Below are 70565 nucleotides of genomic sequence, written 5' to 3' on the forward strand. Positions count from 1 at the left end.
TCCAGTATTAATACCACTAGGCCATGCCTCTTCACAATTCGTGATTAGGACAGAGCAAAGGCTAACACAGATACTACGGGTGGAAACTCAAACTGGACAATGTAAACGGAATTGAGAAGCTCACTGGTATGGATTTCAAGGGTGGGTTTCATTTTGTCTGGTATCTTTTTGATTCTTATCACAGATGACACATTGCTGGTTGTAGTCAGATAGCCATTCTTCAGGCAGTCTTAAGTATTTCCTTATTAGAATTCTTTCTTTTAAGTTTTCTTGGTTTTGTGTTGTTTCCTCACAAGAGGGAAAGATGAATGCTTTCTAATTGCGGTTCCAGTTCTCTCCCTCTATAATGACATCAGAGGAGTATTGTTGAGCAGAATTTCTTTAATTTCAGAGATTATAAGTGTATCAGTTTTGAATTTCTCCCTCCCTGCTTCAAAATGCAACAGTACGTTGCACAGCTCAAAAATAGGCACTATTTGATTTTCAAGTTCCAAGGGTTTAACTTCCATTTTAGTATATCGTCCCAAAAGAGTAAAATATATGGTCTCTTCCAATATTGTTTGACAAACCTGTGGGTTAGCTCTCCAAATCTTGTCCCAACCCCCCGGTATTAGAACACAGAAACGTGCAGGGTCAACAGGGCAGGACTTGGTTATTTCTCAAGCCTAGGTTAATGCTGGAGTGGTCCTTCCAGCTCTTCCTATCTGAAACATTAACAAAAATTGCTGCAGAAACTCAACAGGTCTGGTTGCATCTGCGGAGAGAAAACATAATTAACATTTTGCAATCCAAATATTTGTTCCAGCAATTTCTGTTTTTGTTCCAACATAACCTCCCTGCTCTTAACCTCTATGCCTTGACTAGTAAAAGCAAGTTTCCCATATGCCTCCTTAACCACTTTATCCACCCATCTGCTACCTTCAGGTAGACTGGTGGACATACACATCAAGGTCCCACTGATCCTCAGTGCTTCCCAGCATTCATCATGTATTCCCTTGTCTTGTTTATCCTGCCCAAGTGAACACCTCTTTTTATCTGGATCGAATTCCATTTGTCACTGATCAGTCCATCTGACGAGCCTATCTGTATCCTCCTGTAATCTAAAGCTATTGTCCTCACTATTTCCACCCCGGCCCAATAGTTTTTTGTAACTTTATTTCTACATTCTTGTTTGTTTTTGTTTTAATCACTGGATGTCCTTCCTTGTTGCTTATCCTGACTGCTATCTGTTAACTAATTGCTGAGCTATCTCCAAAGGTTCCAAATCCTGAACACATGTCCAAACAACTCAAGACTCCTTGGCTAAGCTTAAATAAGAGTTCCAGTTATTTAAATAAATGTGAAGTTCACTAAGGCTGGAGAAGCAGTCACGTTGGGAAATTTGAGTAGACATAAGTGTGATCGGGGTGAGATGTTGGGGAGCTAACACTATGAAGGTAAGCCCAGTCTGCTTCGGGGTAAACTTGTGTGTGTGCCATTCTCAAGAGATGTGACGTACTAGGATGTCTAAATCAGGCACCATCACTGCATTTGGGAAATTGATTTAATTGGAACGCAGCTGGATGAATTACCAAGTCCCCTGGAAGTGAGAGGGATACATGGGTAGCTGGATTCAGTAGCAAGCTACTGTTTACCGCACATCTTCAGATCCAGGATGATTCAAATAAATTCACTCCACCCCAAATCCACTATCCCAAGATCACAACATATCAATTGAGAGCAGAGTTAGGCTATTCAGCCCTTCGAGACTGCCCTGCCACTGAGGATCTGTTTGTGTTAGGAATTCTACTTTCCTATTTGATTCCCCTGCCCAATAAGAATTGACCAATGTCTACCTTATGACCATGGGTCAGAGCCCAGAAGTGCGGTGAACATTTGTACCTTGTAATTCCAAAAGGTGACTTTTAAAAGAGGGTTGATACAGTCAAAAATGGCTGTTGGAGATAGCCCATGGAATGTCGCACCAGTGGATCCAGACGGAACTTCAAATAACAACGCTTCAAAGGAGGGGAGAGAGGCAAATCAAAACAGCCTGGACTGTGATCTATAGTGCCAACAAAGGAAACAAGGGTCTATCCCCTGGATTATGGCCCTAACTGCCAACGCAGTTTGTTGTTTTCTCTGTGAAGAATACAAAAGCACAGGGATTAAAAAGTACCAATTCAATCTCTTGGAATGGGACCGAATGTTCTCAAGGGTACCGGCTTGCGTTCGAGCATTAGTATGCTGTGAAGGTCACTGTCAAAGAACCACTCACTAGTCCCTTGTGTGGTACAGATAGAGTCCTTTGCACACCCTGGGTGCTGTAAACTAGAGAAAAGGGAACAGGGCAGCCAAAGGCCTCTCTCTCGCCCTGAATACTGAAATTTAATTACAGCCAAAAGGAATCAGGGCTACAAAATTCCAACCATCCTGCAAAACTAAGGATCATGAAATCAGCAGTTCAACGACAAACTATTCATATCCTCCACTTCAATAGCTGTAATGGTCAACTATCAGTGTTTGCAAACAATTGAGAGCCGGTTTTTTTTAAAGTTTGGACTCATCTCCTCTTTCTAACCTGTGTGTAAGCGTGCTGAGTTACTGTGAATTGTTCTATGCAGTCTTTTGTAAGTTCACTCCTTGGTAACTCAGGAAAGCCTGGTTAAATTGGCCCCTTTAAAACAGAAGCTCATGTGGGTCTGAGTGAAAGATATCTGCATGGGAGTGTTTCTCTTTTTTAATGAACGTTGTTGTGACTAACTGAGGGGACAGGTGAATATAGAAGGGAAGCCAGTCTAGGCCTCCTCACCAACGTGAGGTGTCCCATCTGGAACGGTAACAAACTGGGGAAACTCGCCCCAGGGATTGGTTATAACGGCATTAATGAACCTGCTGAGAGTTCCAACTCTTTCAACTTTCTGAGAAAGAATTCACCTCAGTCCCTCTATTGTTACCCCGCCATCCCAGTTAGTGCTCTGACCACCCTCTACAAATGTCACCAAAGGTGGTGAATGGGATTTTCAAAAGTTGACAAGGTGCTACCTGGTTCTTGATCTGTCCTCGGGTGAGCTCAGGTTCAATGTTTATTCCCATGAAGCATCTTGGGATGTTTTATGACATTGATGGTCGTCATGTAGATGCAAGTTGTTGTTGTTGCAGGGCAGAAGGTGTTGCTGTGGACGCCTTTTCAGGCTGGAATTTCCACAGGCTTCAGGAGAGTCTGTCTAGTGTGTGTGTGTGCTCTCTGAAACAATCAGGCAGGACTGCCATCACTTCAGTCCATCTCATTTCCTGGGATTGTACCCAGCTCCCAATGAAGGAAACTGGGAATTCAAGCTGCTTACTGACAGCATATGGACACAGGAGGAGGCCACTTGACCCTTCAAACCTGCTACATCATTCAATAAAAATATGACTGATCTGATTTTAACCCCAACTCCACGTTCCTGCATATTCTTGATATCATTCATCCTTTAGGAACTTACATGGACTGTTTGGTCTAACTGTTTCACTGGAGTTGTGTTGAATTCACACAGTGGGGAGAAGGTTCAGATCACGTTTGCCTGTCCTCTACCTAAATCCTACATTGTCACTTTGTTTCCATCAGGCAGGGCTCAGCAAAGGTTTCTGGAAGGCTCAGTGAAAACATGGGTACCTCTCCGTTCCCGCCCTTGATCACAATCAGAAGAACAGATTATCCCATCCCTGATTCTGGCCCCTCGCTGGGTTAGCTGGTGCAGCTTCCATTTCACAACTGGTTAGACCTCACTGTATTTCAAAACTTACTTTACTGGTTGTAAAGTCCGGTGGGCTGTCCTGAGGATGAGAGAGGTGACATCAAGATGGAAGTCTGTCTTTGTTCAGATGCCCTACCCCTGCTGATGATCAGGAGCAGGGATTTTAAAAACTCTGCTCTCTGAATTAAAGACTAGTCACCAAAGTGAGTGAAACTCCACCCTGCTTCACCTCAGTCAGTGTGAGGCTCTGTGATGCGATTCTGCTTTGCCTGAGGGGGAGCCAGGTATGGGGTGGTATCTGCGAAATGACCTTCCCTACCCAGGAGAGTCTAAAGGGAGCCCTGGTCTACAAAGGGTTACGAGGAGCCAGAGCAATTCCTGGTTAAAGTTCTGTTGAGTCCTCATAAACCCAACTGAGAATGATTGAGAAATAACAGTGTTAGGGAGTTGTTGATAGGAAGGGTTTAAAGTGCAGGCTTTATTGAAGTCTGTTGCATTTTGCTGCTCTGCTCCACACTGAAGTCATTGCCCAGGGAAGAACCTGCCAAATGTTCCTCGCTGGGATTATCTCACTGATCGTGCTCCCACAAAGTCTCCTGGGTGAGTTCTGCTTCTAAATTGCATTTGGCTCCTGGTTGTTCACAGACAGGGACATTGGCAGCTATCAGCCCCTTCCCCTCCCCACCTCCCCTCGAGAAACCTGTGCTAGCAACGGTCACACAGCCCTGCCTGACTCTCAGTCTCTGTCCCTGGAATGGGGGTGAGGGAGGAGGATGTTTAACTTGCAGATAGAGAGGGTTGGCAGTGAGTTGATGGGAGCAATTCTGCAGAGTGTGACTGTCAGCACAGGGCAAACCTCAAAGCAGCAAGTGGGCTTTCAACATGCTGAGTTGGAGAAGGGGAAATGAATTCATTTGTACAAAGTTCACTGCATCTTTAAAGCTAAAGTAGCTACTAAAGATTCCTGTAAATCACCCCAAGGTAAGAAGGCAGTGCGGACAGATAGGGTGGAGCTTCTTGCCTCAGGCAGACAGAGGCTCCTGACACAGTATTTATCCCGTGCTCTGGAGGTCACATCCACTGCCTGAGAGTTGTTCTGTCTTTGAGTTCCAATGTGATGGCACTCTGGGAGATCCGTCTGGGACTCTCCACGCCTCAGTAACAGTATCCACCCCCTCAGTAATTGCACCCATCTCTTTTACCACCCCCCCAACCCTGTTGGTAACTGAAGCATGTCACAAGAATAGTTCCAGGAATGAGAAGTTTCAGGTGTGTGGATGGATTGAAGATGATGGGGCTGTTCTCCCTGGAGAAGAGAAAGCTGAGTAGGCTGGATAGAGTAGTCAGGGAGAAACTGTTCCTGAAACAAGAACAAGAGGGGCATAGATTTAAAATGACCTACAAACAAAGCAAAGATGATGTCAATAAAAACTTTTCCACCCAGTCAATAGTGAAGGTGTGGATTACACTGCCTGGAAATGTGGTGGAGGCAGGTTGAATGTGAGACATTTCATAGAATTCCTACAGTGTGGAAGCAGGCCATTTGGCCCATCAGTCCACACCACTCACTGAAGAGCATCCGACCCAGACATACCCCATCCCTGTAACTCCGTATTTCCTGTGGCTAATCCACACAAACCTGCACATCTTTGGATGATGGGAGGAAGCGAAACACAGACATGGGGAGAATGTGCAAAGCCCACAGAAATGGTCACCCGAGGGTGAATTCAGGCCTGGGTTCCTGGTGCAGTGAGGCAGCAGTGCTAACCACTGAGCCACTGTGAGGGACAATGGATGATTGTTTAGATAGAAATGGTGTACAGAGATATCAAAGAGGTAGGAGATTAGCACTAGGAAATAGAGCTGGTGCAGCCATGATGGGCTGAATAGCCTCCTTAAGTACCGTAATAATTCTGTGAACAGTTATCAGGCAGAGGCAGGAATGTGGATGTGAGGTTACAAACAGATCAGCTACCATCTTACTGATTTGTATATCTATTTACTGATTAGCTGATGGTTGAGACATACAGCACTCCTGCATGTGGAAGAATAATTCCAAGAAGCTGGCTCTAACTTGGTTTGTTTGTTTACAGCTATCTCTTGTAATTTTGAGGTGGATTTCTGTGAATGGAAACAAAACGCAACAGACATTCTCCAATGGATTCGAGATAATGGCAGTGAGCTGCTGAAATACGCTCCGATGTATGATCATACTCTCAATGGCAAAGGTAAACAGGATGGGTCATCAGTTCAAACCTCAGGACAGAGCTAAAGGGACCAAGTGGGCTGGTGGGTGTGTGATGGTCAAGTAGTATTGTCACTGGTCCAACAATCTGGAGGGCCAGGCAATGTTCGGGGGACCTGGGATTGAGTGCCGATGTGGAATTTGAATTCAATGAAGATATTTTATAACTAACCATGAAACCACTGTCAGTTGTTGGTTCACTAATGCCCTTCAGGGAAAGAAATCTGCCACACTTACCTGGTCTGGCCTACATGTGACTCCAGACCAACAGCAATGTGGTTGACTCTCAATTGCCCTCTGAAATGGCTGAGCAAGCCACTCGGATGTACCAATCACTACAAAGACTCAAAGAAATGAAACTGGACAGATCACCTGGCATTGACCTAGGCACTGGAAAAGACAACAGCAGAAACAGCCCTGTCGACCTGCAAAGTCCTCCTCACTAACGTCTGGGGGTTAGTACCAAAATTGGGAGAGCTGCCTCACAGACTAGTCAAGCAACAGCCTGACGTAGTCATACTCTCAGAATCATCCCTTACAGACAATGTACCAGACACCACTATCACCATCTCTGGATATGTCCTGTCCCGCCGGCAGGACAGACCCAGCAGAGGTGGTGGCACAGAGTGGTATACAGTCGGGAAGATGTAATTCTGGGAATTCTCAACATTGACTCCGGACCCCATGAAGTCTTGTGGCTTCAGGTTAAACATGGGCAAGAAAACCTCCTGCTGATTACCACCTACTGTCCTCTCTTAGCTGGTGAATCAGTACTCCTCCATGTTAAACCACACTTAGAGGAAGCACTGAGGATGACAAGGGCACAAAATGTACTCTGCATGGGGGTTCGGCAGCAGTACTACTGATTGAGCTGGTCAGGTCCTAAAGGACATAGCTAGACGGGTCTGCGGCAGATAGTAAGGAGACCAACAAGAGGGAAAAACATACTTGACCTCATCCTTACCAATCTGCCAGCTGCAGATACACCTGTCCATGACAGTATCAGTAAGGGTGACTGTTGCAAAGTCCCACCTTCACATTGAGAACAACCTCCATCGTGTTGTATGGCACTATCACTGTGCTAAATGGGACAGACCTCGCACAGATCTAGCAACTTAATGCTGGGCATCCATGAGGCGCTGTGGACCATCAACAGCAGCAGAATTGTACTTGAGCACAATCTGTAACCTCATGGCCCGGCATATTCCCCCACTGAACCATTACTATCAAGCCAGGGGATCAACCCTGATTCAATGGAGAGTGCAGGAGAGCATGCTAGGAGCAGCACCAGGCATACCTGATGATGAGGTGGATTAATTTTTCTTTGATGGTAGTGAATTCTTTACCACTGTGTTGTTCAAGCTGAAGTAGACAGCTTTTCTTTAATTGGTAAGGGATTTGAGGCTTATTGGGAAATGGTAAGAAAGTGGAGTTGAGGAATATCAGATCAACTGTGATCTCATTGAATGGCAGAGTGGACTCATGGCCTCAGCGGCCTACTTCTGCTCCTGTGTCCTGGGATTATGGACCATTTGACATAAGAGAGTGTTGGTGGGCCTTTGACTTGAATCCCTCTGATTTTTGCGGATAACTGTGCTCCAACAATAGGTTTAGGTCAAGCATTTCAGAACATTGACTCAACAAGGAAGGAATGTGTCCAAGACAGCATTGCTGTCAGACTTGATGGGCAACCTGTTAGTGACAATGCACTTTGAGACAGTATGAAAAGTAAAGCTGTGAACACAGAACACACCATTCACCACTAACAAGGCATTATTCTGCTTCCAGGGTATTATTTGTTTATTCATAATTTGTCAGCATCACTTCCGAATCACACAGCCAGACTCTCAACGATCCTCCAGACAGCCACTTCAGCCAATCAGTGCTTTTCCTTCTGGTATCACATGTACGGACCGAGTATTGGTGAGTGTACAAAGTCAATCAGACAGAATTCATTCTCAAAATACAATCAGGGAACACTTCCTCACACACTGACTCTCACTAGGGTACAATCCCACGCATACACTGACTCTCACTGGGGTACAGTCCCACACACACACTGACTCTCACTGGGGTACAGTCCCACACATACACTGACTCTAACTAGGGTACAATCCCACGCATACACTGACTCTCACTGGGGTACAGTCCCACACACACACTGACTCTCACTAGGGTACAATCCCACGCATACACTGACTCTCACTGTGGTACAGTCCCACACTGACACTGACTCTCACTGGGGTACGGTCCCACACACACACTGACTCTGTTCCCCCAAAATCCTCTCAGACCTCCATTTGTCATGGAAAATTCTAAGTTGGCATTGCATGGCTTTTCGGGGGTGTTTAGCCTCTCATTACGTATTTTGCCCTGTAACTCCTCGGTGCTGTTTGAATCTCCTGGTTATCTCCATTCCAAAGTTGGGATCCCCTGTTTTGATTCTGTTGCTGAGGGTCCTGCAGCTGAAATCAGACTGGGACAGATTTTCATTGACAGCTCAATTGGCTGTGTGTCTGACCTCAGTGTGACCGATAACATTTCAAAGCAGTTATGAATAGTCCTGTCATGGCATTAAATAATTATTCAGCAAGATTTTAATGACCAGGTCTTTTACTGTAACACCCTGCTTAAAATCAATATCAGTAGAATTAGCAGAACAGTAAACCACATGCTCTGTTTAATCATTACCCCATAGCCTCAGTAGGAGTGTCGTTCTGCAGTGCAAATCATAACTGGATGGACTTCCTCTCATAACAATCCCTGGCTTCAAATGTTTGGAATCCTACTTTCCACGAAGAGTCCTCTGGCCTCCCCACTTGGTGTTTAATGCAAAAACAGACCGATCCCTCAGCATGACTGCACTCGATGGGGGTCTTTCTCCCTGGAATTCTGGGTCTGATGACCCCTGAGGGTTTCTGAGTTTTTGCATAAAATATACATCTGGTCTCTCCTTTGTTTCGAAGAATTAAATCTTACCCTTCACTATTGACCTGAGTCTTAGTCTCCAGGCCAACCCGGGTACACACCCCTCTTCAAACCAACCCATTGCGGGAGGTATTCTCTTGACAGCAAATTTAAACAGACCATTAAAAGCAGAACCACCTGTCTCCTAAAGTCCCGTGTTCATTATTTTGGCAAACTAGAAACTTGTTCTGTTTTCATTTAATTATTGACCCACATTACCCCATTGTGACCCTGACTGTGGTGACCCTGACCTGTCCCTGCAGACAGTTAATAATGCAGAGGTTGGCAGTGCCAATGCATTGTGCCGGTACCAGTCATGGCAATGACCCCAATCCTATGGGAGTGGGAGGTCCAGAGTGAAAACTGGCCGTCCTTCAAAAGAGGTGACTTGACCCAACAGTCCACCGGTACTTAGAGCCATTGTCACTGTAACAATCTGCTTTCTGCTGCCCAGTCACCCCTCACTAAGGGCCAACACAACAGGGGAAGCTGCCTCCAGCGTGTGGAACAATCACCTGCAGTATGAGGCTGTCCAACAGGATGTGGAATTACACACTGTACCCTCTCTGCAGGAACATTGAGTCTCAAAGTGCAGCAGGAAGGTCGGCCTGAGGAACTCCTGTGGACAAGGACAGGAACAAATGGGAATCAATGGAGATGGGCATTTCATACCATCCCACCCCAGAACAAGCACTTCCAGGTAATGGCACCCTCAGTGAGTGTCAGCCAGTGTCCGAGGGTGAGTGCTGAGGGAGTGGACACTGTCACAGGGTCAGTACTGAAGGAGCGCTGCCCTGTTGGAGGGTCAGTGCTGTGGGAGGGCCGCACTGTCGGATGGTCATTGCAAGGGAGCACCGCACTGTCGGAGGGTCAGTGCTGAGGGAGCGCCGCACTGTCGGAGGGTCAGTGCTGAGGGAGCGCCGCACTGTCGGAGGGTCAGTGCTGAGGGAACGCTGCACAGTTGGACTGTCAGTGCTGCGGGATCACTGCACTGTGGGAGGGTCAGTGCTGAGGGAGCGCCGCACTGTGGGAGGGTCAGTGCTGAGGGAGCGCTGCACTGTCGGAGGGTCAGTGCTGAGGGACTGCCACACTGTCGGAGGGTCAGTGCTGAGGGAGTCCCACACTGTCGGAGGGTCAGTGCTGAGGGAGCGCTGCACTGTCGGAGGGTCAGTGCTGAGGGAGCGCCGCACTGTCACAGGGTCAGTGCTGAGGGAACGCTGCACAGTTGGACTGTCAGTGCTGCGGGAGCGCCGCACTGTGGGAGGGTCAGTGCTGAGGGAGCGCCGCACTGTCGGAGGGTCAGTGCTGAGGGAGCGCCGCACTGTCGGGGGGTCAGTGCTGCGGGATCACTGCACTGTGGGAGGGTCAGTGCTGAGGGAGCGCCGCACTGTCGGAGGGTCAGTGCTGAGGGAGCGCCGCACTGTCGGAGGGTCAGTGCTGCGGGATCACTGCACTGTGGGAGGGTCAGTGATGAGAGAGCGCCGTACTGTGTGAGGGTCAGTGCTGAGGGAGTGGGTACTGTCGGAGGGTCAGTGCTGAGGGAGCACCGTACTGTGGGAGGGTCAGTGCTGAGGGAGCGCCGCACTGTCGGAGGGTCAGTGCTGAGGGAGCGCTGCACTGTCGGACGGTCAGTGCTGAGGGAGCGCCGCACTGTGGGAGGGTCAGTGCTGAGGGAGCGCCGCACAGTTGGACTGTCAGTGCTGTTGGATCACTGCACTGTCGGAGGGTCAGTGCTGAGGGAGTGCTGCGGGATCACTGCACTGTCGGAGGGTCAGTGCTGAGGGAGTGGGTACTGTGGGAGGGTCAGTGCTGAGGGAGTGGGTACTGTGGGAGGGTCAGTGCTGAGGGAGCGCCGCACTGTGGGAGGGTCAGTGCTGAGGGAGCGCCGCACTGTGGGAGGGTCAGTGCTGAGGGAGCGCCGCACTGTGGGAGGGTCAGTGCTGAGGGAGCGGGCACTGTCGGAGGGTCAGTGCTGAGGGAGCGGGCACTGTCAGAGGGTCAGTGCTGAGGGAGCGCCGCACTGTCGGAGGGTCTGTACTGAGGGAGCGCTGTATTGATGCGATGCATCATTGCTGAGCTGCTGAATGATTTTCTCTGTCAGTCTCGCTTGTAGGCACCACTTATGTGGATTGTCAATGTGTCCTTTCACATGCAATGAACTCTGGAGCTGATGATAAATCTCTATTTGTTTGCAGCTGATTTTTGAAGCTTCCCTTGGAGCTGGGATTGGAGACATTGCCATTGATGATGTGAGTGTGGTGGGAGGAGAGTGTGACACTCAGGGATTGTGCTCCTTCGAGGCTGACAGCTGCCAATACACATCGCCAGGAATGCTGAGCTGGAACCGCCTCATTGCCAATATGTCCAATCGGCCAGTCACTGATCACACAACAGAGACCACTGAGGGTGAGAGCACCTCCCACAGCCCAGCTCAGCCTCAGCCGAGATAATGAAATGTGAGGCTGGATGAACACAGCAGGCCCAGCAGCATCTCAGGAGCACAAAAGCTGACGTTTCGGGCCTAGACCCTTCATCAGAGAGGGGGTTGGGGTGAGGGTTCTGGAATAAATAGGGAGAGAGGGGGAGGCGGACCGAAGATGGAGAGTCAAGGACCTGTCCGTCTTCCCTGGACTGACCTATCCCCTCCCTACCTCCCCACCTATACTCTCTCTCCACCTCTCTTCTTTTCTCTCCATCTTTGGTCCACCTCCCCCTCTCTCCCTATTTATTCCAGAACCCTCACCCCATCCCCCTCTCTGATGAAGGGTCTAGGCCCGAAACGTCAGGTTTTGTGCTCCTGAGATGCTGCTGGGCCTGCTGTGTTCATCCAGCCGCAGATTTTATTATCTTGGATTCTCCAGCATCTGCAGTTCCCATTATCAGTCAGCCTCAGCCGAACCTGGTTTCACATGCGTCTAACATGAAGGGGCCCCCTGGTTTAAAACTACGCTGAGACAGCCATGATGCTGTAACTGCAGGGGTGTGTCAGTGAGTATACCAGGGTCCCATTGTACTGGAAGACAATTGTAGGGAGTAGGGGATGCTTGCTGGTATACTCTAGTAGTTGGGCATCTGAGAGCAAGAGGCACTGTCTGCTGCAAGGAGAGGCACCAGCTGTGCTGCTTGCCTTGTGCTGGGGGGTGGCATATCTGCTCAGAGCTGCAGTGGGACAGGGAAGATGCAGTCAATATTCTCTACTGGTACCAGGCACATAGTCATCATAAAGGAGGATCTGGAACGTCAGCATGAGGAGTTGGGTACTCACTTCAGCAGCATAACCTCCCTTTGTAGGTTATGACCTGAGCCACATGTAACCTGTCATGATCTATAGTGGGAGCAGTGTAATTTTAAGGCAGGGGTAGTTAGATTCTCAGGAGCAGGAACTGGTCCTCACAGGCAGGCTGAACACAGAGAATAGGTTGTGATCAGATCCGGTTTGAGAGATGAATGTGTCTGGTCCAGGAGGAGTTGGCTCAGAACCGTGAGGAACCAGCATCAGTCCTGGGGAAGCTTTGATGTGGAGGAGCCAGGGTTGGACTGGGGTGGACAAAGTCAGAAGTCACATGACAGCAGGTTATAGTCACTTGATGAAGGAGCAGCGCTTCAAAAGTTTGTGTCTTCAAATAAACCTGTTGGACTATAACCTGATGTCATATGACTTCTGACTTACACCTGAGGAAGTTGAAAGCATTGGGACAGTTTGCGCCTAAATTGTACTGTGACTGGTGTTCCAGTGAATTATAGCCAGAGAATAGACGAGCTCTCAGCTATATAGGGGGAATAAAATCTGTAGGGGAAGGCTGGGTATATTTAAGAGAAGTGACAAATGATCAAGCTGGCAATGATGGTAATGCTGCTATGAGGTTGTCAGGAAGGGACAGTGATAGTAAAGAGGGCCAGAGTTTACAAGAACAACAGAAAGGACCTCAGTTAAGGACTCTGGGTCTGAATAATCGAACAAATGAATTGTCAGCTCCAATAAAACTGTCATCTCCACAACCTGACAGCCATCACAAAGCTGTGATTCTGGGACCAAGAACAAACACGAAGGTGAGGGAGTTGGCAAAAAGTGGTGGGGCAGCATTGTTAATGAAAAAGGACATTTGTAATGTCTTTATAGATTACCTTAGTTCTCAACTTTACAATATAGAATCAATTTAGGTGGACGTAAGAAACAACAAGGTACGGAGAACTTTCATTGAAAGTTCTTTAGAGGCCGTCAGAGAGCAGTCTCATATCTTCAGGTTAAACATGCAAGGAAACCTCCTGCTGATTACTGTGTACTTTGCTCCCTCAGCTGATGGATCAGTATTCGTCCACTTTGAACAACACTTAAAGGAATCACTGAGGATGGCAAGGGCACAGAATGTACTCTGGGTGGGGCATTTCAATGTCCACTACCAAGAGTGGCTCAGCAGCAATACTACTGATCGAGCTGGGCGTGTCTTAAAGGACATTGCTGCTAGACTGGGTCTGCAGAGGATGGGAGAGGGACAGATGCAGGGGAGATTTACCAGGATGTTGCCTGGGCTGGAGAATTTCAGTTATGAAGAGAGATTGGACAGACTGGGGTTGTCTTCCTGTGAGCAGAGGAGATTGAGAGGGGTCATGACTGAGATGTATAAAATGATGAGGGCATGGACAGGGTAGACAGGAAGAAACTTTTTGCCCTGGGCAGGGAACAGTGACCAGGGTGGAAAAATTTAAAGTAAGGGGCAGAAGAGGGATGGTGGGAATCTGGAACTCACTGTCTGTAAGGGTGGTGTTGACAGAAACCCTCATAACATTTCAGAAGTATTTATATGTTCTCTTGAGATGTTGAGTTATGTTAGACTATGGGCCGAGTGCTGGGAAATGGGATGGGTGGAGTTAGGTGGCTGTTTATGACTGGTATGGATGTGATGGACCTTTAGGGCCTTTTCCCATATTGTAGGTCTTTATGATTCTGTGACTATGACTCATTCTCCTATTACACTCTTTGGGACAGTGGGTCACACTCTGGGACAGTGGGTCACACTCTGGGACAGTGGGTCACACTCTGGGACAGTGGGTTACACTCTGGGACAGTGGGTCACACTCTGGGACAGTGGGTCACACTCTGGGACAGTGGGGTACACTCTGGGACAGTGGGTCGCACTCTGGGACAGTGGGTCACACTCTGGGACAGTGGGTCGCACTCTGGGACAGTGGGGTACACTCTGGGACAATGGGTCACACTCTGGGACAGTGGGTCACACTCTGGGACAATGGGTCACACTCTGGGACAGTGGGGTACACTCTGGGACAGTGGGGTACACTCTGGGACAGTGGGTCACACTCTGGGACAGTGGGGTACACTCTGGGACAGTGGGTCACACTCTGGGACAGTGGGTCACACTCTGGGACAGTGGGGTCACACTCTGGGACAGTGGGGTACACTCTGGGACAGTGGGGTCACACTCTGGGACAGTGGGGTCATACTCTGGGACAGTGGGTCGCGCTCTGGGACAGTGGGTCGCGCTCTGGGACAGTGGGTCACGCTCTGGGACAGTGGGGTCACACTCTGGGACAGTGGGGTACACTCTAGGACAGTGGGGTCACACTCTGGGACAGTGGGTCACACTCTGGGACAGTGGGGTCACACTCTGGGACAGTGGGTCACACTCTGGGACAGTGGGGTCACGCTCTGGGACAGTGGGGTCACACTCTGGGACAGTGGGTCACACTCTGGGACAGTGGGGTCACACTCTGGGACAGTGGGTCACACTCTGGGACAGTGGGTCACACTCTGGGACAGTGGGGTAGGTGGAGTGTGTTCTGTCCGTTAATTCAGACGGTTTGTTATTTCTGTTGTTTTCAGGGCACTTCATGCTGGCCGACACCAGCGCTGAGATTCTTCAGAGCAGCCACGCACTGCTGGTTTCACCGGTTCAGGAACCAATGGAAGCCAGTGGCTGCTTCCAGTTCTGGTTCCAGATGAATGGCGACCATCCAGGTAACAGCTTCACAGTGAGAGCGACCTGAGGCGCTGACTTCCTTCCCACTGTCAGAGATACCAATCACCATCTTGAATCCTTCTCAATCCTCAGTCTCCAGTGCTGTGGATCTCAGCAGGATTCTCACAGAACAGACGCAGTCTAAGTTGACTTGGGGGCTCTAATTAGATCAATAAACAAGTATTTGGAATGTCTGACAGTTGTTAACCAGTATTAAGCGTTGCTTATGAAACTTTGTAATAATTGTGATCATCAAAGATTCAATTTTCTTCACACTCACCTAAACAAACAGGATGAGAGCGCAGCTAAAATGTTCACAGCATCGGAATGAGGGTGTGGAAGTGAGGGGGTGGGAGTGAGGGAGGGAGTAAGGGGGTGGGATTCCCAGGACAGGGACAGCACAGGGTTAGATACAGATTAGGAAATCCTGTACACTGTTGAAACAGAGATCAACTCCTGGTAAGATGGAGATTCTGTTTCCAAGTCTAGCCCTGAGCTATTTTTGAGTTAATGCAGCTCTGTGTGGGAGTGGGATGGGTGGAGTTAGGTGGCTGTTTTTGACTGGTATGGATGTGATGGACCTTTAGGGCCTTTTCCCATAGTATAGGTCTTTATGATTCTGTGACCATGACTCATTCTCCTATTACACTCTGGGACAGTGGGTCACACTCTGGGACAGTGGGTCACACTCTGGGACAGTGGGTCACACTCTGGGACAATGGATGTAGGAGTGAAGGGGTGGGAGTGAGCTATAAGGAGAACGGGCATGTGGGCAGGAAGCCATCTTTATATTGCAGTATTCAAATTTCAATGGGTCAGTCTCCTATCTCAACAGCTCACTTTGGTCATAAGAATAGAAAGACACAATATTATTTTTTGAAGGATGTAAGTTGTTAGGACCAGACCTGGGTGATGTTTGCCATTTCTTGTTTCTCATTCAGTCATGGGACATGGCTGTTGCTGGCTGGACCAGCACTTATTACCCATCCCACATTGTCCTTGAGAAGATGGTGGTGAGCTGCCTCCTTGAACCACTGCAGTCTGTGTGTAGACTCACAATGCCAAAGCCCAGCTGGGCTTCCTGAGTCACAAGGGTGCCTATACTTTGCTGATGGACTTACTCTTTGACAGTCATTGGGAAAGTAGCTGTCAGGACCATGACATTTACGAATATGGGAACTGACTGCTGTGAAAAGGAGCCACGGTTTGCCTTTCTCTGACTGGTCGATATCATGAAAGCTGTCAGAATGGAAATGCAGCTCTGCATTTCTGAGCAGAATCTCCCCTCAGAAATGCAGAGCTTTTTCAGAAGGAGGGCCAGAGATCAAATCTGTCTTAGACTGCCTCTCCTCAGAAAATCTGCCCTGTGACCTGCACCCTTTTCATCTTTCTGTTTGAACTTTCCCTGGTTCTGTATGGGTCTGACATTCATTGTCTTCCCCCAGCTCTGCCAGACACTCACTGAATTAAAATCTGCAGTCAGCTCTGGGCTGTAGCAATCCACTATATAAAAAAAAGTAGGCATTTGAATTAAAAGTCTTTAAATGCATAAGCAGTCTGTTCCATCATTGAAAGGGAGCTGCTTGTGTTTGTACGAAGAATTCAGGAAGATATCAGCTGGTCTAACAAGCTGCCAGTAAGGCCCTGACTGCAAGGAATTCAGAGATACACAGAGCGGGCTAGAAAGTTGAGCTGGAACCCAGGGTTGACTGTGATTGTACTAAATGATGGAACCTGATGGGCTGAATGGCCTCCTCCTGCTCTAATTTCCAATTGGACCATCAAAATGATACAGAAGGAGTCCATTTGGTCCACGCTGACCCAAAGACACCCAGATTCCCTGTCTAATTCCATCTTCCTGCACACGGCCCATAACCCTGTAGCTTACAGCACTGAGGGTGCAGATATAGGTACTTTTTAACAGAGTTTAGGGTCTCTGCCTCCACCACCAACTCAGGCAGTGCATTCCAGACACCCACAACCCTCTGTGTAATACACGTTGTTCCTCGTCCAGCCTCTAATCCTTCTGCCACTTCACTTGCAACTGTGACCCCTTGTATTTGAACTCTGTGTCATGTTCTCATACTAATGTGTTTAATTGTTTGCATAGGATTACACTCAGAGTAAATCTCCCTGTACTCTATCCCATCAAACCCACCCCCCCCCCAGGACAGGGATAGCAAAGGGTTAGATACAGAGTAAAGCTCCCTCTATACTGTCCCTCCATCAAACCCCCCCAGGACAGGGACAGCACGGGGTTAGATGCAGAGTAAAGCTCCCTCTACACTCTCTCCCCATCAAACACTCCCAGGACAGGTACAGCATGGGGTTAGATACAGAGTAAAACTCCCTCTACTCTATCCCATCAAACCCCCCCCCCCCCCCCCCCCCCCCCCCCAGGACAGGGACAGCACAGGGTTAGGTACAGAGTAAAGCTCCCTCTACACTGTCCCGCCATCAAACCGCCCCAGGACAGGTACAGCATGGGGTTAGATACAGAGTAAAACTCCCTCCACTCTATCCCATCAAACCCCCCCCCCCCCAGGACAGGGACAGCACAGGGTTAGGTACAGAGTAAAGCTCCCTCTACACTGTCCCGCCATCAAACCGCCCCAGGACAGGGACAGCATGGGGTTAGATACAGAGTAAATCTTCCTCTACACTGTCTCCCCATCAAACACTCCCAGGGCAGGGACAGCACGGGGTTAGATACAGATTAGGAAATCCTCTATGCTGTTGAAGCAGAGATCAGTTCTGGTGAGAAAGAGTCGGAACTGCCAATGCTGGAGTCTGAGATAACACAGTGTGGAGTTGGATGAACACAATAGGCCAGGCAGCATCAGAGGAGCAGGAAAGCTGACATTTCGGGTCTAGACCCTTCTTCAGAAGGATCATTTTTCTGAAGAAGGGTCTAGACCCAAAACATCAGCTTTCCTGCTCCTCTGATGCTGCCTGGCCTGCTGTGTTCATCCAGCTCTACACCATGTTATCTCAGTTCCCGGTGAGATTTGATTTCAGGAGATTCTGTTTCCAAGTCTGACACTGAGCCATTTTTGAGTTGTTAATGAATCTCTGTATCAGACACATTGCCCTGGCTGTGTAGTACTGGCTATGGTCATCAATGCCTCAACACTTTTGCCTTCTTCTAGGAACTCTGAATGTTTATGTGGAGGAAGAGACACAGAGAAAGCTGAAGAAATGGAGCATGAATACAGGCCAGGACCAGATGTGGAACTTGGGCAGCGTCACGATTCAAACAGCACACACTTGGAAGGTAATGTCCTGTGCCTGACCAGCCCAGTGCTGTCTTACACTTCACAATGGACCCACTGATCATCGATCTTACAAGACTTTCGCTTGTCACTCTCTCAAGATCAGCCAGCTGATGGGCCTGTGCAGTATGTTATGAAGTGATCTGACTGGGTCCACAGACAGGGGCAGCCTGATCATTGCTGTCTTCCCATCTTTGGTCTGTTGGGAGGGTCTCTCAGGGGCAGTGGGGATCTGTTGGTGGGGGAGGTGTCTTTTGGTGGATGTGTCTGAGAAGAGTCTGTCAGGGGGTCTCAAGGGTGTCAGCCGGGGGAGGGGGGGGGTGTGTGGGTGGTCTGTCAGGGGGCTTTCTTGGGGGGGGTGGTGACTAGGTGTAACTGATGGTGTCTGTTTCTGCAGTTGATGTTTGAGGCGATTGGAGGAGGAGCACCTGTGTCACACATTGCCATCGATGATGTCAAGCTGGATCACACAGAATGTCCCGAAATTGGTGAGTGACCCCACAGTGACCTCAGTACCCCCAAAGTGATCACCACAGTGACGCCGAGAGTGATTAGGTGTCTCACAGTGACCTCAGTGACCACCAAGTGACCCCTGCAGTGAGCCCTACAGTGATCCCAGAGCGACTCACAGTGACCCCAGAAGTGACTCCACTCCAAGCAGTGATCACCAGCAGCTTCTCCCAGCCATACAGTGACTCACAGACAGACAGTGTGTAACTCAGGGCCTGACGAAGGAACAGAACCATCAGAATCTGAGTACATATCCCCCAGTTTCCTGGCACAGTGTGGGGTTCCCTGTGAGCCGTCCCTTTCATTGATGACAGTACATTCACACATTCAGGCCATCTGATCTGTTACACTCTCTCCCCTGCTGGGGACTGATGCTGAGACCCCAGAAGGGACCAACAGGCTAAAGAACCCAGCTAGTCAGGATGTGAGTAGGGTCACGTTGACTCTGTAGAGGGTGGGAAATGGTCAGGGTCTCCTGGATTGTCGGTGGGGAGGGGGACATGGTGGAGGGTGCCACTTTCACCCATTGGTGGGGCATCATGCAATGGTGTATCAGGGTGGGCAACACTGAACATTCACCTGCTCCTAACATTCCAAACACGTCATTGTCTCCATCGTGGGCAGAGTCCACTGTCAATATTGGGCACAAAGAGGAGCCGAGCTGAGCTTGGGCTGGTAGAGTTGGGTCAGTCTCAAAGACACTGCGCCAGACTGGTCTGGACTACGCTCGGCCAGGGGAGGTGGAGCCTGGGTAAGGGCCTGAGTTGGGCCTAGGTAGACCTGGAATCCCAGATAGTTACCGAAGGCCATGTTGCTGAATTGTTCTGTTTTTCTTTCCTAAGGAGCTTGTGACTTTGAGCGGGACCTGTGCAGCTGGAAAAATGTGCTGAACCCCAAACTAGACTCCATGGACTGGGACTGGAGCAACGGGCAGACGCCCAGCTCTTTCAAGGGCCCTGAGGTGGACAACACAAAGAAGGACCCACAAGGTGGGTGGGAATGACAGACCAGGTCCTTCCAGGACATGAGAGACTGCCTCTCTGAGCAATGATAACAGAATCAATGAATTGGTCATCTCCACATCAGTATGGCCTGACAGCACAGATCACCCAGGAAGAATACAGTGCCATGATCACTGAGGGTGTAACCTCTGCCCACGATATTGTGTTAACATCTGTGTCTGTCTGTGTGGGGCCGTAATTGGTTTAAAACATTTGATCATTGATCCAAAGTTGATGCATTTCAACGTTGACTTAGACAATGCTCGAAGTTAAAGTCAGGGCTAGCCCTGTGCCCCAGCTCTCAGTGAACAGGCAGACTATGATTTAACCGGCTCTCAGTGTCAGTGAGTAGACAGACTGTGACTTAACCAGCTCTCAGTTTCAGTAAGTAGACAGACTGTGATTTAACTGAGCTCTCAGTGTCACTGAACAGGCAGACTGTGATTTAACCGGCTCTCAGTGTCAGTGAGTAAACAGACTGTGATTTAACCAGCTCTCAACATCAGGTGAGGCTGTAAATTCCCTTGTTTGTGTTACTGGATCTGCCTTTGTTACTCTCTCACCTCAGAGTCAGGCATCAGATTTTGAGATCCTCATGCAGGTATTTTTGAGTATCATCCCATCTCTCAGGCCTGTGTCCCACTGGGACAGTGCTGCCTGGTTAGAGGTGATGATGTTTAGGTAACATGCAGCCGTGACCCCATGGTTTTCTAATGATATTAAGGAAGATATCGTAGACAAGTTACTAGACAGTCACACTTTGTTGCTAGATGAGTAGATCCAGTGAAGTATATCTGAAAGGTATTTTATAACATGTTGAAAATGTGTAATTTGCTTTCTAAATGCAAGTCTTCTTTCCTTTCTAGGTCATTACATGTTTGTGGACTTCGAGGCACTACGAATCGATGATGTTGCGTGGCTTCTGAGCGAACATTTCCCTCCGACAAAGGGCTCCTGCCTCTCGTTCTATTACAGCACCAATATCTCCGAACAGCTCAGTGAGCACGCTCTGTAATGCCTTTGTGACAGGACCTCAATGTGACAGCACAAACCTCACTAAAATTCAGAGATACTGGAAAGCCCGAAATGTTATCGCCACCATTCTCTCTGCAAAGACGCTGGCTGACTCACTGCCCAGCTTCTGCAATTTCCTTTCCCCATTAACCTTTACAACTCATCGAGACTCCTCTAACATCACCTATCAAACCCTCACCCACATCTAGCTGGAAGGTCAAGGGGAGCAATGGCTGGCAGTTAAGCCATAGTTTTTTTTATACTTGAGATGCTTGTACCATTTAATAACCAAAGCATTCAAAGAATTGTTATTAAAGGAGTATAAACAGAGACACTCAGCAGGACCATAAGGCCATAGGAGCAGCGTTAGGCCGTTTGGCCGATCGAGTCTGCTCTGCCAATTGATCATGGCTGAGAACCTTACTACGTCTGTTTTAAAGAAACTCAATGACTTGGCCTCCCCAGGCTTCTGTGGCAATGAGTTCCATAGATTCACACCCCCCCCCCCTCCCCAATTTGGGACATCACATTGAGGACCTAGGTGAGGTCGATTCTCGAGTACTGTGTGCAGTTCTGGTCACCCTGTTAAAGGACGGATGTTATTCAACTGGAAAGAGTTCAGAAAAGATTTACCAGCAAGTGAATGGAGGCTTCGTGGTATAAAGATAGGCTGGAACATTTTTTGTACTGGAGCGTAGGAAGTTGAGGGGTTTATAAAATCAGGAGGGACATCGATAAGGTGACTATAGTAAGGGTCTTTTTCCTAGAATGGGGGTGTTCAAAACTAGGGGCATATTTTTCAGGCGTGAGGATAAAGATTTGAAAATGATATTAGGGGACAATTTTTTTACACAGAGAGTTGTTAATGTAAGGAATGAACTGCCAGAGGAACTGGTGGATGTAGGTACAGTACAACATTTAAAACACTTTTGGATAAGTACAGGAGTAGGAAAGGTTTGCAGGGATATGGGCCAAATGCAGACAGGTAGGATTGGTTTAGTTTGGGAACATGATTGGCATAGACTACTTGGTCAGAAGGGTCTGTTTCTGTGCTGCATGACTCTGTGACTGTATAAAAGGTCATCCTTTCACTCTGAGGTTGTGCCGAAGCCTCAGTGTTCTGTAATCCAAATCCTCCATCATCCTTCTAAACTCCATCAAGTACAGACACAGTATGCTCAATCACTCCTCATATGTGAGCCCTGCATGCCCTGGCTCATACTTGTGAACCTTCTCTGGATTCCCTCCAAAGCCAGCACATCCTTCCCATATCAAGCCCCAAACCACTCACAATATTCCAAAGATAACACTTCATTTTCTGAAGAAAGGCCCCGACCCGAAATGTCAAGCTTTCCTGTTCCTCTGATGCTGCTTGGCCCGCTGTGTTCATCCAGCTTCAAACCGTATTATCTCATATTCTCAAGCATCGGCAGTTCCTACTATCTTTGTGACAATATTCCAAATGTGGTCTGACCAGACCCTGAGATAGCCTAAGCAATACATCTCTGCTCTTGTATTCTTGCCTTCTTAAAATGAATGCTAACATTGCAGATGTGCCTTCCTAACTTTTGAATGACAAGCTCGGCACGGTAGCTCAGTGGTTAGCACTGCTGCCTCACAGTGCCAGGGTCCTGGGTTTGATTCCACCCTCAGGCGACTGTCTGTGTGGAGTTTGGACATTCTCCCTGTGTCTGCGTGGGCTTCCTCTGGGTGTTCCGGTTTCCTCCCACAGTCCAAAAGTGTGCAGGTTAGGGTGGATTGGCCATGCTAAATTGGCTGCCGTGCCTGGGGATGTTTAGGTTGTATGGATTAGCTGTGGGAAATGCAGGGATAAGATAAGGGGTTGAGTCTGGGTGTGATGCTTCTCACAGAGTTGTTGTGGATTTGTTGGGCTGAATGACCTGTTTCACACTGTAAGGATTCTATGAAAAAATAAACCTGCCAACTGATCTTGTGTGCTAACCTTAAGAGAATCTGACCTCGGAGTCCTAAGTCCCTTGTGCTTCAGATTTCTGAACCTTTCCACTGACGTCTGGCAGAGAAAAGCAGCGTTAATGTTTCAGGTTAATGACCTTTGCTGAAAAGTTGGAATGTGATTATGTTAATCAAGAGGAATGAGGAGTGGTGGGGTGGGCGGTTTGGGGTGTAAACAAGAAGAAATAGGGACGTCAGTGATTGTATGGAGGGCAAGACAGATTAAATAACATTGGTGATGACCAAAGAGGGTGTTATTGTGGGAGGAAAAGTTTGGAATGCTCATTTTATAAGCAGGTACAAAGGGCAGGAGAATGAATGGTTGTCATTCAAAAGCAAAAATAAAGAACTTAACACAAGAGAAGCCAAAACATTCAAAAAAATGGGAAAGAGAATGCGTCTGAGATGGTGATATGACATTGTTGAGTTGAACGTTAGGTCTGGAGACTGCAAAGTATTGGATTGGATGTGAGGTGCAGTTCCTCAGGCATGTCAATCCTGACTGGAATGGTGCAGCAAGCTGATGACAGAGAGGTTAGAGGTCACAGCAAGGTGGGGTCATAAGTTCAACTGATAGACTACTGGGAGCTGAAGTCATGCAGTGGCCTGGCAGGCATCTGGGCTCCCTAGATGGTACAGGAGACCCCATCGCCAGTATAGTACAGAACAGCACAGTTCAGGAGTGGGAGTTAATCACCGCTTGACCTGGAGGGAGTGTCGGGAGGAGAGGCGGAGGAAGGAAGGTGCAAACCTCAGGCATGGAAAAGTGCAATGGAAAGGGAAAAGGTGTACTGGGTGAGGAGGCTGTTGTGGAGGGAATGGACCACAGGTGGGGATGGTGATGGGCCTGGTGGTGGTACATTGTGCTGGAGGTAGGGAAAGAGCATCAATCTATTGAATACCCAGGGGGTGTGACATCTGGAATTTGAATCAAACTCGGAGGGGCAGGGGAAAGTGAAGGCTTACGGGAAGTAGGAATGGACATGATTGAGGGTCATAACAGTCATGGTGATGATTGAGATAAAAATTGGATGTGTTGGGGAGGGCAGGCTTGGGAGGTTGTGTCATCAGAAAACCAGGAGAGGTGAGGAAACTGGCAGAGGGAATGGAATCCTTACAGGCAGCAGGGAGCGAGGGGCTGTAGTTGAGGTAGTTGTGGGAGTCAGTGGCTTATCAGGAATCTTGGTCAAAGTCCCAATCCTGGAAATGGAGGTAAGAAGTTAAGTAAATTGGAGTTGGAGCGGATAAAGGTGAGGAAAGGGGTAACAGGGAAGCCAAGTGAAGAAATGTTTGGATTCGGATCAAGAGAAGGTAATAACAAAAACCACATGGTAGTGGGTAACCATAGAACTCAAAAAATGTCCATTTGTCCCATCATGCCTTCTACTATTGGAAGCCAGTCGTAGCATGCTGTCTGACCAATGGGGGGGTCCAGAAGTGGGGAAAGATGATGTCAGCAACAGTTGGTGCTCGGTGTTGGGGGTCACTGTCCAGAACGTGCTGAGCAACATCTGGACAGGTAGTGTCCAGTCTCCACTAACAACAGGTCAGACAGCAACAGTCCCTGTGAGCATGTGTTTGAAGACAGCGTTGGACCTGAGAAAAGGGAGTGCAGCGAGTTCAAAGCAAAGCATGTCAGACTGAGAGAGGGAAGCAGTCAGAGTGAGGGTATGTGTGTGGGTTACAGTTCATGCTTAGATTTAACTTCTGATGTGCTGAGATTGCTGGGACAGAGGAAGCGATGGTTTTCAGATTGATGTATTTGCATTTGCAATCTTGTTTGGGGTCAGTGAGTGGGAAAAGCGATGCTTTTCTCAGAGTGGAGTTAGGAGAACAGCAGATGTGGCTGAAGATTATGGGTCAGGTCAGGAGGTGTCCTTCCCCGGATTTTAATGATTTCTGCTGAGGGAAGGTGATTCGTTCAGTGCTGACAGGTCACAGACTAACCAATTCTGTTTGTTACAGTGCATGGAGTCCTGAAGGTGTTCCGATACCAAATGGATCAGGAGTCTGTGATCTGGGAGGCCAAAGGCACTCAGAGTAAGGAGTGGTGGCCTATTAACATCACCATGGAGAGCTCCACAGTCTTCCAGGTGGGTCCCACTTCACATTTTTACCTGTCACGGAGAGATTTCCCAAACTCTGCTCATTATGATGTGGAGGTGCTGGCGTTGGACTGGAGTGGACAAGGTCAGAAATCACACACCACCAGATTATAGTCCGATAAGGGTCTAGGCCCGAAACGTCAGCTTTTGTGCTCCTGAGATGCTGCTTGGCCTGCTGTGTTCATCCAGCCTCACATTTTATTATCCAGGTTATAGTCCAACAGGTTTATTTGAAAACACAAGCTTTTGGGACCTCGCTCCTTCTTTCGGTGTAAGTGAGAGAGGTGGAATTAGACACAGAATTTAAAAGTAAACGATCGAAGGGTCACACCACTGAGGAGGATGTATTAAACAAACCTACAATGCTGTTAATTCGTTAAAAAGTTAGAAGATTTTAAATTGATTAATTTGCTTATGTGAATCCCTGAATTCCTTTCAAGTCACTGTCCTGAGAGAACTAAAGCTTTTAATCACTAAAGACGAGGTGACATTTTAGGTCAGACAATGCATGTCAGGTGTGAGACCTTGCTTAGAATCTGTTTATGTTCTGGTCTGGAGTCAGTTTACGTGTGGAGGGAGGGGAGAGAGTGAGAGTTCTAACTGATTAAAGATTTAACAGTATCTTAGGCTTGTTTAATACATCCTCCTCAGTGGTGTGACCTTCGATCTTTTACTTATAAATTCCGTGTCTGATTCCACCTCTCTCACGAACACCTGAAGAAGGAGTGGGGTTCCAAAAGCTTGCGTTTTCAAATAAACCTGTTGGACTGTAACCTGGTGTCATGTGACCTTGGCTCATTACAAAATAGACTTTCGGCCTGCGAGCCAAGAAATATCAGGAATGTCAGTGTCAAACACGAAGAAGATGGATGGTGAAAACAACAGCATCTGATTCACAAAAGCTTCCCCTGATATCCCTCCATCAGCGTCACAGGCACTTCACCACAATAGAAAAGTGACCACGAAATGAGAGCTTCCATTGTGAGTCAATGCGTGTGAGACTGTACCCCAGTGAGAGTCAGTGTTTGCGTGGGACTGTACCCCAGTGACAGTCAGTGTGTGTGGGACTGTACCCCAGTGAGAGTCATCAGTGTGTATGTGTGGGACTCAACCCTAGTAAAAATCATTGTGTGCAACAATATCCCTGTCTGGCACCTCCTCAGTACTGACCCTCCGACAGTGCCCGCTCCCTCAGCACTGACCCTCCGACAATGGGGCACTACCTCAGCATTGACCCTCCGACAGTGCGGCGCTCCCTCAGCACTGACCCTCCGACAGTGCCCACTCCCTCAGCACTGACCCTACGACAGTGCGGCGCTCCCTCAGCACTGATCCTCCGACAGTCCCCGCTCCCTCAGCACTGACCCTCCGACAGTGCAGTGCTCCCTCAGCATTGACCCTCCGGCAGTGGGGCTCTCCCTCAGCACTGAACCTCCGACAGTGCCCACTCCCTCAGTACTGACCCTCCGACAGTGCCCACTCCCTCAGCACTGACCCTCCGACAGTCCCCGCTCCCTCAGTGCTGACCCTCTGACAGTGCTGGCTCCCTCAGCACTGACCCACCGACAGTGCCCACTCCCTCAGCACTGACCCTCCGACAGTGCGGCGCTCCCTCAGCACTGACCCTCCGACAGTGCACACTCCCTCAGCACTGACCCTCCGACAGTGCAGTGCTCCCTCAGCACTGAACCTCCGACAGTGCCCGCTCCCACAGCACTGACCCTCCGACAGTGCAGCGCTCCCTCAGCACTGACCCTCCGACAGTCGGGCTCTCCCTCAGCACTGAACTTCCGACAGTCCCCGCTCCCTCAGTACTGACCCTCCGACATTGCGGCACTCCCTCAGCACTAACCCTCTGACAGTGCCCGCTCCCTCAGTGCTGACCCTCTGACAGTGCCCGCTCCCTCAGCACTGACCCTCCGACAGTGCCCACTCCCTCAGCACTGACCCTCCGACAGTGCCCACTCCCTCAGCACTGACCCTCTGACAGTGCCCACTCCCTCAGCACTGACCCTCTGACAGTGCGGCGCTCCCTCAGTGCTGACCCTCTGACAGTGCCGGCTCCCTCAGCACTGACCCTCCGACAGTGCCCACTCCCTCAGCACTGACCCTCCGACAGTGCGGCGCTCCCTCAGCACTGACCCTCCGACAGTGCCCACTCCCTCAGCACTGAACCTCCGACAGTGCCCGCTCCCACAGCACTGACCCTCCGACAGTGCAGCGCTCCCTCAGCACTGACCCTCCGACAGTGGGGCTCTCCCTCAGCACTGAACTTCCGACAGTCCCCGCTCCCTCAGTACTGACCCTCCGACAGTGCCCACTCCCTCAGCACTGAACCTCCGACAGTGCCCGCTCCCACAGCACTGACCCTCCGACACTGCGGCGCTCCCTCAGCACTGACCCTCTGACAGTGCCCGCTCCCTCAGTGCTGACCCTCTGACAGTGCCCGCTCCCTCAGCGCTGACCCTCCGACAGTGCCCACTCCCTCAGCACTGACCCTCCGACAGTGCCCACTCCCTCAGCACTGACCCTCTGACAGTGCGGCGCTCCCTCAGCACTGACCCTCCGACAGTGCAGCGCTCCCTCAGCACTGACCCTCCGACAGTGGGGCTCTCCCTCAGCACTGAACCTCCGACAGTGCCCGCTCCCTCAGCACTGACCCTCCGACAGTGCCCGCTCCCTCAGCACTGACCCTCCGACAGTGCGGCGCTCCCTCAGCGCTGACCCTCCGACAGTGCCCGCTCCCTCAGCACTGACCCTCCGACAGTGCGGCGCTCCCTCAGCGCTGACCCTCCGACAGTGCCCGCTCCCTCAGCACTGACCCTCCGACAGTGCCCACTCCCTCAGCACTGACCCTCCGACAGTGCCTGCTCTCTCAGCACTGACCCTCCGACAGTGCGGCGCTCCCTCAGCGCTGACCCTCCGACAGTGCCCGCTCCCTCAGCACTGACCCTCCGACAGTGCCCACTCCCTCAGCACTGACCCTCCGACAGTGCGGCGCTCCCTCAGCACTGACCCTCCGACAGTACCCACTCCCTCAGCACTGACCCTCCGACAGTGCCCGCTCCCTCAGCACTGATCCTCCAACAGTACCCGCTCCCTCAGCACTGACCCTCCGACAGTGCGGCGCTCCCTCAGCACTGACCCTCCGTCAGTGCCCGCTCCCTCAGCGTTGACCCTCCGACAGTGCCCGCTCCCTCAGCCCTGACCCTCCGACAGTGCGGCGCTCCCTCAGCCCTGACCCTCCAACAGTGCGGCGCTCCCTCAGCCCTGACCCTCCAACAGTACCCACTCCCTCAGCACTGACCCTCCGACAGTGCGGCGCTCCCTCATACTATAATCAATTGTCACCATTCATTATTTATTGCAGTTCTGGGTTGAGGCCAGTGTGTCTGTGTTATAGATGTTCAGTGACTGACATGATAATAACCCTGTCGTTTGTTTGCTGTGCTCTTGAACACAAGGCTACTTGCTCACTGAGTGCGTGTTGTCTGGGACTGATGGACTGTGTCCCTGTTCTAGATCGGTTTCGGAGCTGTGAAATCAAACAAGGCAGAGGTTGGATATGTTGCTATTGACGACATTATGTATAATCGTGGAGTGAACTGCCATGGAATACAAACAGATGGAGCGATCTGGGGTAAGACCCAATGACCCTGCACTATTCTTCATCAGTGCATGCATATTGTGGGTGTTAGTCAGAAGACTGAAAACTAACAGGAGCATCACACCTCATTCCCAAAGCAGCGAGTGCATAGAGTTCGATGCAGAGGTTTTCTCCCAGGGCGGGAATGTCAAATACCGCGGGGCGTAGGTTTCAGGTGAGAAGGGGAAAGTATACGGGAAATGTGCAAGGACGTGTTTTTACACAGAGGGTGGTAGCTGCCTGGAACACACTGTCAGGAGAGGTGGTAGAAGCAGATATTTAAGAGGCATTTAAACAGACATATGTACAGGCAGGGAATAGAGGAATATGGACCGCGTGCAGGCAGATGAGTTTAGTTTAGATTGGCGTCATGGTTGGCGCAGACATGGTGAGCCTAACAGCCTGTTATGTATTCTGTTCTATGTTTAAACCTCCCTAGACCCTGTCCACAACATCCAGGGATACAGAGGAAAGCTGTTTCTACACTGGGAGGACGGATGGTGTTAATGCTGCGGGTGATGATATTTTGTCAATTGCAGGTTCCAGTCATCAGACTGCTGGTATTGTTGCCTCAGTGATCATCGTCCTGGCCGTGGTGGTCTCTCTGACAGTGGGACTTGTTTACTGGCAGAAGAAGCAGAACAGTTCCCCCGGATCATTGAGTAGACAATTTGGATTTGATAACCTGTTCTACCGCAGTCAGAACTAGGTGACAGCAGTTTGAGTCGAGAGTATGATAAATGTAACATTTAAAGATTTATGTGGCTTTCTAAGGAATAATGTATGCACCTCGTCATGTAGAGTTGTTAAAAATCATGCCGCATTTTGGTGGAACAGGTAAGAAGCAGCTGGTTCCAGAAGGAGAGATGGACTGAAAGTGATTGTCAAAAGGGAGCAGAGTATGAGATGAACTTCATCCAGCAAATTATTCTGGGTCTGGTCAGCCTGAATGCGTGGTAGAAGGATATTCAGCAAGTACTTATATAAAAAAAAAACTCAGGAGTTCTTGGGAATGAGTTTCAGGGCATAGGGAGAAAGGGAAGCTGTTCAGCTCCTTTATCCTGTTCTATCAGGCAATGAAATCATATTCCATCTGTCCATTATTGCTGGTCACCAGGCTTAGATCAACGGCCAAAATAACTCAGATAATCCAAAATCTATCAGCTTGTGATTGGACATGACAGAAGCTCACATCCAATGCTTTTGTTAAGAGAATATACCATCAGCCCCTGCCTTTTGCTTGAAGAAAATTTTCTATCTTCCTTCCTGAATGGCCTGGTCTTGCTCTTCCCTCTTGCTCAGCATCCTCACCCCATCAAGATATTAGATCAGCCATGTTCGCATTGAATGACAGAACAGACTTGAAGGGTTGAATGGCCTACTGCTGCCACTGTTACTTTATATTCTCCCTAGGTAACATCTCGATTATCAAATGTCTCTTTGTAATCTAACATTTGGAACCTACTCTGATGAATTTCTAGCATACTCCTTGTGAAGTCATTATATCTTTGCTGAGGCATGGTATCAGTACTGTAGCTGGAGACTCTCTGCAGCTCGGTAAAACTACAGCAAAAATTTTCACCCTTTCTATTGCAGACTTAGAAATATTCCACTGGCTGTTCTGATCATTTTCCATGCAGTCCATTCAATGATCCATGTGGTGGACCTGAAAACCTCAGAATCTGCCATTGTACTAATTCTTACTCGGTTAACAGACTTCAACCAACTTTCGGTTTGGTCCAAAATTGATGACCTCACACTTACCACTGTTGAAATCCATTTGTCCTCATCTACTTTGTGGCCATTTAATCTATCAATTGATCAATGACTGTAAATATCTGCACTTCTCAGGTGCTGGCTGCTCAGCTCTGTCTCTATCAATGTCTCTTGGTAATTTGTAGTCCTAACTTCACCTCGAACTAATAAGCCAACACCGAGCTGGGATTGTTCACCCTCTATTGTGTTACCAAAATATTTAAGAAGCTTGTGAACAGTTTGGAGAAATGCAATTGTATTGGCTGGGCTTGCTGTAATCTCGGGAGCTGTACCTCTGCTGGGAGTGCCTTTGTGCAAAGTCTGTGGAAACCAGGAACATGAATGAAATTAAACACAGTGTCAGAGTGGCTGCAAATGTGTGTATTTCTCAAACTGTAAGAGAGCAACTGAAAGAAACAAAAAGGAAATTTGAACAAAACAAGTCTACAACTTTTTCTGAAGAAGGGTCCCGACCCCGAAACGTCAAGCTTTCCTGCTCCTCTGATGCTGCTTTGCCTGCTGTGTTCATCCAGCTTCACACCATGTTATCTAAGATTCTCCAGCATTGGCAGTTCCTACTATCTCTCTACAACTTCCAATGACTGCTCTTGTCAAAATGGCTTTACATTTTCCCCTGCCTGATGCTGTGAAAATGAAAGGCATGATGAGACAGGATTGAAATTTTTTCCACTCTCAGTGGCAAAGCTGTGAAAGAACCATAGAATTAATTTTAAAAACCTGATCATGTGAGTGTAGAAACCCTGCTATCAGTGCTGGGGAGATAGTCTTCCAAAAAGGTCTCACCAGAGACAAAAAGGAGAGATTTCACCAGTTTTGAAGACACACTTTGAATCCAATATTAATTTCACTCTTACGGACTGCATTTGTTCAATACCAATACTCAAGTGGAAAGGGAGATAGGTTAATGCTCAGAATGTGACTGCACTGACGCATCCAGCTGCGTCCTGAGAGTTTGGACAATTGAAAGATCATCAGAGATAGCATTGTTTTAGGTGCAAATGATAATGCTGTGAGACCATATCCACGGAGACAGGAGGGACATTCTTTCAAGAAAGGTAGAGACATGTGCAGTAGCACCAAAGTAGCTCATCATCAGCCTGAGGGGATTAATGGGAAGACTTTGCAAAATGCTGAGGGAGATACACCATGCTGAACGAGGACAACTGATCACCAAAAAGCCAGCAGAAAGATCAAGACTAGAGGTCAGGATGTGAAGATTATAGATAACATCACAAATAGGCATATGATGAAAATAACCAGGGGGCAGACTGTCTTTCTCCTGTCAGCAGCATATGTTCTTGCAGACATGTTCTGTGTGTCACCTTTCTGGGAATATACAAAAAAAGGTTTAAAACCTGACCGCAACCCGTTTTGTGTCATGGTGGGAGGAAGTACTGTAGTGAACTGAGGCTCAAGTCTGTAAGCCTGGGTTAGAATGCTAGTGTGCTTGGAAGTCACAGGCAAAGAAAAATCCTTTAGTCACCCCAGCATTACAAGTAGAACAGTCTCTTACTCTGAGTGTTAGAAGCCAATTCACCTGCAAGTCAGTCCGAAAGAAACAGGATAGGAAGGACTGTCTTGCTGTCAATGTTGCCAGCCAACCACTGTCTCAAGGAAACAGGGCAAACGGATTTCAACTAACAGCAAAGCCAAGAATCACAAGACCCCCTCCCTTCCGAACTAAAGAACCCTCCTCAATGAGTTTCAGAGGCCCTCGCATTTGGTGCCTCCAAACTAATTCAAGTGGAATAAAACCCAGTGGACCCATTGGTGGCAAACAGAAGTGACTCCTTCATCCCATCAGGGCAGGTAGTTACGACAATGTGCCCTCATCATTGTTTTTCAGGTCTGGGGGGTACTGTTCCTGTGACTGCAGGATATACTGAACTCTTCCACTGGGTCAAACCCAGGTTACCCATGACTCCCTGGAAGATTTTGGAGTTGAGATTGGAGCCCTGAAGCCAACTTCATTCCAGTGTTCCAGCTCCTTCTGGTGCCAGTGCTCCTTAAGTGGCAATCCTTTTGCCGACACCAGTCCATCAGAGACTCACTCTGGTTTTCCACCAGTTTGCTCCTGGGTCAATTGGCATGTGATTCAGGTAATAATCCTGAGATGGTTAACTTTCAGGTCCTCACTTTTAATTTCAATCATCTTGTCTAATGATGTGTCTCTTCTCTCACACTCCCTGTGTTACTGGTCCCAGTGAGGACAGCAACAGGTATAGACCATCCCGCTTCTTTTCCATGTTCCAGTCCAGACATTTCCAGACCCCCTGAGCCTGGGTGGGAGACACATTCTCTGCTGTAAGTGAATTTTGGGAAGGGATGGGATCTAACCCTCACTCCTTGGCGTTTGCTGCTCCTGATCCTCCTGAGTTGCTCAGCCGCTGGCTCCATGTAGATCACACAATGTCTGGCCTTATCCTCAAAGCTCATCACTACACCCTGTGTATGAGACAAGAAAATTAAAATTAAAATTAAGATTACTTTTAAAATGAAGTTTGAACTCTGACCTTCCTCAATGCAGTTTTAAAGTTGACAAAAACAACTTACCCACGAGTCACCAATCAACTCACTGCCTTACACCAATGCCAGCCCTTTCCAAATTCTGACAGGGTTCCTGTTGGGGTTTAGCTGCTTCTCTGACTCACCTCAATCTAAGCCTCACTCCTCAAGCTTTTATCAGGAAGGTGCACTGTCAGTGTTCACACCCATTCCAAAAGGACATCTCTTTGATTTAGAATAGACTCTAGACCCAGTTTGTGTTCTGCCAGGGCCATTTAGCTCCTGACCTCATTACAATCTTAGTTCAAAAGTGGACAAAAGAGCTAATTCCGGAGGCAAAGTGAAAGTGACACCCCATGATATTAAAGCTGCATTCAACTGAACATGGCATCAAGGAGCCCTAGCAAACTGGAATCAATGGGTATCAGGGGCAAGCTCTCCGCAGTGGAGAGTTTGGGAGATGGTCATGTTGCTGGAAGTCAATCATCTCGGCTCTAGGACATCTCTGCAGGAGTTCCTCAGGGTAGTGCCCTAGGCCCAACCATCTTCAGCTGCTTCATCAATGACCTTCCCTCCATCATAAGGTCTAAAGTGAGATGTGCGTCAACAAATTGCACAATGTTCAGCATCATTCGCAACTCCTCAGATACTGAAGCAGTCTGTGTTCAAATACAACAAGATTTGGATAATATCCAGGCTTGGGCTGACAACTGGCGAGTAATATTCAAGCCATACAAATACTAGACAATGATCACCTCCAATAAGAGATAATCTAACCACCACTCCTTGACATTTAACGGTGTTACCAAAACTGAATACCCACTAATAACATCCTCGGAATTACCATTGGCCATGAACTCACCTAGACTCACCAGACACTACAAGGACAGGTCAGAGTCTAGGAATACTGCAGTGAGTAACTCACCTCCTGACTTCCCAAAGCCTGTCCATCATTTACAAGGCACAAGTCAGGAGTTTGATGGAATACTCCCCACTTGCCTGGATAGGCGCAGCTCAAATAACACTCAAGACGTTTGAAAACCATCCAGGGCAAAGCAGCCCTACAAACATCCACTCCCTCCGCCACCCATGCTCAGTAACACCAATCTGCACCTGCACTGAAGAAATTCACCAAAGATCCTTAGACAGCACCTTCCAAACTCATGACCACTTCCATTAGAAGGACAAGGGCAGCAGATACACAGGAACACTAGCACCTGCACTGAGCCACCCCATATCAGCATATCACCAGATATCAGCACCTACAGCAGAACAGCATTCCCCCTGTGCTGCCCCAGATGGTCTTGTGTGACAATTGGACAAACCCATTTCAGATTCTCAACCTAAGATAACAAAGTGTGAAGCTGGATGAACACAGCAGGCCAAACAGCGTCTCAGAGCCCTCTCTGATGAAGGGTCTAGGCCCGAATTGTCAGCTTTTGTGCTCCTGAGATGCTCCTTGACCTGCTGTGTTCATCCAGCCTCACACTTTGTTATCTTGGATTCTCCAGCATCTGCAGTTCACATTATCTCTGATTCTCAACCTGCCCGAGAAACAGTGAGACCTCCGCTACTGCAGGGGGCGCTGTGACAGCGGCTTGGGGGTACTGTTGGTGAGACCTCCGAGAATGTTCTTGAGACCTCCATGGCTGCAGGGGGCGCTGTGGGGGGAGAATAGGCCGGCTACCAATGAGCAAGGACGGTGAGAACGGACTGACCAATGAGCACAGAGTGGGGCGGGAAGCGCGCATGTGCAGTTGGAGCCGGCGGGTCATGTGGTGGGGTCAGGGCTTGGGGCCTTTAGCCGGGACCACTGGGTGTTGCAGGCTGTGCTTGGCCTGGTCGGAGTTTACAGGAGCCGGGATGGCCGTATCGTTACGCTCCGCTTTACAGAGGCTGCACGGCATGTTCGCTGTTTACAAACCGCCCGGAGTTCACTGGAAACAGCTCCGAGACACCGTGGAGACCAAACTCTTGAATGGTGAGGCTTCAGGGCACTGAGGGGGCCGAGTTCACCTTTAACCTGTACCCTGTGACCCCTGACGCTGACACTCGGCCCTAACACTGACCCTCGACCCTGACCTGGGCCTGTGACCCCTGACGCTGACCTGCCGCCCCCCACGCTGACACCCCAGCCCATAAGCCATAACCCCAGCCATGAGGGTATAATAATGTTTCAGTGGTTTGCACTGCTGCCTCACAGTGCCAGGGACCCGGGTTCCATTCCAGCTTCAGGCGACTGTCTGTGGGTTTCCTCCCACGGTGTGGGTTGGGGTGGATTGGCCATGCTAAATTTCTGATAGTGTCCAGGGATGTGCAGGCTAGGTGCATTAACCATGGCAAATGCAGGATTATAGGATTGGGTGCGGTGCCTTGATGGAATGCTCTTTGGAGGGGCAGTGTGGACTTGATGGGCTAAATGGCCTGCTTCCACAGTTTTGGATTCTCTGATGATCCTTACTTGCGGTCAGTGGACCCTCCCTCCACCGAATCGTGACCCTGTCACCCCTAAAATAGACCCTTAGCCCAGCTGGTGACCCCTAACCCCTGCCAATCCTGTGGTTTTCTGTGTTGTGAGCTGTTGTCATATTTGCTTGGAACAGTGATAATGATCTCTTTAATCTTGCATCTTATCATCCTGGAACAGAACTCAATAGCTTGGAGCAACCGGTTGTTCAGCAGCAAATCCGATTTGTGCCAAGTGTGATCAAGGGTGAGAACGGAAATGAAACCCATCTGACTGTAACCCAGGTCCCAGTGCTGGCTGATCACCCACGAGGTAGGAGCACTGAATACAGATTGCAGTGGATTGTGCTGTGAACCCTAGACAATAGAATCAATGGGAAGGGGATTGAGTGCATTCTGCATTCATGCAGTCATTAAAACTGTGGGGGTGCAATAATGCAGTTCTTAATTCTGGGCTAGAGTATATCCTTATAATTGCAGAAATTACAATATTGCTGTACGTAATTTTAAAAACTTCTGTCAGGAATGTGAGCATCACTGGCCAGCATTTATTTCCCATACCTGATTGCCCAAGTGAAGGTGGTGTTGGGTGGCCTCCTTGAACTGCTGTAGTCCATGTGCTATTGGGGAACACAACGCTTTTAGGGAGGGAATTCCAGGATTATAACTCAGCTTGGAGCAGCCCAGTCATTCCTTTTATTCATTAATAGATCATAGAATAATTCATAAAATCCCCACATTGTTGAAAAAGGCCCTTTGGCCCAACAAGTCCCACCCAGACCCATCCCCCTGTAACCGACCTAATCTACACACCCCTGCACACTACGGGCAATTTAGCATGGCCAATCCACCTACGCTGCACGTCTTTGGACTGTAGGAGGAAACCGGAACATCCGAAGGGAACCCACGCAGATACGGGGAGAATGTGCAAACAGACGGTTTCCCGAGGTGGGAATCGCACCTGAGTCCCTGCTGTTGTGAAGCAGCAATGGCAACCACTGAGCCACTGTATGATGATAACCTGTTAATATGAGTCAACCTTAATAAAGCTTGCCATAGCTGAAAATACTTTGTGACTAATAATAAACTGAACTAAGCCTTACTAATTGAGAGAATTGCCACTCATACTTGACAAAACCTGATACCTTTCTGAATTTTTGATTGTGAACTGAAAGGGGAAAAAGCACAGTCTCGGAGGAAAAGAAATTGAAGGATTGCTGCGATTTTCTCAGGACGAGGATAGATGGGTTACAGTTAGGGGGAGGAAAGGGGACAGACAGACAGTGCAGAGATCCCCTGTGGGCATTCCCCTCAGCAATAAGTATACCGTTTTGGATACTGCTGGGGGGGTTGACCTACCAGAGGAAAGCCATAGTAGTCAGTTCTCTGGCACTGAGCCTGACACTGTGGCAAAGAAGGGAAGGGGGCAGAATAGAAAAGTACTCGTGGTAGGGGACTCGATAGTTAGGGGAATCGACAGGAGATTTTGTGGGCAAGATCGGGATTCCCGGAAGGTATGTTGCCTCCCTGGTGCCAGGGTCCGGGACGTCTCCGATCGGGTGTATAAAGTTCTAAAAGGGGAGGGCGAACAGCCAGAAATCGTGTTACATATTGGCACAAATGATATAGCCAGAAATAGGTTTGAGGATATAAAAAGTGATTTCAGGGAGTTAGGATGGAAGCTGCAGAGCAGGACGAACAGAGTAGTGTTCTCTGGTTTACTACCGGTGCCACGAGATAGCGAGGTGAGGAACAGGGAGCGGGCGCAGGTGAACACGTGGCTACGCAGCTGGTGTAGGAGGGAGGGTTTCAGATATGTTGATAATTGGGATGCCTTCTGGGGAAGGTGGGACCTGTACAAGAAGGACGGGTTGCATCTGAACTGGAAGGGGACCAATGTCCTGGGTGGAAGGTTTGCTCGAGTAGTTCGAGAGGGTTTAAACTAGTATGGCAGGGGGGGTGGGAACCTGAGCTGTATACCAGAGGTGAGCGTTGATGCAGGTGAGGCAGTAGCAAGAGGTAGACCAGCTAGTGGGAAGGATTTTCCTGGGAAGGAACCAAGGGATCGGTTAAAGTGTGTTTGCTTTAATGCAAGGAGTATCAGGAATAAAAGTGATGAACTTAGAGCATGGATCAGTACCTGGTGCTATGATGTTGTGGCCATAACAGAGACATGGGTTTCTCATGGGCTGGAATGGTTGCTGGATATTCCAGGGTTTAGAACATTTAAAAAGAATAGGGAGGGGGGAAAAAGAGGAGGGGGTGTAGCACTACTAATCAGAGAGGGTATCACAGCTACAGAAGCTTCCATTGTCGAGGAAGATCTGCCTACTGAGTCAGTATGGGTGGAAATTAGGAACAGCAAGGGAGTAGTCACCTCGTTAGGGGTTTACTACAGGCCCCCCAATAGCAGCAGGGAGATTGTAGAAAGCATAGGTCGACAGATTTTGGAAAAGTGTGGACGCAGTAGGGTTGTTGTAATGGGTGACTTTAACTTTCCTAATATTGATTGGAACCTCCTTCGAGCAGAAGATTTGAATGGAGCTGTTTTTGTAAGGTGTGTTCAGGAGGGTTTCCTAACGCAGTACGTTGACAGGCCGACGAGGGGAGAGGCCATTCTAGACTTGGTGCTCGGAAACGAGCCGGGGCAGGTATCAGATCTTGTGGTGGGAGAGCATTTTGGTGATAGTGACCATAACACTCTCTCATTCTACATAGCTATGGAGAAGGAGAGGATTAGGCAGAATGGGAGGATATTTAATTGGGGAAGAGGAAACTATGATGCGATTAGACACGAGTTAGGAAGCATGGACTGGGAGCAGTTGTTCCATGGTAAGGGAACTATAGACATGTGGAGATGGTTTAAGGAACAGTTGTTGGGAGTGATGAGTAAATATGTCCCTCTGAGACAGGCAAGACGGGGTAAGATAAAGGAACCTTGGATGACGAGAGCGGTGGAGCTTCTAGTGAAAAGGAAGAAGGTAGCTTACATAAGGTGGAGGAAGCTAGGGTCAAGTTCAGCTAGAGAGGATTACATGCAGGCAAGGAAGGAGCTCAAAAATGGTCTGAGGAGAGCCAGGAGGGGGCACGAGAAAGGCTTGGCAGAAGGAATCCGGGAAAACACAAAGGCATTTTACACTTACGTGAGGAATAAGAGAATGGTCAAGGAAAGAGTAGGGCCGATCAGGGATAGCATAGGGAACTTGTGTGTGGAGCCTGAGGAGGTAGGGGAAGCCCTAAATGAGTTTTTTGCTTCTGTCTTTACGAAAGAAACGACCTGTGTAGTGAATGAAACCTTTGAAGAGCAGGTGTGCATGCTGGAATGGATAGAGATAGAGGAAGCTGATGTGCTGAAAATTTTGTCAAACATTAAGATTGACAAGTCGCCAGGCCCGGATCAGATTTGTCCTCGGCTGCTTTGGGAAGCGAGAAATGCAATTGCTTCGCCACTTGCGAAGATCTTTGCATCCTCGCTCTCCACTGGAGTCGTACCTGAGGACTGGAGAGAGGCAAATGTAATTCCTCTCTTCAAGAAAGGAAATAGGGAAATCCCCGGCAATTATAGACCGGTAAGTCTCACGTCTGTCGTCTGCAAGGTGTTAGAAAGGATTCTGAGGGATAAGATTTATGACCATCTGGAAGAGCATGGCTTGATCAAATACAGTCAACACGGCTTTGTGAGGGGTAGGTCATGCCTTACAAACCTTATCGAGTTTTTTGAGGATGTGACTAGTAAGGTTGATGAGGGTCAAGCTGTGGATGTGGTGTATATGGACTTCAGTAAGGCATTTGATAAGGTTCCCCATGGAAGGCTCATTCAGAAGGTCAGGAGGAATGGGATACAGGGGAACTTAGCTGCTTGGATACAGAATTGGCTGGCCAACAGAAGACAGCGAGTGGTAGTAGAAGGAAAATATTCTGCCTGGAAGTCAGTGGTGAGTGGGGTTCCACAGGGCTCTGTCCTTGGGCCTCTACTGTTTGTAATTTTTATTAATGACTTGGACGAGGGAATTGAAGGATGGGTCAGCAAGTTTGCAGACGACACAAAGGTCGGAGGTGTCGTTGACAGTGTAGAGGGCTGTTGTAGGCTGCAGCGGGACATTGACAGGATGCAGAGATGGGCTGAGAGGTGGCAGATGGAGTTCAACCTGGATAAATGCGAGGTGATGCATTTTGGAAGGTCGAATTTGAAAACTGAGTACAGGATTAAGGATAGGATTCTTGGCAGCGTGGAGGAACAGAGGGATCTTGGTGTGCAGATACATAGATCCCTTAAAATGGCCACCCAAGTGGACAGGGTTGTTAAGAAAGCATATGGTGTTTTGGCTTTCATTAACAGGGGGATTGAGTTTAAGAGTCGTGAGATCTTGTTGCAGCTCTATAAAACTTTGGTTAGACCGCACTTGGAATACTGCGTCCAGTTCTGGGCGCCCTATTATAGGAAAGATGTGGATGCTTTGGAGAGGGTTCAGAGGAGGTTTACCAGGATGCTGCCTGGACTGGAGGGCTTATCTTATGAAGAGAGGTTGACTGAGCTCGGTCTCTTTTCATTGGAGAAAAGGAGGAGGAGAGGGGACCTAATTGAGGTATACAAGATAATGAGAGGCATAGATAGAGTCGATAGCCAGAGACTATTTCCCAGGGCAGAAATGGCTAGCACGAGGGGTCATAGTTTTAAGCTGGTTGGTGGAAAGTATAGAGGGGATGTCAGAGGCAGGTTCTTTACGCAGAGAGTTGTGAGAGCATGGAATGCGTTGCCAGCAGCAGTTGTGGAAGCAAGGTCATTGGGGTCATTTAAGAGACTGCTGGACATGCATATGGTCACAGAAATTTGAGGGTGCATCCATGAGGATCAATGGTCGGCACAACATTGTGGGCTGAAGGGCCTGTTCTGTGCTGTACTGTTCTATGTTCTATGTTCTATGTTCTATGTTCTTTAAAGAAAGCGAGTAACCTGACATTCATTGTTAGTGCTGTTTACACAGCTGCTGTTCAAACAGTGGGTACAGCTTAAATTGCAGATGTGCTGGAGCCCAGAGAGAGAGTATGAATGGAGTTTTGAATGACAAGAAGTAGCTGATTGTTTTTGATCAAGTTGCTGGAAAAGCTCAGCCGGTCTGGCAGCATCTGTGAAGAAGAAAACGGTTAAAGTTGCAGGTCCGGTAACCCTCCCCCAGAACTGGACCCAAAATGTTAGCTGTTTTCTTCTTCACAGATGCTGCCAGACCGGCTGAGCTTTTCCAGCAACATTGTTTTTGTTCCTGATTTACAGCATCCACAGTTCTTTTGGTTTTTAAGTAGCTGATTGATAACTGGCCCGTAGTCTCCAGACCAAGCCTATCTGCCTGCCAACAGCTATGTTATTGGTTCCCAGGAGACGGGGAAGCTTGGAGGATGGTGGTGTGAATGTTTGGGAGAATGTCATACTTACAAAAAAAAATCTAACTTTTGTAATGACTCTGAGAGTGGCAGGGCTTAATTTTCAATGCATTGTTTTGGTGAGATGTGATGCAAATAAAATCAAGTTTTGAAAGATAAATGAGCAAAATACTCACCCAAGTGCTTCCCTGTGAAGTTAAACTCAGATTTTCTGGCAACGTAGCCAGTCCTCAGGGATCCGCCTTCCCCTTCTGCTCCCCTAGCTCTCCAACAACTTCATTCTGATTCTCCCCACTGCCACAAACCACACACACCTCTCATTTTCAGGTATGCCTGGAGCTGATCCTGACGTGCCCTCCTGCACTCTCCATTGAACCAGGGTTAATTCCCTCATCTGATGGTAATGGTTGAGTGGGGGATATGCCAGGTCATGAGGTTACAGGTTGTGGTGGAGTACAGTTCTGCTGTTGATAGCTGTCAGTGCCCCATGGATGCCCAGTCTTGCATTGCTAGGTCTGTGCGAATTCTCTCCCATTTAGCACAATGATTAGTGCCGTACAACATGATGGAGCTTACTCCCACTGTGAAGGTTGGACTTGGTTTCCACAAGAACTGTGTGGTGGTCTTTCTTACCAACACTGTCATGGACAGGTGCATCTGCAGCTGGCAGATTGGTAAGGATGAGGTCAAGTATGTTTTTCTCTCGTTGGTTCCGTCACCGCCTGCTGCAGGTCCAGCCCTGTTCTTTAGGACTTGACAAGCTCGATCAGTAGTGCTGCTGCCGAGCCACACTTGGTGGTGGGCATTGAAATTCCCCGTGCAGAGTACGTTCTGCTCCATTTCCAATCTGTGTTTCCTCCAAGTATTGTTCACTGTGGGGGAGCACTGATTCACCGGTACGTGGCAATCAGCAGGTGGTTTCTTTGCCCATACAATTAGAGTGCTGGAGTTGGCAGTGTTGCAGTATTTAATGCTGGCTTTTACTAACTCTCTCTTGTTTTATTCCAGTTACAGGTCCAAAGTTTGTTGGTGTGAAGGTGGGGGCTGGTCACCGCCTGGATTTGCAATCCTCTGGTGTGCTGGGTAAGTGTGTTGTGACACTGAATTTCGTTTCTCAATCTGTTTTGTTTCAAAGGTTATCAAATTGACATCACCCCTGAGCAGCCTGGTTGTAATTGTGAGCTTCTGCCCCAAACACAGCACCCAGTGAAATGGTTGTAACAATGCAGCTTCCAGAATGGAGCAGCTTTGTAGCTTCAGGCAAATCACTAACAAACTGCTGTTTTTTCTTGACAGTGCTGGGTGTTGGAAATGGAAACAAGCAGCTAAACAGGCTCTACCACTGTCACCTGACCAAGGTAATACTACTCGGGTTCTGGGAGCTTTGCAAAAACCTTAAACCCAGAGTTGTCTGGCTGTTCAGAGATGGGGCAGGTAACCTGTACTTGTGACAGGTGCCAAGTGAAGAAAATAAGAGGACTAAACTAAATACAGATGTATGAGAGGGAAAGTAGAACAAAGAATGTGAAGAGCCTGGCAGCTAATTTAAAAGTAGCCTTCTGTAGGTGTATAGAAGTAAATTGGTCATAGGAGGAGGAGCATGGCCAATTACATCATAGACCATAGAATCTCTGCAGTGCAGAAACAGGCCCTTTGATCCAACAAGTCCACACCGACCCTCAGAGCGTCCCACCCAGACCCATCCCCCTATAACCCACCTAAGCTACACATCCTGAACACTACGGGCAATTTAGCATGGCCAATCCACCTAACCTAAACATCCTTGGACTGTGGGAGGAAACCCATGCAGACACGGGGAGAATTTGCAAATTCCACGCAGTCGCCCAAGGGTGGAATCGAACCCGGGTCCCTGGTGCTGTGAGGCAGCGTGCTAACCGCTGAGCCGCCGTGCCACCCTAATTAGGGAGCAATAACGGTGCATGTAGGCAGGGCTGAGGTGTGAAATGAGCGAGTATCAAGGTGAAAGATGTAGGTCAGTCAGACATTAGAGCAGTTGAAAGTTGATGAGGGGGTATTGGGTCTGCCAGTGTATCCTTGTATTCGTGTATCCTTGAAGTTGGTAAAGCACCAGGAGCACGTGATGCATATACGAAAGAAGGCAAGGGAAGGTAGAAATTGCAAGGCACCAGCCACAGTGCTTTAAACTTCCACGGCTGTGACTGACACCAGAGGACTGAAGAATTAAAAATCTTTCACCATTGTTCAAAATCAGGAGTGAAGATAAACTCAACAGCTATATGCAACCGTAATTTAACCACTGTGATGGGAAGGACTGTGGAACTACATTTCAGAGTAAAATTAATAAACACAAGGGCGTATGCAGGTTCATTGATAGGAGTCAGCACAGCACAACTGTATTTAACTAGCTTGCTTGAGGTTTTTGAAAAGGTATCAAGAGAGAATTGACGAGGGCGAGCATTCATAACCCTTTGAGGAAAGAACTCAAAAGATTTGCCACTCTGAGTGAAGTAATTTCACCTCCTTTCAGTCTGAAATGATCGACCCTGTTTGCTGAGACTACCCCATGTTCTAGACTCCCCAGCCCAGGTGGAAATGGCTCCCTTGTTCCCCTCAGAATCCCCTCCCCGTATTCTAAATGCTAATGAGAATGATCCAACCTGCTCTCCCTTTCCTTCTAAGGCAACCCCTACATATCAGGAATCAGCCAAGACAATCTTGTTACAACATTCACTACAGGTTTATCCCTCCTTATGTTAAGAGACAGAACTCTACCCTGTACTCCAAGTCAGGTCTCACCAATCCCTGTTCAATCCCGGAAGATTTCCCTTCTTTTATATTCAATTTCCCTTGCACCATATGCCTTTGTGATTATTTGCTGTACCTGTGATCTAATATTTTGGCTTCCCTTTTATAATTTTGTGTGTTTGTAATTTACTTGGTGCTAAATGAGCCCCAATTTGGAGTCTGAGCCGATTGCACAGTGACACCTGTTATCAGACTGTTTTTTGATTTCTCAGGAATACATTGTAAAAGGTAGCTTTGGGACAGCGACTGAGGACTTCTCAAACACAGGCAGAGTGATCGAGAGAACAACTTATGGTAAGAACTGGAGATCTGTGTCAACGCAGGGCAGAGAATCTGTGGGCCTGAAGGCCTGGATTTTCTGAATCAACTATCGGTTTAGAAGCAGTCAGGAGATGCCTAAATGCTGGGGGTCACTATCTGGAACCACCTCCTCCACACCGCCCCCCCACCCCATTCGTGATGGACTTCAAAAAACAGGTCAACCCAATAATCTGTTTACAACTTAATCCCATGTCTGACCCTGCCTTATCCCTTGATCTTCTTCCTCTTCAGAATTCTGCCTGTTGTCCTGTTTATAATGGTCAGCCTCTATCTTGATGCCCCCGTCCCTGAAGTTCATTTTGACTTCCCATCTCATTTTGGAAATGTTTTGTGGGTGTGCCTCTGTTCTGAATTTTGAACAATTTGATTTGGGAAGCTGCATCCGATCTGAGACACTCTGGCTTTTGTTGGCACATCTGTTTCATGTTGGTTGGGAAACAACCGCCAGCGAAGTGAACCTGCACAAATGATGGGACTGCTATCACCTGAGCTCACTGCCTGTACTTCCACTGCGGCCTGTCACAGGCACATGGTGGACACTGGAACTCCTCCTCAATCCTAGAGAAGCAGCAGCCATCCTGCTTCTGGCTCAGCCAATACAATCACCTGGCAGGCTCCTTCTGGCACCCTGACTGTGACGGCTATTCCTCAGGAGAGAGGGTTCTTGGCACTGGAGTGCCCTTGGGATGGTGTATGCTGCTTTTGTTGTTCCCTGTTGGAGCCACTGCTTTTGTCTGATTGAGAGTGGATGATGTTGTGTTGCAGATCACATCACACGGGACAGGCTGGAGCGTATCATTGCCGTGATCCAGGGCAGCCACCAGCGAGCACTGCTAATGTACGTATGAGAGCCGGGGGTGCAGTAAGTAAGGAAGCGTGTGTGTGGTCACCCCCTCACTGAGCTTTTATCAAGAAGCCCAAGTGATCGTCTATCCTGCCACAGTGAAGAGAAACCAACTAACTAGAGCAATGGAAATTAGCATCAAAACAAGCATCATTGAAACAGAATGGCTTATTTGGCCCGTTGGGTTGGTGCTAGCTCAATGAAAGTGTGACTGTTAGTCTGCTTCCCCTGCTCGCTCCTTACAGTTTGACAGATTCCTCCTTTTCAGTTCTTTGTCCAGTTCCCTTTTGAAGATTCTTATTGAATGTGTTCCTGTAGCTCAACTGCATCAAAGGATTGTCACTTCCCCTTGGGAGGTTTTGCCAATTACCTTCAGCCTAATTTCCATGGTGACTGCTCTGTGTGAGTGGAATCACTTTCTGCTGATTTACTTGATCAAAGCCTTCTGTCATTCAGAGATGAGAACACTATTATTAAATCCCCTTTGGTGGAAGGACACCCATCTCTGCCTCTCCCCATTTCCCTGAGCTCTGCTCATGTTCTCTGTGAACTTGGGGCTGGAATAGGGCCTTTGTTGATAGGTTCTTTGTCAGGACTATTCCACTCACTTGTATCTCTCCCCTGCCCACCCACCCCAAGATATCTGGGGCTCTGATACTAGCTGTATCACTCGCTCACCATACCCTGGCTGTTTCCAGCTGATACAGCACATGATGGAAAGCTGTGGGTCATGCTCTTCCTGACAGTTTTTTTGTTAATGTCCACTATACTGGCAGGTAGAGATGAGACTGTGTAGGGTCAGTTGGTTTTGTTGAAATACCTCAACCACTCAATGGTGGTAATGGACAGCAGTGTTGGTGTCAGCAGTGTGATATTTTGTGTTGCTGCCTGTCCCTAATTGACCCTGGAGAAAGTACTGGTGAGCTGCCTTTTGAATCACTGCAGTCTTTGGTTGTGTAGATAGATCCTCATTGTTAGCATGGGAGTCAGCACATTGTGTTGGGTGTTGATGCTGCTGAGGTTGGTAGGGTATGCCAGTGTAAGAGGTTGGTACCTGGTGAGGCTGGTAGAGCACATGGGTGCCAGTGTGGAAGTATAATGAGCTGATTGGATGAACAATTCTCTGTAATCTCAGTAACACTGTTCTTTGTTGCAGATATTCAGATGTTGATTTGAAAAGTCAAGAGGCCTATGAACTTGCATCCCGGGGTTTGTTACGGCCTGTGAATAAATCCCCTCCGATCATTACCGCTATTCGATGTGTACACTTCTCCCCTCCGAGCTTCACACTGGGTATGTCAGTACCTTTTTTGAAACAGACCATTAAAGTGAGGGGCTTCCTGATATCCCCTGTACTCCTCAGTTATTTTGCATGACGTTTGAAGCTGAGAAGCTGCTCCTCGATTATGGGTCCAGTCCATTCTTCACAAGTTGAGGTGTCAACACAAGATTAATCTCGAGATTTTCACAGCCCATTCACCAACACTGCACAAACTGGTCTGCACCCCCTGCTGGCAACCTGATCTGTCATCCCACTCCACACCTTGTCCCCAAAGTGGGAAAAGACATTGTCCTCTCAAGGTGTCTGGTTACCCAGTATAAACCAGCCCTACCCCTCCCTCTCAGAGTGAGAGGGCAGTGTGTGATCTCCACCCTGACTGTCTGACAATCTGTCTGTGTTGAATGCGCTGACACTGACATTGCTGCTTTCACTATGTAAACAGCAAGATTACTTCATTGCAACATGTCTGGACCCTCTCCTGTTGTCTCTGGGTTATTTCTTGTTTACTGTTATAATTGTAGCCAGGCATATGTCCGTCTGTATACATATAGTGGCTGCTGCTGCAATTCCCAGGCCCACCGTTATCTTCCATTGACCCTTGCCTTCATCGTTGGCTACTTTTATAATCTTCATTTGATAACTGGTCTTCTCAAATCCCCACCCGACCAGAGTCTAGGCTGCAGGGTCTAAGAGCTTCTGCATAGTGAAACAGTTCCAGATAGTCAGTGTGAAGTCAACAACTCATTATACGGGGGATGAGGAGAGGTCAAGTAATGACGGGGGGAAGGGAGGATGTGGCAGCGAATGAAGGAATGGTTAAGAATGGGAGCAATGGCACAGGTGAGGAGAGGGATGGTCAGCATGGAAATTGCCGAACACGAGGAGAAGGTTTAACACAATCTTGTAACAATGTTTTGTTCCTTTCATCCAATTCCCATGAAACTGACCAACCAGCTTCCCCTCCTATACCCCATATTAACCAATAGTGTTACTAGTCTCTTAGATGATGTCCCTGCCTCTATTGTAATCTGTCACTATCTTCTCTCTCCTGAGGAAAAAACTCCAACCTCACTATCTCTGCAATCTACCATCCCATTTGGAACATCCCTTTCCTCTCCCAAGCCCGTGAATCTGTTGTTGCCATCTAAGGTTTTGTGTGTTTTTGTCAGAATTGCATGTTGGAACCTCTCCAAACAGGATTTAAGGGAAAGAAACAGCCGTCATCAACCACCTCCACGACATCCTGTGTAACTGAAAAGTGAGATGAAGAGTTACTGGTCTTGAAATGTTAACTCTGCTTTCTTCCCACAGATGTTCCCAGGTCTGCTGAGTTTCACCAGTAAATTTGTTTTGTTTCAGGTTCACAACATTGTTTAATTATAGAAAGGTAAATCTTCCCCACTTGCAATGGCCGCTCTTCTTGCACCAAGCACTGTGGTCCTTGGGGACTGATCCCCAGTCTCTCACTAATTCTCATCGACACACTACTGCCCCGTAGTGACATTATCAAAAATCATGACAGTTTGCACAGGTACACTGACAACATCCAACTCGTTGATAAACTTTATCCTTCCTTCCTAGAGATCCAGTGTCTGCATGAGACCCAGCAGTACCTGCGGAAGGTTGTCCACGAGATAGGTTTGGAGCTAAAGTCATCAGCAGTGTGCACTCATGTCCGCCGTACACGTGATGCGATTTTCACAGTGGCCAATGCATTGATCAGGACACAGTGGGATCTGCCGAGTATACTGGCTGCAGTCCAGGCCAGCCGGCTGAAAGTAGAAGCCAAGCTGCACGAACAAAGCTGGAGACTCCTGGAGTCCTCTGAGGAAGACATGTACACAGTGGTCAAAGCCAGGGTCCTGGAGAAGGGAAATCACTGTCCAGGATCCACACAACTGGGGGACTGATCTGGGACTGCAGCATGCTCAGTGTTTGTTTTGAAGCAGACATCAGTCAGGCTGATGTTAAAGGGGAACTGCAGGATTTGTGTACAAGGAGGAACCATATTCCAGGACAATGTCGCAAAACACTTTTTTTTTCTTTAATGTAAATCTGTGAACACTGTTGAAAGAATAAGGCCCTGAGGCATTAGGCCCTGACAACATGCAGTAAACCAGGAAACACTGCAGGTGGCAGTCAGGAGCCAACACTGGGAAGCAGCAGAAAAATCAGTAAGTATTTTATTGTATGGGAACCAGCACTGAGCTACACACAGGTGACTGGGCTTACAGCAGAATCTAAGCAGAAGGTGACAATGTCAGTCATCTTTATAGAAATGGGGATATTTTGCTTTTAGATGGTAGAGTGTCTTCCTTATGAGGTATGGAGGTGCCGGTGTTGGTCTGGGGTGGATAAGATCAGAAATCACACAATACCAGGTTGTAGTCCAACAGGTTTATTTGAAAACTCAAGCTTTTTGGAGCTTCACTCCTCCTTCAGGTATTAGTCAGAGAGGTAGTATCAGACACAGAATTTTTCAGTAAAAGACTGAAAGGTGACGCCACTGATGAGGATATATTAAACAAACCTAAGATGCTGTTAAATCTTTAATCAGTTTAAAAAGTTTTAATTGATTCATATGTAAACACCCAAATTTCTTTCGAGTCACTGCCCTGAGAGAACTGAAGGTTTTATCCGTGTAAAGAAGGGGTGACGTTTTAGGTCTGACAATGCATGTTAGATGTGTGGCCCTCTTTGGAATCTGTTTGTGTTTCGGTTTGGAGTCAGACTGGTTTTATTTCTGAAGTGGGAATTTATAAAATGTCACTGACTGTATATAAATACATACTCTGCTTTTTCAACAAAACAGAATCTGCAAATACAAATTCACCCCATAGATGCACATGTGGGGGGGAGGGGAAGGCTTATAACCAAGTTTGTTACCGATGAGGACGGCCTCAATCAGGATCTTGGGTTCATGTTGCACAACGGGTGACCCCACCACACTGTATTTTCATTCGCGCTCTCTCTCACACACACACACACACACACACCATTTTATAAATTCCTACTTTAGAAATAAAACCAGTCTGACTGCAAACCAAAATGCAAACAGATTCCAAACAAGTCCTCACACCTAACATGCATTGTCTGAACTAACTATCACTTCTTCACACTGATAAAACCTTTTGTCCCCTCAGGATAGTGATTTGAAAGGAATTTGGGGATTAACATATACATAATCATTAATCAGTGAGGAGGTTTTAATTGAAGATTGAACAGCATCTTAGGTTTGTTTAAATTATCTGTGAGAGCCTGTGATCTTTTACTTATAAATTCTGTGTCTGATACCGCCTCTCTCACTAACACCGGGAGGAGGAGTGAGGCTCCAAAAGCTGTTGGACTGTAACCTCATGATGTATGATTTCTGACTACTTTTAGCTCAAGTGGATCGATGGGAAAGTTGAATTAGGAACATGTAGATCAGTCACACTATTGAAATGGCAGAGTAGGCTCAGAGGCTTACCTTTTTATATATACACATCTAATATATAATAATTTGAAAAAGATAATAGTTAAGTATTCACAAGACAAACCAGAGGATGGGACTAGGTCACCTCACAGTCATCAGGCTACACTGTTTCTGGAAGATGTTATGCCTGAACAAGAGAGCTGGGGCTGGAAGTGTCAGTCTACCTTTTATAGTCCAACATTTCTGCTCTAGACCTCCTTTACTGACATATATAAAAGTTTTGGGTATCATAAGGCTGTTTCTATACAATTAAGTTCACTCCGTGTTCTCCATATGTCTATGTTATGATTGAATTGTGGGAGGGGGTAATATTCCAATCTCTTCTCTGAGTGATTCAAGACTCTGTTCCAATCGATTCTCATAGTAGAAGTTCATCATACACTGAGCTGTCCTGCCGCACCGTACAGCCCACGGGATTAAGTCTGTTACTAAAACCTGGATATTCCTGTAAGGGAGACAAGGATATGTAAGTTCGCAGCAGGTGAATGAGTGTTTGCTCACTTATCCCAGTCCTGTTCGGGGGACTGAAGCTTCACACTGTTTAAAGCAGATGTTTGTCTGAAGATGTTTCATGTTGTTACAACAAACAAACTCTGGTTTGGACTTCCACAGCCCTCAGGTCGTGACCCCTCTCTGATTTTAGCTGGGGTAGTAACTTTGCAGAATTTAAATCCAGAAATGAAACACTAATAGTGTAATAGCATCCATTTAAGGAACATTCCCCAGTCTGTCCTGAATGTACTCCAGTTACATGTCAATGTATTTTACTCAAACAGCCAATGAAGAGACTGAGCAGGTCATTCAATGTAAAGGAACTCAACATCACCACCAGCATGAACTCTCCAAGTTCTCTACAGAGTTCAATGTTAGGAACTGAACTCTGTATAGCATGAACTCTCCAAGTTCTCTACAGAGTTCAATGTTAGGAACTGAACTCTGTATAGCTACAGAGCCAAAGGTGTAAAGGCTTTTTAAGATAAAACAGTGTGATGCCTCAGCAGGATGAAATCTCCAAAATGCCCAGGTCTCCCCTTGCCTATAAACAGGATAGCTCAAACTCAGTCTGAACTCAAAACTGTTTCTCACAAAGTAACAATACTCACCTGGCAGATAGGTGGAGAGGACCAAATACAGCTCCCAAAATACACATAGGTAGACCAGTCTGCACTGCCTCAAACCACTTGACTGCAACCTCACCTGGTAAATACGGTGAAACACAGGATCAGTCCAGGAAATAATAACAACTGACCATACGGTCTGTGTGTAGCCCACAACCTCATCCAAAGACACTTGGGGTGTCAACTTTACACTCTCACGCTTGATGGTAAATCAGAATAAATTAAATCTTTTCCATTTCATATTCTTCCTGAACAGGTAGAGAAGACGAAATGGTTCTGAAGCTGATCTTCAGGGCGATATCCCTGCTGATACAGTGTGATAGTCATTGTGATTGCAATGTACAGGCTGAACCTTGGTCATCATCTAAATAAAAACCAAAAGATAATGGAAATCAGAAATAAGAACGGAAATTGCTGCAAAAGCTCGGCGGGTCTGGCAGCATTTGTGGACAGTAATCAGAGGTAGTGTTTTGATTTCAGTGACCCTTCCTCAGAACTTGGACATCTTCTGCCTGCACTCGTGTGTGTACTGTGAAATGGATCAGTGCTGCCCTAAAGTGTATGTAGTGATAATTGATGACAGAAGGCTAAACAACATGTCCTAACTTATTTATTGAGCGAGAGACACACCCATCCCCTCCTGTCCTAGTTCAACTGATTCTTCAAATAACTTCAGGGCTCTTGGTTGCATCACATTCAGACATTGAGTGTCAATTGCTCAGAGAGGAAAAACAATTGTCAATGTTAGTCCTAGGCTCAGCTGTTACTAGTCTGAACCTGTCCTGTTCTTGCTAAAGTAGTATATCATCCAATTCTCTTCATTACTTTGTAACTCATCTGTAAGATATCTCCAAGACCTAATCCTTTCCAAAATAAATAGTAGTTTTTCTAGCTTTTCCTTGTTTCCTAACACTGCCCCTCTCAGTCTGATCAGTAACCTTAATAAATTCAGCAACCTTCCATTTTTCTGAGGCTGCAACTGAAGTATCCCAGTCTCTGCTCCCAGCCCAGAGGATCTAGCATCAGTCTTCATCTCTCAACCCATCATCTTCCTAACTCTGTACTTTATCCCTCCATCCCTGGCATTCCATTCTTCTCCCACATTCACAATTTTCTCTGTCTCCAGTGACATAGCTATATCTTAATGGCACCTTAGACCAGAACTGGCCACGGTTTCCTAGGGGGGCAGTACAAACTGGAGTTCCATGTAGTTTGATCATGATTCTCATTGCTTCATTTTAGTCCAATTCCACCCCAAGTTTGACATTGCTTGAACTTGTTGAATGTTGATTAACCAAAGATTTCATGGTCACTTCCTTGTTCAAGTTATTCCATGGCCTTTGAAAGAGTACATGTTGTATACATTGCTCCTTTAAAGCAACAGGTTTAAGTTAATTACAACCACTCTGCCCCTCATTTTATTCAATTTATTCTTTAATTCTGATATCCCAGTTTGATATCTTCTGCAAAGACAAAAGGCCACTTGACACTGTGTTTGTGTCCAGCTCCTGATCTAAATTATGTACAGCACTGGTCACAGTGGCCTGCCCTAATTCTCCAGTTTCTCTCTCCTGCTTTTCAATTAGCTGCCCCCAGTTTTGCATAAATCACTTGAAGCTATCCTTTTTCTTCTATACCTATTTTCTTTTCCCTTACTTCCTCCTTAATGGTCTTGTGGAATGAACTTTGCTGCTGCCTGGTTTTATTTCATCTGTTCCTCACAGATTTGTGGTTACCTCTGTCTGCTTAGTTTCCTTCTCAAGGAGCGCATTATCCTGTTTCCAATTTGTAGTTGCCGCCTCAGTGTCTACTAATTTGCCCAGTGTCAATGCCTTAAAAATCCCCCTAGTCTTCAGCAGCATCAATCCCATCTCTTTCTGGGGACTCATTAATTGGTTGTCAAGAAGCTTGTTTAAGACATCAATCACAGTGATACAAAGATTGATTTTACTATTTTTATAGCTGAAAATGATGTCAATCATCTCCCCTGCACTAAATGGCCATGTAGAATATGCACTATCCTTGTCTTGAGTTTTGATCCTGCTTCTAACTTCCTGTTGAAATCACAAAGAATGCTACATTTACGGTTATTGTAGGCATTTCTCTTGTATTGCTGTCGGTCAACCTTCCCTTTGTATCTGCAAGATGGGAGCTTGTTATTACCTCTCTCTGCACCTCGTTTATTTAGAACAAGCATAATTCTCAGTCTGTATTGTCCTGCAAACTTGAAATTAAAATTATACCTTCTGTGGCATTTCATTAGTCCTTTATTCACACCTCACTGAATTACTTTCTTCCGTTGGTTGACTTTGGTTGTTCACAGGGCTGCCTTGTAATCAGCAGAGAATCCATCAGTTTGAATTGCCGTTTCAACCCAGACAGAGACAACTTGCACAATTTTATGATCACATATTTATAATTACTAACAATGCAAGAGCATGAAGATCTGAGGCTAGGAGGGTCTATTGCTGTTAACTATCCTTGCAGATGCATACAGGGAATTAACCTGAAGAAAAATCCTGGCAGCAACAGGCAAATTGGTTGGGAGTGATGTGACTTACCGAGTATGTTTGTGGGCATGCCTAACAGTGTGTGCATGAAGTCATGTACTTCACGGTAACGCTGAATCACATAGGCAAGTTCCTCATCGTCAACAAACTTCACAGGCATCCGACTGTCAGGAGTGACCCTCTGTAAAGCAAAGGGAACTGATGTGTGTTGGCACTCTATTGAGGAGGAAGCAGGCCTGAGCTGTTAATCTGGAAAACATTTGGTGGAGGAAGGCACAGAAGCTGGTGTGTCTTCCATACAGTTTTATTAGAACAGTACAGCACAGTACAGGCCCTTCAGCCCACTATGAATTCACAATACACAGTTCACTGTCAGTGCAGGGCATTATTCCCAACTAGAGAGTCACCCAAAGCAGGTGGCACTGGCTTTTATACAGTCACAGAGCACAGAAACAGACTCTTTGGTCCAACCAGTCATGCAGACAATAATGCCATTCTCAATTAGTCTCACCTGCCTGCAGTTGGCCTGTATCCTTCTAAATATTTCTTATTCATGTACTCATCCAAATGTTTTTTAAACATTGTAACTGTACCTACATCCACAACTTCCTCTGGAAGTTCATTCCACACACAAACCACTGTGTAAAAAGGTTGCCTCATGTCTTTTTTTTTAAACTCTTTTTCCTCTCATCTTAAAAATATGCCCCTACTGTTGTACCTTAGAGAAAATAAACCTTATCTATACTTATTTCTAGATCATCCTGTTCAGGGTTGTCACTACAGACCTCTGGAGCAGGTGGTACTTGAAGCTGGGCCTCTTGGCTCAGAGGTAGGGATACTACCAGCATAGCCCCACATTTACATTGGGATTTGAACCCATGTCCCCAGAACATCAGCCCGAGTTCTGGACTTAACATCACTGGACTGTATGATTTTACTCCACCACCTGCACCAAACTGACTTTAATACCTGAGTAAATTAAATGAACTCATTAACTAGCTAACTGCAGAACTATCTTGCGTGTTTATGCTCTTAAACTAAAGTTAATTATAAAAGATTTAGTAGAGCAGTTGGGGAAAACAGGATCAGACAAAGTCAGCATGGATTTATGAAAGGGAAATCTGCTTCAAGAATTGACTGGAATTTTACAACGATGTAACGAGTGGAGCTGCTGAGGGGAATCCAATGGCTTGTGGTTTATTTAAACTTTCAAATGGCTTTCAGTAAGGACTCATGTAACAAATTAGCATGAATATTATAGTGGTTGGGAAGGGGGTAGTGTACTGACATGGACACAGAACTGGTTAGCAGACAGGAAACAATGAGTATGAATAAACGGGTCTATCTCTGAGTGGCAGCCAGTGACTGTAGGGTACCACAGGATCAATGTTTGGACCACAGCTATTGACAATCTGTGTTAATGATTTAGATGAGGGAACTAAAATTTGCAAACAAACACAAAGCTGGGTGGGAGGGTGAACGGTGAGGAGGATCCACAGATGCTTCAAGTGTGATTTGGATAAGCTGAGTGAGGGGCAAGTGCATGGCAGATGAAATATAATGTGGATAAACGTGAGGTAGCAAAAACAAGGCGACAGATTATTGACTGATCAGCGACTGGGAAAGGGGGCAGGTGTACTGAGGGTGCCATTGTACACGAAGCAGACAGTAAGCATGCAGGTTCAGCAGGTGATGAAGAAAACAAATGGTTGTGTTCGCCTTCATAGCCAGAGTATTCGAGTCAGGAGCGGGAATGTCCTGCTGCAATTATACAGGGGCCTTGGTGAGACCGCACCTGAGGTACTGTCTTCAGTTTTGAGTCTTAAATGAGAAAGGATATTCTTGCTATAGAGGGAATGCAACAGACTCATTCCTGGGATAGTAGGACTGACATACAAAGAGAGACTGAATTGATTAAGACTATATTCGCCGGGGTTGAGAAGAATGAAGGGCGGATCTCATAGAAACCAATAAAACTCTTAACAGGACTAGACAGAGTAAATGCAGAGTGGATGTTCCTGGTGACTGGTGAGCCCACAACTGGGGGTCACAGACTAAGATACGGGATAAACCATTCAGGACTGAGATGAGGAGAAATGTCTTCACCCAGAGAGCGATGAGCATACGGAAATCTGCCACAGGAAGTGGTTGAGGCCGAAACATTGAATAATTTCAAGATGAATTAGATATACATCTTAGAGTTAAAGGGATCAAAGAGAATCAAGAAAAACTGGGAATGGGGTAGAGGTTGGACAATCAGTCATGATCACAGGGAATGGCAGAGTAGGCTTAAAGAGCCAAATGGCCTACTGCTGTCCCTATTTTCAATAAAGCAAATTAACTAGCAATAGCCCCTTAAAGGGCAATTGGCATTTTATACTATTTTGAGTGACTAATAAACCCAAATTAAAAGGTAACATGTAAAGGGATAAAAGAAGTCAAATGTTGAAATTTCAGAAGTTAGGTTAAAATATCAGGGTGGGTGGAAGTACTGCAGCCAAACACCTGTACCATTGGTGTCAGAGGACCTCAATCATCCTGATCAACACTGCCTCCTCCCTCTCCAGGGTCTGAATGTGGCGGGGGGGGGGGGTGTGGTCAGTGCTGAGGGAGCACTGCGCTGTCGGGGGTGGGTGGTCAGTGCTGAGGGGTGCCTTGTCTCTTGGGTGAGTGTCAATGATCCACTGAATCATTTCAGAAAGATGTATGGGACATTCCTGCTCATTTTCTGATGCTGAACTAATATCACTAAAACAGACACACTGCTCATTATCAAACTGCTGCTTGTGGGAGCTTGCCGCGTGACTATACTTCAAAATACATTTCACTGGCTGGTGGATGCTTACAACATTGAAGGTGCAATCAAAACATGAGACTTTCTTTCCTCTCAGTAATTTGTCTCTTGTTTTAGTAGGAATGGTTCCTCTGGGGAATTGTCAAGGAGCCTGAGCCCTGATATCTCACCAAATAACCATTCTCTCTCCTCATAGAACATAACAGCACAGTACAGGCCCTTCGGCCCTCGATGTTGTGCCGACCTGTCATACCGATCTCAAGCCCATCTAACCTACACTATTCCATGTACGTCCATATGCTTGTCCAATGACGACTTAAATGTACCTAAAGTTGGAAAATCTACTACCGTTGCAGACAAAGCATTCTATTCCCTTACTACTCTGAGTAAAGAAACTACCTCTGACATCTGTCCTATATCTTTCACCCCTCAATTTAAAGCTATGCCCCCTCGTGCTCGCCATCACCATCCTAGGAAAAAGGTTCTCCCTATCCACCCTCTCTAACCCTCTGATTATTTTATATGTTTCAATTAAGTCACCCCTCAACCTTCTTCTCTCTAATGAAAACAGCCTCAAGTCCCTCAGCCTTTCCTCGTAAGACCTTCCCTCCATACCAGGCAACATCCTAGTAAATCTCCTCTGCACCCTTTCCAAAGCTTCCACATCCTTCTTATAATGCGGTGACCAGAACTGTACACAATACTCCAAGTGCAGCCGCACCAGAGTTTTGTACAGCTTCACCATAACCTCTTGGTTCCGGAACTCGATCCCTCTATCAATAAAAGCTAAAACACTGTATGCCTTCTTAACAGCCCTGTCAACCTGGGTGGCAACTTTCAAGGATCTGTGTACATGGACACTGAGATCTCTCTGCTCATCTACACTACTAAGAATCATACCATTAGCCATGTACTTTGCCTTCTGGTTACTCCTACCAAAGTGCATCACCTCACACTTGTCTGCATGAAACTCCATTTGCCACCTCTCAGCCCAGCTCTGCAGCTTATCTATGTGTCTCTGCAACCTACAGCATCCTTCGTCACTATCCACAACTCCACCGACCTTAGTGTCGTCTGCAAATTTACTAACCCATCCTTCTACGCCCTCATCCAGGTCTTTTATAAAAATGACCATCAGCAGTGGACCCAACACCGACCCTTGCGGTACACCGGTGGATCAGGCCCAGAAATTGCTGTCTGAGAAACAATCCTAAAAACACTTATCTCCTTGCCTAGGATTACCTTTGCCCACCAGACTTTTCCAGTTAATATAAAGATTATAATCTCCCATGATCACTGTAGTGTTTTACTGAAAAATTCTCCTTATTTCTTCCTTGCTACTCTATGCTACTATCTAGTTACTGTTGGTAACTCCTGTAAGTGACTTTTTCCATTTATCATTTCTCATCTCTACCCTAAGCGTTTCCATACCCTGGTTTTCTGAAATTAGGTCATCCCTTTCTACTGTGCTAATACGATAGTAAACTGTCAGAGCCACCTCTCTACCTTTACCAGCTTTCCTGCCATTTCTACCTTCAAGATTCAGAGCCCAATCCATGTCATCCTGCAGCTATGTCTTACGGCCACCAGATTATACTTATTTACTTCAATTTGGGCTCTCAGATCATTGTTCACTAACTAATCTCCTGCCAATCTTTGATTCCAATTCTCCTGGTCCAAATTCCTTTTTGCTTCAGTGAAGTTAGACGTTCCCTGATTTCCTAGAATTTTCCATAATTATTCTAAACCCTGATGATACGATGATCTCTATCCTCCAAACCGTCTCCCATGGCAATATGCTCCAATGTCCCACCTCATTCCCAGAATGCATCAGCTTTCTTGCTGGACCAGACATTGATTAAGAAAGCTTCCTCATACATGTTTTAAGAATTCCATCCCTCCTTTGCACGTGATCTTGTTATTATCCCAGTTTATGTTACAGTAAATACTGTCCTCCATTATCACTACTCTGTACTACTTCCAGTTCTCTACAAAATACCTGAAAACCTGTGGCTCCTCCGACCACGGTATACACACAGGAGGTTAATGGCTCCAACTCTGCCCTTACCCTGAACTAAACGAGACATTGCGACTGGCCCCTTGACAATACCATTTCTTTCCAGTATTTGCATTTCAGTGCTCCCATTGGTCCTTCCTTTCTTCTTTTCTTTACTTGGTGCCAGCTCTCTGTCATTGCCATTATATCTTGTCCCAATATATAACTTGAGCCTGCACCACATCACATTTACCAACCACGTTCATATGCCATAATGAAAGCTCATTGTACACAGGACAACATAGATTGGTATAAATGGACCATTTTCTTTTGGGCAAGATGTAATAAATGAGTAGTGTACCACAAGGATCAATGCAAGGACCTCAAATTCTCACCATTTATATAAATGATTTAAAGACCCATAGTACATGAATGAAATTTGCTAATGACACAAAACTAGTTGTGAAAAGACAGGAGGCGGCTTAGGGGTGGATTGGTTACAAGAAGGCGAGAGGCTTGACAGAAAGGGTATATGTGGGAAAAGATGAAGCTGTTCATTTTGGCAGAAAGAATAAAGAAGCATATTATCTAAATTGTGAGACTGCAAAGCTCTGAGATGCAGAGAGATCTCAGTGCCCTAGCACATGAATCATAAGGGGTCGTATGCAGGTACAGCAAGTAATCAGGAAAGATACTAGAATGAGAGGAATTAAATGTAAAAGTCAGGAGGTTAGGGGCTTTATTATACAAGGCACTGACGAGGCCAAAACTGGAGTATTGGTCTCCTCGCTTTAAGGAAGAATGAGTTGGAAGAAATTCAGAGAATTACAAGACCAATAACTGGACTGAGCTGTCATTTTTATGAAGAAACATTGACAGGCTAGGTTTGCACCTGCTATATTTTAGAAGAGGCAACTAGTTAAAACACACAAGATCCTGAGTGGTCTTCACAGGGTGGACGTGGAGAGAAACTTCTCTTGTGGGAGAATCTAGAACTGGAATCACCGTTAAGAACTAAGCTGTTTCAAACTTGAGACAGAGAGAGATGAAGAAAATATTTTTCTCACAGGGAATCTCGAGCCTATGGAACTGACTTAGAGAGTGACAGATCTTTTATGGATGAAGTGGATGGATTCTTGATAAACGACTGGGTGAACGGGTGGGCACAGATGTGGAGTAATTGGATTAGTCATGATTTCATTAAATGGCAGAGCAGGCTGGAGGGGCCAAGTGGCCTATGTGTGAGTGTAAAGACAGTTATTGTGCACAAGCGGCTGACTGACTGATATAGGATACCACAGCTCTCTCGCATTTTGCCCAGTTACAATCAGGCCAGGTTAGCAAAGTACCACTCACATTCACATCAAGAAAGCGGACGTACTCTCTGCCAAATGTGCCTTCTGGTAACTCTCTCAGGCTGACCAGATCCAAGGTGGTTGTGCTGATCCGAGGCCTCTCCCTAGAAACAAGGACCCAAGGATCACAGTGAACTCCTGACCTTAGGAATGGAGTGAGCTGCAGTGAATGATGAAAATGAACCCTGCATTCTCTCCCCTTGATCACTTCTTAATCAACAGGACCTTACTGCACTGCCACTGCTCCAGACAAGATGACTGACCTCTAACAACCATTTGTGCCTGTGTGCCAGGTATGGCACAAATTTCCTCCCTTAATCCTACTGGCTCCAGTTTTGCTAGGGTTCCTTGATGCCACATTCTGTCAAATGCAGTCTTGATGACAAGGGCTGTCGATCTCACCTTACCTCTGATTCAAACATGGACAAACTAGCTGAATTACAAAGCTATAATGGGGTCAGGAACTGAGTGGCCCTGGCAGAATCCAAGCTAGACAGTGAGCAGGCTGTTCCTTTATAAGTGCCACTTGGTAGCATTAGCAATAGCCTATTGTTAGTTTGATGATAATCCAGAGTAGACTGATGGAGTGGTTATTGACTAAGTTTAACTTATCCTACTGTTTGTGTACTGAACACATCAGAGCAATTTTCTACATTGTCACGTAAATACCAGCATTATGTCTGTACTACAATGGCTTGGCTCAGGGCACAGCAAGTTCTGAAGCACAAGCAGTCAGTACTATTGTCAGAATGTTGTTAGGGCCTGTAGCCTTTTGCAGCATCCTGTGTTTCTAACCATTTCTTGATATCACATGGAGTGAATCGAATTGGCTGTGGACTGGTAGCTAGGGACTACCGAGAAGGCAGAGATGGATCATCCACTCAGCACTTCTGGCTGACGATTGTTGCAAACACTTCAGTCTTATCTTTTGCTCTGATGTGCTGGGCCCTTCCACGTTGAAGTTTGGAAAATTTGTGAAGACTTCTCCTCCAGTGAGTTGTTAAATTGTCCACCACCATTCCCGACTGAATGTGGCAGGACTGCAGAGCTTAGATCTAATCCATCAGTTGTGGAATCGCTAAGCTTTGTCTATCACTGCTGTTTGGCATGCATGCAGTCCTGTTTGATAGTTTCACCAGGCCGACAACTCTCTTTTAGGTATGCCTGGTGCTGGTCCAGGCTTTGTGCACTCTCCACTGAACTAGGTTTGCTTCTTGGCTAGATGGTAATATTGCTGAGAGTCTGGAGTCACGTGGGCCAGATCAGATAAGTATGATAGATTTCCTTCCCTAAAGGACATTAAAGAGCCAGACAGATTTTTCAGCCCAGCAACTATATCGTCACCATTAGACTGTCACTCAATTCAAGACTGTAATAAATTCAGATTTCAACATTTGCCACGGTAGAGATTTGAACCCATATTCTAAGAGCATGAGACTGGAGCTCTGAATTACTGGCTTGGTGACATTACCCCACACCACTGCCACCTCCAGTGACCCACCCTCTAACCCCTTTATCTCTGCCCACAGTGTCACGCCCTCTGCCCCTGTATTCACAGCATCTTCTGCCTTTATTTCAGCTATCCTCCTTTTTACTTTATCAAGATCAAATTCAAGCAACCGGCTCCTTTTACCAGTTATCACTGCCTCTACTCCAGCATGAATACTGCAGCTGCACTTACTGCAGAATCTGGAATCCCTCAGGATGGTTTTGCATCCTGTCTCGCAGCTTTTGGATTGCCAGTAGCCCTGTTGTTTCTCCCAGTACAGCCACCATATCTGCAACAAGAAGAAAAGAGAGCAAATTTGAGTAAAAAGGCCCAGACCATGGCAGGATGGATATCAAACAATGACGAGGCAGAATACAGAAAAGAGACGGAGGGCTTTGTTACGTGGTGCAATGAGAACAATCTCTCTCTCACTGTTGGCAAAACCAAAGAACTGATCATTGACTTCAGAAAAAAAGGACACCCCTCTGCATCTACATCAACGGAACTGGGATTGACAGGGTTGGGAGTGTCAAGTTCCTAGGAGTGATGATAACCGACAATCTGTCCTGGACTTCCTATGTAGATGCAACAGTCAAGAAGGCACAACAATGTCTTTTCTTCCTCATGTGGCTCAGGAAAGTTGGCACGTCCATAAGGTCCCTCACCAACTTCCAGAGATGCCCCATTGAAAGCTTACTGTCCCGTGTATAACGGCCTGCTACGGCAACTGCTTCGCCCAGAACTGTAAGAAACTACAGAAGGTGGTGTGCACAGCCCCGACCATGACTGAAGCCAACCTTCCATCCATGGACTCCATCTACACAACTCGTTGCCGCAGAAACGCAGCCAACATCAAAGACCGATCCCACCCCATCAGTGCTCTCTAACCTCTTCCATCAGGCAGAAGATGCAGAAGCTTGAACACACACCAGCAGATTCAAGAACAGCTTCTTCCCAGATGTTATTAAGACTGGTGAGCGGACCTCTCCAACTTCACATAATGTTTATCTTGTTAAGGTTGATGTTGCCTAGCACTCACCCTGTGCCTGTATGCCTCTGTCCAATTTTTTTTTCACTCTTATGATCTGCACATCCTTGCTTACTATGATCTACCTGTACTGCTTGTAAACATAGCTTTTGACTGTACTAAGGTACACATGACAATAAATCAAATCAAATCAAATCACAAACTGGCTTCACGTCATAAATGCTACACAATTAAACTACAAGACAGCAGTCCTTTCAGCTAGGATTAACTCCGGGGCTTGAATACAAAAACACAGGCTGACAGTGCAGTGAATCCAGTTTGATTCTGATCATCCCCAGTGGCTCCAGTGTGACACTGAACCTCCTCAATGTGCCCCTGACCCTTCCTAGTGAATCTAGGACAACTCTGATCCCGCTCAGTTGATCCAGGGTGACCTTGACCCTCCCCAGGGTGACGGATAAGGTCCAGGATATGAGTGTGTTGCTGTCGGTGGGATCTTACCGTGCCGGTACGGGTTGTACAAGGCCATGAGAGCGGATCCTGAGGCCAGCAGCAGTTTCTGGAGCCGGCTGCTGGGGATGTGGCTTTGATATCGGCGGCTGTGGACGGCCTCCTGCTCCCGGGCGCCTGCCTCTGGACTCACTCCCTCCCCGAGACCTAAAAAAGTACAAACCCGGTGAGAGCGGCCCTCAGTCCTACCGCCGCCCCAGCTCAGGGCCCGGGATCACTTACCGGCTGAGACCGTGGCTGCAGTCCGCACCGAACCTGATGCCAGCCGCAAGCCCGGGCTGAGCCTCCCGCCGCGGCCTGACAGTCCGTGCAGGCCCCGGGACAGATTCAGGGCCAGGCCCCGGGCCCTACTCCTCAGCATCGTCCCACAACAGAGCCACAAGCAGCGGCAGCTCCCTAACAACGGCACCGCTCGTACTCCAGCACCGCCGCCTCCTCACTGCGCAGGCGCAACGTCAGGGGACGGGGCAGGGAGAGTGTCTGGGTCAAAGAGCAGGCGCAACAATGTCCAGGTCTCAGCTCTGCCAATGCCTCTGTCATTACCAACTATCCATGTCCATTGAGCTGGTGTTTTTAATCTGAGAACCCCGTACAGTCCTGACCCTCTCAACCATAGGATCACTTGCATAGGTTATTTCAGGCAAACTAATGTTCCAACTCAAATTTGCAAATAAAACAGAAACTGTCAACAATCCACTGCAAAGCCTCTTCTAAGGATGCCTACCCTGAAGAAATTACCCTCCTCTGTCCATCTTCGGTCCACCTCCCCCTCTCTCCCTATTTGTTTCAGAACCCCCATTTCTGATGAATGGTGTCGGCCCGAAACGTCAGCTTTCCTGCTCCTCTGATGCTGTTTGGCCTGCTGTGTTCATCCAGCCCCACACTTTGTTATCTCCGATTATCTAGCATATGCAGTTCCCATTATCTCTCAATAAAGTCAATGTACGTTGAATAGACAACAGGAGAGGAGTTTCAACCAATAGTACAGAGATAACAAAGTGTGAAGCTGGATGAACACAGCAGGCCAAGCAGCATCTTAGGAGCACAAAAGCTGACGTTTCAGGCCTAGATCCTTGGAGCTGCCCAGCCTGAGTTGTGTTCACTTCATTGGCAATCATCAACTTGTACTTAGACAACACATTTCATGTAAAACAAAGCTCTTCACATGGGTTTCCAAAGTAATTAAAACAATAACAATGAGTGTAATCAGGGATACAGAGGAGAGCAGTTTTATGAGAGCGCAAATATCTGAGGATTATAGAACCGAAGAAGATTGAGGCCACAGAGATAACTAAACACATAGATATGTGCAAGAATGTTAAAATGAGAATACTGCAATAACTCAAGCAATGTAGAACAGCAAGCATGGTGTAATGGGAGAAATAGGGCTCTGAGCAAATTAGGATGATAGAGGGGAGAATGGAGGCCAGAATTTATTTGGAAATAGTAATGCCTGCATTAATTTTGCACAGCAGACAACAATGTCATTATCTATGCCTGTTAGTATGTATACATGTATAACTGTATAGAGATATATGTAAAAAACTACAGAAATGCTGGGTGGCAGGTCTGGCAGCATCTATGAATAGACAAAGTCAATTTTTCAGGCTGATGTCCTTTCACCAGTTCCAACGTGGACACTGACATCTTAACTTGATTTCTCCTTCTAATTTTATTTCAAGTATCAGATCGATTCTCCACCATCAATTACTTTTGCAGGTATTTGTTGTAGCACCATGTTCTGTGGACAACTACAACAACATTTCGATTGGGGGCCATTAATTGTTTTGAGGAAGGCATTCGGTTTTATTCACTTGCCCATGATCCTCAACGAGAAGTGTGTGGACAGACAGGAGTTGAGTATTGGGTAAATATACAGTGAAATGCTCATTATGGCTGGATGAACTAGACTCACATTCAAGAACCAGTGGATGTGGTGTATTCAGATTTTTAGAAGACTTTTTATAAGGTCCTCTGAAAGAGATGAGTAGACAAAGTTAAAACAAATGAAATGGATTGGCATAAAAATACACAGGGATGGATCGAGAATTGGTTAATAGGCAAGAGAATGGGAACAAATGGATCTTTTTCTGAATGGCAGGCAGTGACTAGATTTGCACCGTAAGGATCAGCGCTCAGGCCCCAGCTATTCACAATACATACATAACTGACCCGGGTGAGTGAACTAAATGCAACATTTCTAGACTTGCTGGTGACACAAAACTGGGTGAAATTGAAATGTGAAGAGCATACCAAGAGGCTTTAAGGTGATTTAAACAGGTTGGGTGAATGGAGACGCACGTGGCTGATGCAGTACAACACAACTAAATGTGAAGTTACACACTTCAGTGTGGAAAAAAAGGCAGAATATAATTTAAATGGTGATCTAATGGGAAGTGTGGATACACAAAGGGATCTGGTTGTTCTTGTACAACAGTCAACAAAAGTAGACACAGGGGTGCAGCAAGCAATTATGAAGGTAAATGATATATTGGCCTTCATTGCAAGAGGATTGGAGTTCGGAAAAAGGGATATCATACTGCGGTTTTACAGGGCACTGGCTAAGACCTGGAGTACTGAGCGCAGTTTTGGTCTCCCTACCTAAGAAAGAATATACTTGTCACTGAGGGAGAGCAGCGGAGGTTCACTAAACTAATACTAGAGATGGCAGTACTATCCTATGTGGACAGACAGGTTTGACTCAGCCCATATTCAGTAGAGTTTAGAAGAATGAGAGAGGATCTGATTGAAATAAATTCTAACAGGGCTGGACAGACTTAATGCAGGGAGGATGTTTTCCCTGGTTGAGGAGTCTAGAACCAGGATACAGAGTATACCATTTAGATGTGAGATGACGAAAAACATTCCTCACTCAAAAAGGGTACTGAACCTATGTAATGCTCTTCCACCTAAGGGTATAGAGAGGCCAAGTCACTGACTAGATTCAAGAAAGAGATATATTTTTACATTTTAAAGGCTCAAGGGACATGAGGAGCATGCAGGAATACAGCAATGAGGAAGTGAACCAGCCACGATCACATAGAATGGCAAAGCAGGCTCAAAAGGGCTACATTGCATACACTTGGTCCTCATTTCCTTGCCGACATCTGTCATATCCCATAGCTGAAGGATGACCTTCTGTTTATACAGCACGAGTAAGGGTCATAAATGTCAGAAGTGGGGGTAATAGTGAGAACAAAACCTGTTGGCGGTACTTCCAGATCTCCACTAAATCTCTGAAAGTTGTGAAGCTAAAGTTGTAAATCTAGTGATGCCATTCAGACAGACTAACTCACACACGAGCCCCTTCACCTTAATAAAGAAAGGCTGCACTTGCCGACACCCAGAAGCATGTGCATTAGTAGGAATCTCACAAATATATGGCAAGAAGAGTGGCAAATGCCTAGCCATAAAAATCATGTAATATTGGTTAACAAAAATACAAATCAGAATTACTTTACTTCGTAAAAATTAGCTTAGTTTTGTTTATTCCCACGCATCCATCAGATTGTTGTTTCAGCAAATATTTCAACAAAGACGTGGCTTCAACAACATAGCACTTGCAGATTGACTTTGTCCTTCTGTAGTGTCTCAGTCGAGCACTGTCCACCAGTTGACTCAAAGCTTTCAGAAACCATAACAGCAGCAGAACAGCCCAGAAATTACATCAGTTGAGATGAGGCAACTCCTAGTCGCACCCTCTTAAAAAGAAAGTGCCAGAAGAATATTGTGGGGTTGTTGGGATAAACCAATTCTCCACTCTCACTTTTCTACCCGAATTAGTTCTTCTGTGTATTAATGAGCCTGCAACCTAATGCAGCTGTTCATTTTAACCTGTAAGCAGTAGTGAATTTGCCAATTTCTGAATCAGAGCAAGCAGTCAACAACTCACTGGCCTCCAGCGATTGATACTGCAGTGAGAGTTATCTATTAGAATGATGTCCATTCATAAGGTTGGTGCATTTATATATACACAGCTCCCTAAACAATGCAAAGCATTCTAGGGCACTTCACAGAAATCTTTCTTGACGCTGAACCACATGATGAGATAACAGACCAGGTGACCAGAAGCTGGGTCAAAAAGGTCAGTTGAGGATAGTTATATGTAGGGAATGGAGAGGTGCAGTAAGGGAACTCCGCAGATTAGGCCCTGGGCAACTGAAGACATGTGGAGTGATTTTGACGCCAGAAGTAAAACAGCGCCAATATCTCAGAAGGCTGGAGGAGATTCCTGAGCTAAGCAGTAGTGAAATCACACAGGGATTTGAAAACAAGGATGAGAATTTCAAAATCAAGGTGTTGCTTCACTGACAGCCAGGGCAGATCAGTGAGCGCTCAGGAGATTGGGAATTGCACTCAGGTAAAACAAGGGTAGCAGGGTTTGAAACTGATAAAAAGGTGCTGAAGATCTGAAATAAAGACAGAAAATGCTGGACATATTTAGCAGGTGTGGCAACATTTTTCAGGAGAGAAGAAAGAATTAACATTTTGAGTCCAATGTCATTCAGTGAAAATCAACACAGTTTGCACCAAATTCTACTGCAGTGAAGATAAAAGAAACAACAGTTTCAGGGACTGAATGGGCATGGATTTTATTAAATTTGAAGAAAACCTTGAGTGGAGTGGAAATGCATCCAAACTTCAGTGCACTTTGATCCTTAGCCTGTCGTTTCCCTGGAAATCCATTCAGAAACATCACCTGGTCATTTCCTCATTAGTGATGGTGTTTCAAAGTGCTGTAGCTGCTGGGAACATTGACAATGACAAGGTGACCAGGCTCTAAAACTCGGATCCTCACGTGGCACATGTAAGAGTTTGTCCACTCACCGTGGACACATAGCATGGCGCCCACCATCCACTGGCAGCGTGACTCCAGTGATGAAAGAAGCTGCATCAGAGGCCAGGAAGGCAATTGCTTGGGCTACTTCATCCACCTGTCCAGGTCGTCCCAAGGCATGGGTCACCTTGCATTTATTTAGGAACTGCGAGGAAAGAAGAGACAAAATTAGAGGTAGCACACAACCAGACTAACCATTCCCATTTCTTGCTCATCCCCCTGGATCAGCAATCCCCTTTTCTGTGCATTGTGGTTATCTTCTCTTGCTTCACCCTCGCTCAAAATACTGTAACCAATTGGCTATGAAGGCCATTTCAGCTCCAGGACATCTCCGCAGGAGTTCCTCAAGGTAATGTCCTAGACCCAACTATCTTCAGCAACCTACTATGCATCATAAAGTCAGAATTGGGGATGTTTGCTGATGACTGTGCAACGTTCAACCCCATTTGTGACTCCTCAGATACTAAAGTAGTCTATGTCCAAATTCAACAAGGCCTGCACAATAGCCAGGCTTTGGCTTACAAGTGGCAAGTAACATTTATGACACACAAATGCCAGGCAATCTGTCATCTCCAACAACAGAGGATCTAACATCACCCCTTGATGTTCACTAACATCACTGAATCCCCCACTATTAACATCCTAAAGGTTGCCATTTTACAGAAACTGATGCAGTTGCAGTTATAATGTTTAAAAGACATCGATAGTACATGAATACTAAGTGTTTGAGGAAGAGATACGGACTAAGCACCAACAGGTGGGACTAGTTCAGTTTGCGATTATGGTCAGCATGGTCTGGTTGGATTGAAGGGTCTGTTTCCATGTTGTATGACTATGAACTAAACTAGCCACATCTATACTGTGGCTGCAAAAGCAGATCAGAGGATAGGAATACAACAGTAAGTAACTCACCTCCTGACTCCCAAAAGCCTATCCACCATCAATAAGGCATAAATCAGGAGTGTGATGGAATACTCCGCACTTGCCTGGATGGCTGCAGCTCCAACAACACTCAAGAAGCCTGACACCATCCAGGGCAAAGCAGCCCCTTGAGTGGCACCACATCTGCAAACATCGAGTTACTCCACAACCAACACTCAATGGCAGATATGCTACAATTTACAGTGCAGAAATTCATCAAGGCATTTACACAGCATTGTCCAACCCCATACCATCTAGAAGGACGAGGGCAGCAGAAAAATGGGAAATCACTCCCTGCAAGTTCCCCTGCAGTCACTCACTATCTTGACCTGGAAATATATCGCTGTTCCTTCACTGTCATTGGGTCAAAATCCTGGAATTCCCTCCCTGACGGCATTGTGGATCAACCCACAGCAGGTGGTCTGCAGCGGTTCAAGAAGGCAGCTCACCACCGCCTTCTCAAGGGCCACTAGGGATGGGCAAGAAATGCTGGCCAATGACACACACATCTCACGAAATAATTTTCAAAAATTAGAAGACCTGGATAATGTATCAGGGACAAATAAGAAAAATTCACCCAGCAATGGGTCCAGTGTATTCTCCGGAGTCAGCAGGAGAACCGTTAAACAAAGAGTAGCTTGCAGACAGTGAAATTTGAATTTAATTTTTAAAATCCAGAATATAGAATTCAGAAGATCAAATAAGCATATAGCTGGCAGCAGAACATCAATGCAGAGAAATGTTAGAACATAGAACAGTACAGCACAGAACAGGCCCTTCAGCCCACGATGTTGTGCCGACCATTGATCCTCATGTATGCACCCTCAAATTTCTGTGACCATATGCATGTCCAGCAGTCTCTTAAATGACCCCAATGACCTTGCTTCCACAACTGCTGCTGGCAACGTATTCCCTGCTCTCACAACTCTCTGTGTAAAGAACCTGCCTCTGACATCCCCTCTATACTTTCCTCCAACCAACTTAAAACTATGACCCCTCGTGTTAGCCATTTCTGCCCTGGGAAATAGTCTCTGGCTATCAACTCTATCTATGCCTCTCATCATCTTGTATACCTCAATTAGGTCCCCTCTCCTCCTCCTTTTCTCCAATGAAAAAAGTCCGAGCTCAGTCAACCTCTCTTCATAAGATAAGCCCTCCAGTCGAGGCAGCATCCTGGTAAACCTCCTCTGAACCCTCTCCAAAGCATCCACATCTTTCCTATAATAGGGCCACCAGAACTGGACGCAGTATTCCAAGTGCGGTCTAACCAAAGTTTTATAGAGCTGCAACAAGATCTCACGACTCTGTTAACGAAAGCCAAAACACCATATGCTTTCTTAACAACCCTGTCCACTTGGGTGGCCATTTTAAGGGATCTATGTATCTGCACACCAAGATCCCTCTGTTCCTCCACACTGCCAAGAATCCTATCCTTAATTGAATTTCATTTTTAAATGCATTTTGGCAGAAGAAACATGGAGAGACAATAAAGGCTCAATGATATAATTCTGAGGGTAGTGCAGGAGCAGAGAGACCTCGGGGGTCACATACATAATTCTCTCAAGGTGGCCAGGGAAGTTGTTGCAGTTGTTAAAGTGGATCACGGAATCCTTGGGTTTATAAACAGAATCACAAAATATAAATGCAAAGAGGTGATTCTACATCTCTAAAAAATCATTGGTCAGACCACATAGGACTATTGTGTTCATTTCTGGGCACCTTATTTGAGGAAGGACGTTAAAGCCCTGGAGAGAGCACAATACGTACTAGAACAATTCCTGAAATGAGGAATTTTAGCTACAGAGAAAGATTGGAGAAATCTGGCTTTTTCTCTTGGGAGCGGAGAAGATTAAGAGGTGACCTTATTGAGGTGTTCAACATTAGAAAAAATTTTGACCAAGAAGGATATTCCATTTCTATCTGTTGGTAGGTCAGTGACGAGGGGGTCACAATTTCAAAACTGTCAGCAGGGGAGCTAGGAATGAGATGAGGAGAAACTCTTTACACAGCGTTATTAGGATTTGAAATACATTGCCTGGGAGTGTTAGGGACAGATTCAATAGAACGTTGAGAGAGAACTGGATTTATATTTGAAAGGGATCAATTTAGAGTCTATAGAGATGGGGCTGGAGAATAGGACCAGCTGGGTAGTTCTTTCAGGAGTCAGTACAGACTGGATGGGCCAATGGCTGCCTTCTGTACTGTAAAACTTGATGCTTTTATAATAAAAAATTATGACAAACATGTACCCAGTGTTAATTGTCATTAAAAACTGATCTGGTTCACTAATGTCCTGTGGGGAAGGGAACTGCCATCCTTACATGGTCAGTTCTGCGTGTGACTTCAGATCCACAGCAATATGGTTGACTCTTAACTGTCCTCTAGGGTTAGGTAATAAATGCTGACCCGGCCAATGATACCCACATCTCAAACAAATAATAAAAAGCCGTTTTGAATCCAAACATCTAAATGCTGAGGCAGAACAGTGGCAGAGAAAGAATCAAATCCTTCTCTCTGGGTTCCACTGCCTCCTGGGACGTCCTGCCCCGAGGTCTGCCCAAAGGTCAGAGGATTAAAAACGTGGTCAGTCCTGGCAATCTCATGAAGACACGTCAAAACCCATGACCCTGCGTAGACATTATCCCCTAAACAAGGGATAGCCAACAAAGACAACATGTGTCCTGCCATCTAATGTGTGGGCAGACACCATGTTGAGTTGGACCAGCCAGTACCAGCACCATGACTAAAGCAACAAGCCTGGGATTAGATAACCTAGAGTGACCA

General features: G+C 46.8%; 4 protein-coding genes across 7 annotated transcripts in view; 2 read left to right on the forward strand and 2 right to left on the reverse strand.

Moving 5' to 3' along the window:
• The first annotated feature begins 4158 nt into the window (after window positions 1-4158).
• On the forward strand, window positions 4159-30551 carry mamdc4 (MAM domain containing 4). Of its 3 annotated transcripts, none has more exons than XM_048558803.2 (13): window positions 4159-4319; window positions 5813-5947; window positions 7753-7887; window positions 9504-9631; window positions 11127-11337; window positions 14771-14905; window positions 18056-18180; window positions 18576-18666; window positions 19531-19677; window positions 20556-20687; window positions 24643-24770; window positions 28305-28422; window positions 28868-28976. In XM_048558803.2, exons 1-13 carry the CDS (start codon window positions 4268-4270, stop codon window positions 28933-28935), a joined length of 1605 nt encoding a protein of 534 aa, XP_048414760.2. In that variant the 5' UTR covers window positions 4159-4267; the 3' UTR covers window positions 28936-28976. The 3 variants fall into 3 exon arrangements, with proteins under 3 accessions (XP_048414760.2, XP_048414761.2, XP_048414759.2); XM_048558804.2 differs by lacking the exon at window positions 28868-28976 and adding an exon at window positions 30025-30551 and having other exon boundaries at window positions 4160-4319; XM_048558802.2 differs by having other exon boundaries at window positions 4161-4319; window positions 28968-30551.
• Window positions 30552-34484: 3933 nt separating this feature from the next.
• On the forward strand, window positions 34485-52635 carry trub2 (TruB pseudouridine (psi) synthase family member 2). 2 transcript variants are annotated; one of them, XR_007250229.2, is made up of 9 exons: window positions 34485-34690; window positions 35357-35488; window positions 41563-41637; window positions 41851-41912; window positions 43554-43635; window positions 44428-44500; window positions 45663-45799; window positions 47370-47962; window positions 50638-52635. XR_007250229.2 is itself a non-coding variant. In XM_048558809.2 (8 exons), the coding sequence occupies exons 1-8, from the start codon at window positions 34573-34575 to the stop codon at window positions 47696-47698; spliced, it is 1008 nt and encodes a 335-aa protein (XP_048414766.1). In that variant the 5' UTR covers window positions 34485-34572; the 3' UTR covers window positions 47699-52635. The 2 variants fall into 2 exon arrangements, 1 of the variants encoding a protein (XP_048414766.1); XM_048558809.2 differs by having other exon boundaries at window positions 47370-52635.
• coq4 (coenzyme Q4 homolog (S. cerevisiae)) lies at window positions 47954-62481 on the reverse strand. Its single transcript, XM_048558810.2, has 7 exons — window positions 62246-62481; window positions 62015-62170; window positions 60718-60814; window positions 59038-59140; window positions 52943-53072; window positions 50367-50460; window positions 47954-49708 (listed from the first exon to the last, which is right to left on the reverse strand). Exons 1-7 carry the CDS (start codon window positions 62382-62384, stop codon window positions 49546-49548), a joined length of 882 nt encoding a protein of 293 aa, XP_048414767.1. The 5' UTR covers window positions 62385-62481; the 3' UTR covers window positions 47954-49545.
• A 2998-nt stretch (window positions 62482-65479) lies between these two features.
• The window catches only part of zgc:101858 (uncharacterized protein LOC449555 homolog), a 14813-nt gene continuing 9727 nt past the window's right edge, over window positions 65480-70565 (reverse strand). The window contains exon 6 of the mRNA XM_059638312.1: window positions 65480-67005. Coding sequence (XP_059494295.1) covers window positions 66847-67005 — 159 coding nt within the window. The 3' untranslated portion in view covers window positions 65480-66846. The remainder of the gene's footprint in view (window positions 67006-70565) is intronic.

Source organism: Stegostoma tigrinum, chromosome 29, assembly GCF_030684315.1.
Source record: "Stegostoma tigrinum isolate sSteTig4 chromosome 29, sSteTig4.hap1, whole genome shotgun sequence".
Classification (NCBI taxonomy): Eukaryota; Metazoa; Chordata; class Chondrichthyes; order Orectolobiformes; family Stegostomatidae; genus Stegostoma; species Stegostoma tigrinum.

Bases quoted from the DNA above. Each gene is read 5' to 3' on its own strand.
- mamdc4 (XM_048558802.2), top strand. From the start codon at position 4,268: ATGTTCCTCGCTGGGATTATCTCACTGATCGTGCTCCCACAAAGTCTC. The intron at 5,948-7,752 runs GTAAACAGGATG...TTCTGCTTCCAG, and splicing joins TCATACTCTCAATGGCAAAG to GGTATTATTTGTTTATTCAT. The intron at 28,423-28,967 runs GTAAGACCCAAT...TGTCAATTGCAG, and splicing joins AACAGATGGAGCGATCTGGG to GTTCCAGTCATCAGACTGCT.
- trub2 (XM_048558809.2), top strand. From the start codon at position 34,573: ATGGCCGTATCGTTACGCTCCGCTTTACAGAGGCTGCACGGCATGTTC. The intron at 41,638-41,850 runs GTAAGTGTGTTG...TTTTCTTGACAG, and splicing joins GCAATCCTCTGGTGTGCTGG to TGCTGGGTGTTGGAAATGGA. The intron at 44,501-45,662 runs GTACGTATGAGA...TCTTTGTTGCAG, and splicing joins CACCAGCGAGCACTGCTAAT to ATATTCAGATGTTGATTTGA.
- coq4 (XM_048558810.2), bottom strand. From the start codon at position 62,384: ATGCTGAGGAGTAGGGCCCGGGGCCTGGCCCTGAATCTGTCCCGGGGC. The intron at 60,815-62,014 runs GTAAGATCCCAC...TTCTTGTTGCAG, and splicing joins GTACAACCCGTACCGGCACG to ATATGGTGGCTGTACTGGGA. The intron at 49,709-50,366 runs GTGAGTATTGTT...TCTCCCTTACAG, and splicing joins CCTCTCCACCTATCTGCCAG to GAATATCCAGGTTTTAGTAA.